General features: G+C 38.0%; 3 protein-coding genes across 3 annotated transcripts; all 3 read right to left on the minus strand.

The window, feature by feature from the left end:
* Window positions 1-10,845: 10,845 nt before the first annotated feature.
* Window positions 10,846-11,793, minus strand: LOC142440287 (olfactory receptor 2M5-like). The gene has a single exon (XM_075542766.1). The coding sequence runs from the start codon at window positions 11,791-11,793 to the stop codon at window positions 10,846-10,848; it is 948 nt and encodes a 315-aa protein (XP_075398881.1).
* A 17,321-nt stretch (window positions 11,794-29,114) lies between these two features.
* Window positions 29,115-30,062, minus strand: LOC142440288 (olfactory receptor 2M5-like). The gene has a single exon (XM_075542767.1). It carries the CDS (start codon window positions 30,060-30,062, stop codon window positions 29,115-29,117), a length of 948 nt encoding a protein of 315 aa, XP_075398882.1.
* A 17,290-nt stretch (window positions 30,063-47,352) lies between these two features.
* Window positions 47,353-48,300, minus strand: LOC142440290 (olfactory receptor 2M5-like). The gene has a single exon (XM_075542768.1). The coding sequence runs from the start codon at window positions 48,298-48,300 to the stop codon at window positions 47,353-47,355; it is 948 nt and encodes a 315-aa protein (XP_075398883.1).
* Between the last annotated feature and the right edge of the window lie 23,789 nt (window positions 48,301-72,089).

The raw sequence follows: 72,089 nt of genomic DNA on the forward strand, positions 1-72,089 counted from the left end.
ACTTTGAATGAGAAAATAATAAACATATTCAAGAGGAATGGCATCACATTCATAGTAAAAATAAAGACATTTCAAGATCTACCTGAAGTGCAGTGCTTTCTGTGATAGCTGCCTATCTGCATATAAGGAAATCCAATCAATACAACTATTTTTAAAATTTATGAAGCACTAAAACTAGTAATGCAGAAATTTGGGGATTTGTAGAGGCTGAGTGGGGGTTCCAAAGCTCAGTGAACTAAGAGCTGAATCTTACCCCACCATCTGCACCCGAAGTGAATCCCTGAGGACCTGGGATTGCCACAGGAATTAGGCAGACCCCAGCTGCCCACACTGCTGTGAATTGCCATGCCCTGGCTGGCTGCAACATCCTAAAACTCAGCCACCCAGCAGAGGCTCATTTAGCAGCCATTTAATACCCCAAACGGCATGGAGGAACCCTCCTCCCATTGGTGCCAATTGGTGGAGCCCTCCTCCAATACCAGCACTTTCCTTTCTACCCTTTCCCTGCCTGGCATCCCTCTGCTTTCTAACTGATGTGACTAGGCCCTGTTTCTCACCTAACTGCATGTCCACACTGTGTTTAGCTGGGAGAATAGGACCCCAGTCCCCGGAACTCTGTATTCCCATGCCTGCTCTAGCACATCCCTTCAAACCAGGACTTGCACAGCTGGAAACAGCTGCTATGGAGGCCTTAGGGTTGCTGGAGTGCAACAGAGCCTGACCTCAGTCTGACGACAGAGGGGGGCCATCCAATTCCAACTCTCCAAACAACAGATTCCCGACAGGCATGGGTGAAAGTGAACCCCAAAGGGACAAGGGTGAAACACAAACCTTCAAGGTAGTTAGCTACAAGCAGCCTGCAAAAACATTAATATGAACCCCACAAAGAGAGAGTCTAGGGCTCCCTGACTCGCAGGAAAATGGCACTGGGTTCCTCCAAAATGACATGTAAACAAGCTGGCTGAAAAGCCTCAACAAGAAAACAGGAGAAATAAAATGCAATGTCAGAGGATGACCTGAACCTAACCACTGTCATAGAAGAGGAAGATGTTGATCTGCCACAGAAAGAAATCTTCAGAATGCTGCTTAGAGTCAGACAGGATATGAAGGAAGCAATCCAGAAAAAGGATGGAATGATAGGAGATAAAAGCTACTCACCAAAGGGAAATACAAGAGCTAAGGGACAAGATAACAAAAGCCAGGAGAAAATTCAAAGACTTCACCAAGAGACACGAGGAGGGAGAGAATCACAACAGTGACATGGAGGATAACTAGTTAGACTTCAACAAATTATTAGAATAATTGGACTACCAGAACAAGACATAACAAAGAAGTCAATGGCCAAAACAGTGAGGGAATTCTTAAAGGAAACCTTCCCCAGCTTAACGAATGAAAACCATGCAAACATTCAGGAAGCCAAAAGAAATCTAGCTATACTAAACCCCAAAAGAAGTCCCCAAAGCATGTAATAGTTAAAATCCACAACTTTGAGGAAAAGGAGATCATGAGGCTCTAGGGATAAAAAAGCAGTCACTTATAAAGGGACCCAAATAATATACTCAGACTTATCAATGAACACTGTGAAGAAGAGGAGTGAGTAGAGTAAAATATTCTGAAAATTGAAGGAAAATAACACAAACCCAAGAATACTCTATCGAGGCTAATTACCAATTAAGGTAAATGGAGAAGTCAGAGTCTTCCCAGACAGGTTACACTCAAAGAAGATGTTAAATGAAACCCAGCCCTACAAAAGATCCTTGTGGATCCAGTATGGGCAGAAAAACAACACTCACTGACCACAAACAAGAAAACACCACCACAAAAAACAAAAAAAAAACAAACTCCACCCAGAGGTCAACAAAGAGAAAACAGCACTCAAAATAGCATTGGCTGAATGGTGGAAATTAGGCAATAAAGTACCACACAGACACATGTGCACAATGCACTGACAAGAAATGGAAGTAAGAAAGCACCCCAAATACAAAAGGTACAAGAGGATATCACAGAGTCCACAGATGGATGTAATAAAATTTTTTATGTGTAATTATCTTTTTAATTTCGGTTGTCTCTATTATGATGTCACCAGTTTTTTTCTTATTTATAATATTTGCTTTTTCTCTTTATTTTCCTTTATTAGGTTTGCCTCTTGTATAACAATTTCTAAAAATAATTTTGAAGAACCAACTTCTTGTCCTATTTTTCTATATTAAAATTTTTTCAATTCACTGATTTCTATTATTTATTATTTTTTCAAGTATCTATTTTGTTCTTGTTCTAATAGTTATAGATGCTGTGTTAAAGTGTTTAATTCTTCCTTCCTTTCTGATGTGTGCACTTATTGTTATAAAAAACTTTTTCAGTACTGATTTTACTGTGTCCTACATATTTTATTGTCTGTAATTTAGTTCTCACATTTTAAAGGAATTTTTACATTGTACTCTTTTATATCTTTAATTACCCAGTGGTTTTTTACGTAAAATGTTGTCCTATGATATTGCTTTCTATTATTTATTTCTAATTTTATAACATTGTAATCTGAAAAGACAGTTTGCAGTATCTTTATTGATTTTATTGTACTGATACTTGCTTTGTGGCCTAACATGTGATCTATTCTGGAGTATGCCATATCTGCCCAGAAAAAAATGTATATTGTATTGTTGCTAGGTGAAATGTTCTGGACATGTCTAGGAGATCAAATTGATTCATTATACTATTTAATTATTTTATCTTTGTTGGTTTTATTTCTATTTAATCTATCTTGGCTCAAAAGTGATGTAGTAAAACTCCTAATATTATTGTATTACAGTCTATTTATCTCTACAATTCTATTAGTTTGATTCACATATTTTGAAGGTTTCTCACTAGGTGCATAGATGTTTGTTATGGATATATGTTCTTGTTTATTTGTGGTTTTCATCATTATATTATGGCTTTATACTTTGATTTCTATTTTGTCAGGAATAAATGTTGCTACACTAGCTCTATATGACCATCATTAGCTTGATATAGGTATATATAAATGTAGATGATATAGATATTCCATCCTTTGGTTTTAATTCTTATTTTAAATAGTTTATTGGTTCATAATCAATTCAATACACTAATTAACAATTCAGTCATATCTAGAAGAATTGTACAATCATTACCACAATCAATTTAGGACCCTTAATTCTTTATTGTCCTTCTTGTTATTAGCTCATTTCTCCCAAAACTCCCTTGCCAGACCCCAAAGAAACCATTAATCTAATAATTGTCTCTATAGATTTATTCATGCTAGAGTTCATGTCTTGAAAAAAAAACCCAAAGAAACAAAAAAGTTAACAGTAATAAAAAAATTAAAAATATAAAAACCCTAATTAAAAAGGAGGCACATGAGAAGAAAAGAATGATTCTGTACAAGTGAATAATTCAGGTACAGTGCAATGGAGGTAGCCTACATTGCACCGATATCCCTCTCCCAACACAGATTTTAAAAATTGTTACCACAGGCTAATAAAAGACATTATTATTGGAAGATTGTTATGCTCAGGGGGATGATTGATAAGACTCTATACCATAAATTAACAAGGAAGTTTTGAAAGGGAGCCAAGTCGGATTAAAAACAAAGAAACAAACATAGATCCAGGAACAGGTATTGGGCTTTCAATAAGTCCTAGCTCCAATTTAAAGAGCAATCAATCAATTCTTACATCATGGCCCTCCTTAATCCCCACCCTCCACCCCCCAGGAAGAGAACACAGAAGATATGGGTGCTATAGCAAAATGCGATGACAAAATGAGAAGGTGCTCTGCTATTAGATAAAATTGTGTCTGAGGTCCTAAAAACGTGTTTCCAAACAAGCAAGCATCTAAGTGAGTGTCAACTAAGTCCACATGAAAGAAGCACACCAAAATCCGTCACCAAAGGTTGTAAATCATGTACTCTGATTTCGAAGTAGAGAATAGAATATGAGGTTAAATTGTGAGAATCTGGTTTGCAGAAGTATGTAGATGACAGTGGGAGACCAAGATACATTTGTGGGACCTACATAGGAAATAGGCATCCAGTGAGTTCCCTCAATCCTTAATAGAGGGATCGGAGGAAGGTGGTTAGTTACCAAATTGAGTGCATTGGAGAGATGACTATATAACATCAAAATGATGACCCTCATTTGAATGGTTAAAACCTTGTCAGTTGATCCTACTTCTGATGCATGCTGGACCTGATCTGGTTTTCAACTTTTTCTGTATTTTTAGTTTGTGCACAATTGGGTTTATCTCAGATGTATGCTATCGGGGGTCACCGTCTTGAATTTTGTTTTTCAATTTATGAGATCCAGGACTGATGAACCTATGGGGAAAGAAAGTAGAATAAAGTTTTTTTTGGGGGGGGCAAGGTGGGTGCATATAGTGGATGGGGAGCTAATGTTAAGGATTTCAGAAAGGAAAAAGATATTTTGAAACTATGGCAGCAATTGTACACTACTGCCTAATTGAACCATAAAATGGTATGCTATTTTTATTAACTCCCAATAAAATAGTTTTGGTGAAAATAAATAAATAAATTATTAAAAAATAGAAAAACTTTAAAATGTGTCACATGATAAGATGTTAAATTTTAAGCTAGCTGAATCTGCCATACTCCACGATGCACTCTGCATCACAGCGATGGTGTTCACATCCCTGGTCTGTGTTCAAAGGAGATTCACTAGAGACTTAATCTACGTGTATAACACCTTCATTTATTTTATAAAACTGATACAACTTTTAAATGGTCAACAAAGGGATCAAATAAGATACCACTTTTTAACCTAATTGTACCTATTGTAATTTCCTCTCCAATATTCCTGTCTGGTTACAAGGACTATGAATATCAAATCCTTCTGGTATGGTCTCTAAAGCATGTTTTGTGGCTCAAAAAAATGAGGATCTAAAGTCCCAGTATTCTATAACCCATGGACGGTGTCATCAAGGCTGGATAGAAACTGGGTCAAACATGTAAAATTATGAACTTTATACCAGGCATTTTCTCCCCATGGGTTACTATAAGCACAGTTAAACATCAACATTGAGCAGTCATCCCGGTTCTAATGACACCAAATTTCACCTGCAGTTTCTCACCATCTCTGCTACACCCTGGCTTTTCAGCTTTCCTCACTTCTTTCTGATTTCTCACCTGAATTACCATTTATATCCATAGTTTCACCAGCAGTCTCTTCTCATCAATCTAACTGCTTCTACATTGCAGGTGTCTTTTGGAGCAGCAACCCCACTTCTAGTTCCAATTCTGTCTTATGTATCTTGTGCCGTTAGACCAGAAGAAACACAAGTATTTAGCAAAAAGCATTTACCAATGAGGTTTTAACAAACAAATTCATTTTCTCATTATTCAAGAAGCTAGAAGTAAAGTCATAGAGCCAGATGGAGGGGAAGATTCATAGTTTAGATTGAAGGTCCTTGTTTTCTTCCTGCATTGATAGGGCGTACATTTATTGGAGGCCTCTTTCTACCATACCATCGATTTCCTCTGGAAGATAGGAGGTCTTCAGCGCAGGTACCTGGGTACAAAACTACCCCTGCTCTGGGCTCTTTCTTCTTAGTAGCATGTCCCCCTCTCTCCGCTCCCTTCTGTCTCCTTTTACCTCTTGTAAGAAAAAGCTGTTGCAATCCACACTCATGGGAACTCCCTATAAACTTACTTCAGATCATAAGTGAGACAAGATTGGAACCCACCCTTCACCTTATTTTTAAAATATTGATTGGTTTATCACAATAGATGATATCTGTGCTAGTCCATATTTTTAGAGCTTCATTCAGAACTGCCAGCCACTGAGGATAGTCACTCAAATTGACTCAGAATTTGTGAGGGGCCACATTCAATCTATGACAAACATCTTTGATCAATGTTCAGTAATGCCAACCAGGCACCATCCAGTTCTTCTGATCTGATAGCAACATAGGTAGTTATTTCTGGAGGTAAGCAGACACACATTTCCTTTGCCCCGGTTGTTGGCATAGTGGGCTATGTGTTGGACTGCTGTAAGACTATGTAGAGACTGAGTCTTATAATACCAATTGAATTGGTTCATGATGCTATGAACTGCAGAAGACATCTTATATACAAAAGGGATAGTCCAAGTTAGGGCACCGGGGTCTCTGCAGGATAGACACTCCAGAGCGTTGTGCTTTATTCGAGGCAAGCTTTAATACCTGTTCGGCAGGTAGCCTGAAACTTGTGGCAGGATTACACAATGAGACATTTCAATATGCTTTGATGGCTTACAAAGAAACATTAACATATCAACCAGGTTATTCACAGACTGGAGGGACAATGATGTTGGGAACATAAGTTTCCAGACTGCCGTCTTCTGAAACCTTAATCAGTGAACAGGAGGCATGTCTGTTTATTTTACGCAGAGTGACAGGCCAGTCATTGCTTCATCCGCTCCCATAGCTGAGCTATAAACCTTCTCCCACAGGCCGTGAACCAAGGAAGGTGCTGGTCCTGTCCCCTTTTCCTGAGGAGCAAACAACTTTACACTTATAAAGCTGCTAACTGAAAGGTCAGCAATTCAAATCCACCAGCAGTTCTGTGGCCGGAAGATGAGGCTTTCTGTTCCTGTAAAGACTCACATGCTCAGAAATTCACAGGGTAGTCCTACTGTGTTCCATTGTCCTTTAGGGTCTCTATGAATCAATGGCAGGGAGTTTGATTCTGGGCTTTGATTTCATTTTAATTGATGCCTAGTGCTAAACCACGGATGGCCACTTGCTAGTTTTCCTGACTAGAAACTATTCTCTTCACTAGGAAGTAGTGCAGAAGCACTGACAAACAATCTTGGATTAATTGTTTGGGTGTCTGAGGATTTAATTAGTAAATATTTATTTTTAGCTTCTTTTCTCCTTCTGCTTCTGGTTTATTGCTTTTTATTGAGTATTTCTTCCTGTCTGGGTGAGTTTATTTCATACCAAATGTTTCTTAGGTGTTTATTGTTCTTGGGAAAATTGAAGGTGTCCCTGGAGCTCAATTCATATGGACTTGGACTAATATGATTGGCTCAGTCTTAAGGCAGAGCATCAGTATCAGATTGTGGGCATTTTTTTGCAGAATTTATCTTCTCAGAAAACCACAGGCACATTTCCACCTGGCCCTGTAGGGTTGCCATGAGGTAGAATTAACTCAATGGCTGTGATGTCTTTTTTTTTCTTCAAAAAATTTCTTTATGAATCTTCACAGAGAAGATAAAAAGATTAACTCCTATAGGTATTCTGTATTTGTGTTGAAGGATATTGTATGAGGGTATTATTAGCTCCTGGGTAGACCTGAAAATCTTAAAAAAAAAAATCTAGTGATGGAGTCGGGAACCAATGGAGATGTCTGAGGGGCCTGCCCCAATCCCAACTATATGGACAGCTTCCCCTCCCCCCATATGAATTTATTTCAGAGGACAGCACTGAAGCTGCAGCTCAGGGAGATGGATATGTCTGATCAGAGAACACAGGAGCAATTGAAAGGAGAGTAAGAGAGAGTGGAGCACATCTTGGCCCACCAAGACTTGATGATAATATTCCCGCTCAGAGCAGCCAATCCACAGAGAGGATCAGATGGCCGGCACCACTATGAGACACAACATCCCTCACTGACCCATAACCCTACAGGGGAAAACACTGGAGACACAGTGTGGGAATTGTGCCTGATCTGATCCGACCACACAGAGGCAAAACACTATGGGCGTGCAACTGTGCAGCAAGGGGGACAGAGCAACGGAGTCCCCATCAAATACCAAAAATTGACTTTGGGGTCAGGACTTGGCACCCCATCAGACGCAACCAGAAAACAGTCCTAAAGGCCAACAAACAGTCCTTGAACTAACTACAAACTTTTCTTTTGTTATTGTTGCTGTTGTGTTGTTTTCCTTTTGTCATTGGCTTTTTGTTGTTGTGTTCTTTTGTTGCTTGGTTTTGCTCTGTCTTGTTTTTGTGCATGTTATTATCTCTGCAGGTCTCTCTAAATAAGATAGTTTGGATGAACAATCAGGAGGAGAAAACAACAGGACCCGACAGTTCTGGCGGGACATGGGAGAGGGGGAGGTGGGGGGAAGGAAGTGGAGTTAACAAACCCAGGGACAAGGGAACAAGTGATCCAAATCGGTTGTGAGGAGGGTGTAGGAGGCCTGGTAGGGTTGGATTAAGGGTCATGGGATTGAAAGGAATTACTGAAACCCAAATGAAGGCTGCATATTATAGTGGGGCAAGAGGAAAGTAAAAGGAAATAGAGAAAAGAACTAGGAGGCAAAGGGCATTTATAGTGGTCCAAAGAAAGGCCTGTACATATGTGTTGTGTATATATATATATGCACATATTCATAGGTTTAGTATTAAGGTAGCAGATGGATTTTGGGCCTCCAATCAAGTACTCCCACAATGTAAGAATACTTTCTTCTATTAAACTGGCATTCCATGATGCTCACCTTCCTGACACAATGCTCAACTTCCTGATACAATCGCTGAAGACAAATGGGTGCATAATCAAATGTGATAAAGAAAGCTGATGGTCCCCGGCTATCAAAATATATTACATATGGGGTCTTAAAGGCTTGAAAATAAATAAGCGTCCATCTAGCTGTGAAGCAACAGAGTCCACATGGAAGAAGCACACCAGCCTGTGTGATTATGAGGTGCCAAAGGGATCAATTATGTGGTATCAAAGACCAAAAATCATATGAGGGGGAATGCAGAGTGGGGACCCAAGCCCATCTGTAGGCAAATGGACATCACCTTACTGAAGGGTCATGTGGAGGAGCTGAGCCAGTCAGGGTGCAGTGCAGTAATGATGAAACATAGAACTTTCCTCTAGTTCCTAAATACTTCCTACACCCCACCCCACTATCATGATCCCAATTCTACCTTAAAAATCTGGTTAGACCAGAGGATTTACATTGGTACAGATAGGAACTGGAAACACAGGGAATACAGGGAGATGATCCCTTAGGACCAGTGGTGAGAGGGGCGATACTGGGAGAGTGAAGGGAGGGTGCTGTCGAAAGGAGAAACTGTTTATAGGGATTTACATATAACCTCCTCCCAGGAGGATGGACAATAGAAGAGTTGGGGAAAGGGAGATGTCAGACAGTGTAAAATATCACAAAATAATTATTTATAAATTATCAAGGGTTTATGATGGAGGTGGGAGCTGGAAGGGAGGGGGAAATGAGCTCATGCCAGGGGCTTACATGGAGAGCAAATATTTTGAGAATGATGACGCTAATGAATGTCCAAATCTGCTTTATGCAACTGATGTATGCATGCATTGTGTTGAGTTGTATAAGCCCCCAATAAAATGCTGTAAAAAGTTCTACAGTTTTATTGCTATATCTTTCACATGTTATATAATTCAATAGTTCAGTAGTATTATGAGAGCTCTACAATCAACTTTAGGACACTTGCTTCTTTCTTGTTCTCATTAACATTAATAATCCTTACGTTGTTAGCCCCACAGTTCAGGCCTGCCTTCAAACAGAGCGGTAGATTTTGATTCCTAAAGTCCTCTGGAACTGTGTACGTAAACTGCCTCTTCCATTCGTGGTTAACTTATCAAACAAATGTCTAATTATGGGCTTACCAAGCATTCTTTGATTGGTAGTTTCTTTTCTAGCCAACATTTCTTGATATGATGAGTCATTCTATTATATTTTATCTTTCCATATCAGTTATGGGGTTTATGATGCTAGTCACTTAAAATAATTAATGAGTGAAAGATCTGAACATACTACTTTCTTAATCATTTTGCACTAATTATCAATTTAGAACATTTTTGGAGCAGTACTAATAATTTCTGAAGACTTTAGTGTAACCGATACCATTGTATCAAGAAATGATAAATTCATAGTGAGTTAAAAGATAAATACTTATATCAGTAAGTTAAAAAGTTTGTGAAATTATTATTCTATATATGGTTGTCACTATTTCATATCTATTGGCCAATATTACTCTCTCAACATATACTTAGCATACATAAACATAAACATTTCTATATTTACTTCAAGTTTATGCTTTTATACACAAACATAACATTGATCAGAAAGGATACATTCCAGAAATTAAGAGCTCTGAGGGTTATGGGTAAGGCTGTTAATTTCCAGGTTAGCCATTCAAACTTCCTAGTTGATCCACTGGAGAAAGATGAGTCAATCTTCTCCTTTAAAGACTTCCACTCTTGTGAACCTTACATAGCACTGTTTTGAGACAGAATTGATTTCATGGAAGTAGGTTTTTGGTTGTGTAATGGTTATTGCGCTTAACTGTTAACACAAAGTATGGGAGTAGTAATCCATTGTTCACTATGTTGGAAAAAATACCTGGCATTTGACATCTGTAGAGACTGGAGCCTAAGAAATCTTATGGGGCAATTATAGCCTGCCCTCTATGATTCCTGTGACTCATGATTGACTTGACAACAAACAACAACAACAACAACAAGTGCTGGAGTTTAGAAGTGATGAATCTGCCTGGGTCATTATATGTACATATTATCTTAATATGATATGTTATATATTATATTTATATAATATTCATCCCTACATGAATGTCTATTTGAGTAGTTTAGAAATTTGATAATGATAAAATGTTATATAATAACACATAGAGATGAAATTCTTGAGAATGACTTTTCTAGTTCTGACATTTGCTAGCAAAATCTCTACAGGATACCACATTTACATAATATAACCATACCCTGGGTATTTTATACTTTGTTTTCCAATTTGGGGGCTAATAATTTTCAGCATCTTAAAGAATTGTTGATCTAATTCAATTATTTTATCAACCCTGTTGTAAAAGATAAGGATACAATGCATTGTCAAAACTCTAATGTCTGTCCTTTATGTGGGAACCTATTCCCAGTACTTTCCTTACAGCTCTCACCACTTCCTTGTTCCTTAGACTGTAGATGATGGGGTTTAACATAGGGGTGAGAATGTTGTAGAACAAGGAGACAGCCTGGCTTTGCTCTGCTGAGTACATGGCTGGAGATACCATGAGAACAATAATGCCTGAACCGAAAAAGAAACTTTCCACTGTGAGGTGGGAGGACCAGGTAGCCAGGGCCTTTTTCTTGCCCTTCTTAGATTTCATATGGAAGACACTCAAGAATATGAGGCTGTAGGAGGCCAGAATGAGTCCAAAGGGAATGAGGAAGAACACTATTCCCATGATGAATAATATCATTTCATACACAGAAGTCTCCTCGCAGGAGAGCTGCAGGACAGCTAGGAGTTCACAGAAGAAGTGGTGAATCTCTCTGGAGTCACAGACTGGTAAATGCATAACATATGCTGTGTGGACTAACGCATTTAGAAATCCCGCTGTCCAGGCAGAAACAACCATGTGCAGGCAGACTCTGGGGGTCATAATGACTGAGTACCTCAGTGGTTTGCAGACAGCAATATAGCGATCATAAGACATCAGAGTCAAGAGGATACATTCAGAACCTATTATGTTTATGTACAACAGCATCTGCACCCCACAGGCTATCTGTGAGATAGTTTTCCTATCCACCCAGAAGTCATTGACCATCTTAGGAACAGTGGTGGTGATGAGAACTATATCCATGAGAGAAAGTTGGCTGAGAAGTAAGTACATGGGAGTGTGGAGTCGAGAATCCACCCAAATTAGTAAGAACAGGATGGTGTTTCCAAGGAGAGAAATAATGTAGCTAAGAAAAATGATGTACATAAGAAAGCTGGTATTTCCCATATCAGGAAATAATCCAAGGAAAATGAAGTCTATGGTTGATGTGTCATTTCCTTTTTTCATGTTGATTTTAGAGTTGTGTTTGTTTGGGAGAATCCAGTTAGAGTGTGAGGGATGTACATTTCTCATTGCATATTGTTCTTAGGTCAGTTGGCAAATACCCATTGTATTTCTATATCTGAAACCCAATAATGAAACATTAGTTTGTGTGTATTACTTTAAAATTTAAATAGGATAATGTATTAAAAGTATCAAAGATCAAATCAGTTCAAACTTTCAAGCTCATTGTGCTCAACAAACTCACTAATTTTGAAAGTTGAAAAAATGACTTAATCTATGAGTTTCAGTTCTGTCATCTTTAAAATTATAGTGATAATCATGCTCGCACCCATTGCTGTTAACACAGCACAGCATGTTGAATCATTTCTCCCTTTTCCTTCCCCCAAATTTATCATAATAATAAATGTACGATGATTTTACTTACATTCAATTTAGTTTCTATGCTGTTTTCCAGTCTCCAAAAGTCCATCTTGCATGTTTTTTTTTATATATTTGATGTGCAATCAATAGTTGCTAAACACGTCGCTGCCAAATCCCTGTCTTCATTTGGATATATTTAATTAATTATTATTTTGGAAAAATTTGAATTATGTCATTAATCCTGTAGAAATATAAAATTATCTGTTAACTAAATTACATTCAATGGATGTAGACTATAGGAAATTGTCACATTTGACCAATTTATGCCATAATAATTTTCACTGCTGACAGACAACTACAACTTTCAAAGTTCATTCTATACAGTTTTTATATTCTAGGATATACAGTATAATTTGATTACTTACTGCAATGCTATTTCAAAATGAAGTAAATTTTGAATCAATCAAATCTAGGTTCCCAAAGATAATGATTAAAATAGTCTGATTATTACAGAAACATATTACCAGGTAAAAGCATGTTTTTTATGGCCAGTTTCTTCCTGGCTTTATCTTCTGCCTTGTGCACAGGATGTGTACATGTGAAAGGTTAACTTGCTTGGGTAGAAGATAGGATATTTCAATCCTTATTCAGCTGAATAGTGAAGATTTAATATTAATTTATGTGAAGATCAGAAATGTGATAACCAACACACAGATTCCCAAGGTCCAAATGATTGGTGAGTCTGTCTTATGGGAATATGGTCTCTTGACTTTAATTAATTTGAATTTCAGAATAAATGGTTAAATTTTCCTTCTCCATAAAAGCTTTTAGATAATATTTTGTAGCTTCACTCGTGGGAGTCTATGAGAAACGGGTGTTTGTTTTGCTTTGGATTTATTAACTCTACTTTTACATTTTTCCCTCTCACTAGAAACCAAAATAAGCAGTACTTTAAAAATCACAAATCCCCTTATCTTCTTAAGTCATATTAGTACATTCATTTTAAATAATTATTTTAGGACATGAAGATTAATAATGTATAAGATTCAATATTTGACAGACTATGTAAATATGTGGAAGCAACTGAAATATATTTCGTTGAATGTACACTATACATATTTCATATACATTATAGATATATTTAAAATTAGGGATGTAAACAGAGATCTTGTTCTCATTTGGATATTTATTTTGGTATTTTTTTACATTAAATAATAAAATACGAGTCTTTATCAAAACAGCGTTGGTAGACATGTTATAGAATAAAAATTGGAAATTTAGTTGTTAAACCAGTTATTGTTTGAGTGCCTCCTCTATGTGGAAATATAAATGATTTCTCAGAATTGACTTAAACCTTTTTATAGTAAAAGAAACTAACAGGGTCTAACTAATTCCATATAGTGATACTTATAGAAAAAATTAAAAATAGTATGTACCATCAAAATAAAACAATATTTGTAAACAAAATTAAGGGGAAATGAAGTCTTTAAAAAATCAGGATAATTAATTTTATTTGGGATTTACTAATGAATCATCGAGAGGAATTTACTAATTTATTTCAAAATCATTTTATTTGGAGCTGATACAGCTATCATAGCATTCCATAGCTCAATCACCTCAAGCAGCTCCCGTTTACCCCCCTGCCCTCAGTGTCCCTCCCAAGAACTCTAATTCTACTTGTTGTCTCTATAGGTTAGTCAACCCCGCAATTCATATACAAAAGCCAGAGAAACTTATAACAAAAATGGAAGATAGGTAGCCCCAATGACAAAATACATCAGAGACAAACCCTAATATGGATGTGGTCAGGGGGAAATTACAGAAAATGTTGGAAAGCAGATCAGGCCCAATGTGTATCAGAAGGGTTATCGACTGACAAGGTAACAAGTCTCTTCCCATCGCTCTAGTACAGATAGAGGGAAATGATCAGAGGCTTCTGTCCGGTGTAAATCTCACAAAAATAGCTTTGGCCTTCACTGTCATCTCTAGCCTTTTACAAACCAGAATCTCACAAATTAGGATCTGATACTATTTCCTCCTTCATCTTTGGATTATATGATGCACATACAATATATGTACATATATACTATATATATGTACATATATTATACACATGTGTGTATAATACACACATATTGTACATACATGTGTACATATATTATACACATATATGGTGTGCACATAGGGTATATATAGGATATGTGTATATACAGATATGTGATGTACATATATGCTAAATATGTACATCATATATATGATGTATAAATATGCTTCTTCCATGTGAACTTAGTTGACGTTTCAGTTAGATGGCTGCTTGTTTGGAAACAAGCCTTCAAGGCCCCATTGCTGTTTTATCTCTTATCTGGGCACTGTCTGATTTGTCCACCACACTTTTTAATAGAACCCATATCATCTATGTTCCCTTCTTGAGGGCGAGTATCAAGCATGGCCTTGATATAAGAACTAATTGAGCTTTTGTTATTTATTTATTAAGAAACCATTTTATTGGGGGCTCTTAAAACTCTTGCAAAAATCCATACACCAATTATATCAAACTCATTTGTACATATATTGCCATCATAATTTTCAAAACAAGCTCTTCCTACTTGAGTCCTGTATTAGCTCCTCTTTGTTCCCGTGCTCCCTGAGATAGTTAAGGTATAATGTGCCAACCTGGCCAATACACATATGTGGGATTAATCGAAGGACAGAGAGATAAATGGCCAGTCAGTGAACCTCGCCTTCCTGGTTTTCGAGTCTCTTGCTCTCTGGTGGTCGGACCAAGGTGCAGTTGCCTTCACCAGTTCCATGCTTTAGTTGGCAAGGCTCACTTCCCGCTAGACATCCCTGAGAAGAAACCACATGGACTTACCCTGATGCAGTCTTGGATGCTGGAGAAACCACGTGGGGACCCCTGCCAGCACTGGGATGCTTATACCACCACTGGATTAAAAGATTGTCTGCCCACTGCCCTGTGATCCTCCTGCATTTGGTGCCATTGTGTGTGTTTTGTGACTGTGAGGATGACTTTGCAGATCAGTGTTGAACATATGGGCTCAGTTGGATTTATGGGCTTGGACTAGACTGGGTGGGAATGCTTTCTGAATGTACTTTATATAAAATTTACCCTATATATAAAACTCTCTCTTATACATATATGAGCTTCTGTGGATTTTTTTGACCTCTCCCTCATGGTAGTTTTTCTTCTTTGACTCTCCAGAGGTCTGTTAAAGTCACACTGTTTTCTAGGAAGAATATGGGAAGTTAAAGTTTTGACTATTTTGTTTGGTTCTAGTCTTTGGTTATTCCTGTTTAAAATGTCAAAAATGAATGTGATTAATGTATATTTTGAGCTCAGGGGTAGAAATTACCATTGGAATTTCTCAGAAACCATGCTGCTATGGAAAATGGTTGACAGAAGGCAGAATGCCAGACAGAAAGCCTGGACCTTGTTTACTGCTCTCAGAGACCTAATCCCATATTTGTGTATAAATATAATAGTTTAGATAAGGATTTAGACAAGCTAGATAAGGATTGCAGAAGACTGTTTTAAGAATTTAATTTGGTATCTGATTCTACTTTTGTTTATACTAATTTCTTCTCCTTATTAGAGATAAAATGATTTAAAGAAATGTTTACTGGGAAGTATGAAAATAGAGAGCTTGTAAGCCCACTTGCCTCAAGCCATTATTTTGATTTTATTTTGGGTTTAGGATATACCTGAAAGGAAGACTTCAAAAAGATTAGCCCCACCCAGTGCTTTGGAGTAGTCAGAATATTAGAAGGCGAAGAGACATGCCAAGTGGCTGCTGACAGATCAATGAAAAAAAGGAACTCTTTGGATTTGAAGTTTGAACTCCAGTGTTCTTTGTCAGAAGCTGTAAAATTGTGGAAGCATGAAGAAAACGCCTCTCACCCCTGATAAACAATAAATTATTATTATTTTCATATCTTACACCATCAATTGTCTTTCTTTACCAATGTTTTGTTGTTCATCCCATTGGGGGTGGGGTTATACATTGATCATTGTAGAGGGTTCCCCATTACTCCGCCTCATCCTCCCCAGCTTGCCCTCATCCTCATAGTATTGCTACTCCAATTACTGTTCCTGAGGGATTATTCTGTCCTGTATTATGTGTGCCAAGAGCTCTTATTTGTCCCATTTTAAGGTACAATTTGTAAGGTAAAACTATGGTCATGAAAGCGAGGGTGGGAGGAAGCATTAAATAACTAGAGGAATGTTGTGTGCTTTGTTAGTGCTATACTATACCCTGGCTGACTCGTCCCTTCCTTGTGACCCTTCTGTGATGGGAATGACCCATTGTCTAGAGATGGGCTTTGGGTCTCCCCTCTGACTCCCATCATTTGCATCAATATATTTGTTTGTTTTGGGTCCTCTGATGCCTGTTACCTGATCATGTTGACACTTCATGATTACACAGGCTGGTGTGCTTTTTCTATGTGGGCTTTTTGCTTCTTTGTTAGATAGTCACTTGTTCATCTTTACACCTTTAAGACCCCAGACCCTATATTGTTTAATAGTTGAGCACCATCAGCTTTCTTCACCACATTTGCCTATGCATTAATTTTTATTTCAGCTATTGCTTTGGGAAGGTGAGCATCACAGAATGCCAGGTTATTAGAACAAAATGTTCTTGTGATGAGGGAGTTCTTGGTAGAGACCCAATGCCCAACAGCTACCTTAATACTTAATATTTATCTAGAGAGACATTATAGTGCATGACTCACACCAGGGAAATGAATTTTTAAGTTTATTAATGTTATGCTGTAAGAATCACTAATTGTATGTCAAAATTCATGTAAATTTAATATTATAGATGGTTTTACAATATTTACTGCATAGTGAAACTCATGGACTTTTGAGTAAACATGAGAAATTATGTCTCTCCCTCATATAATAATCTCTGATGTAATATATAACTATCTATGACCCCTACCTGATAATGTAAGTGTAAATGGCCATGGTGAAATATTTAGTGCTCATATTATTTCTTACATTGTGTCAATGTGGGCTCACTTGGATCTCTAACAGTTTAGCTTCAAAAAATATGATATATGTATATATATACATATATATATATATACATATATATATATATACATACATACATATATATATATATATATATATATATATATATATATATATATATAGCAGGTTTAACCTACGTCCAACATACTTCCTTGACTGAGTTTTGGTACAAGCAAGAAAGCCTCCTTTGACTTTCAGGGATTTTTGGTATCTGCCTCTGGACTCTGCATTTGAATGGATACTTACTGACTTCTGGTTCTTGGGGTTTAAGTTGCTGTCTATCACCTGAAATGATGTCACCAGATTCTGCAGCCTGTGGATTAGCCGAATCCTCAAGACAGACACCTAAATTTTGTATTTAGGACCTAGGAGCACCCATAATCATGTAAATCATTTATTTAAAATTTTGTGAGTTTTATGAGATGTTGTTGCAAATTTCAGGACCCAGAAATGTGAGGAAATATACTAAGGTATACACTCCCAAACTTACTTGACATTCTGTCCCCTTTCATTATTCCAATTATGAGGAATTTGCCAATGCAGAGTCAGGCAGCAGTTGAAAACAAGCTGCCATTTTGAGTGAGAAAGATGGAACTTTCTGCTTTCATAATGTGTTACACTTCCAGACACCCACAAGGGAATTTCAACACTGTCCTACAGGGTCACTATGGATCGAAAGTGACTTGATGGCACTGAAAGAAAAGAGAGACCTGTGAATAGAAGGGGAACGTTGTCACATACTCAAAACCCAATAAATAGCTGCAGGGCATTGTCATATACAGTGGCGAAACTTAAGTCTCTCATGTCAACAGGAACTTAAATACTGATTGAGGAAGAGCTGCCTTCTCAAATTCCAGTTGACCATAATGACATGGATGGGGAGTAAAGCCTTCAGGACATTTATTGCTGGTCGGACATAATTCAAAATAAGAAGGAATGGAACCAACCATCTATTAATATTTGGAACTTGGAATGTATTAGGCGTGAATTGAGCAAAATTATAAGTCATAAAAAGTGCAACAAAGCACATAAACTTTGATATTCTAGACATTAGTGAACTAAAATAGGTTGGTATTAGCAACTTTGAATGAGAAAATAATAAACATATTCAAGAGGAATGGCATCACATTCATAGTAAAAATAAAGACATTTCAAGATCTACCTGAAGTGCAGTGCTTTCTGTGATAGCTGCCTATCTGCATATAAGGAAATCCAATCAATACAACTATTTTTAAAATTTATGAACCACTAAAACTAGTAATGCAGAAATTTGGGGATTTGTAGAGGCTGAGTGGGGGTTCCAAAGCTCAGTGAACTAAGATCTGAATCTTACCCCACCATTTGCACCCGAAGTGAATCCCTGAGGACCTGGGATTGCCACAGGAATTAGGCAGACCCCAGCTGCCCACACTGCTGTGAATTGCCATGCCCTGGCTGGCTGCAACATCCTAAAACTCAGCCACCCAGCAGAGGCTCATTTAGCAGCCATTTAATACCCCAAACGGCCTGGAGGAACCCTCCTCCCATTGGTGCCAATTGGTGGAGCCCTCCTCCAATACCAGCACTTTCCTTTCTACCTTTTCCCTGCCTGGCATCCCTCTGCTTTCTAACTGATGTGACTAGGCCCTGTTTCTCACCTAACTGCCTGTCCACACTGTGTTTAGCTGGGAGAATAGGACCCCAGCCCCCGGAAATCTGTATTCCCATGCCTGCTCTAGCACATCCCTTCAAACCAGGACTTGCACAGCTGGAAACAGCTGCTATGGAGGCCTTAGGGTTGCTGGCGTGCAACAGAGGCTGACCTCAGTCTGACGACGGAGGGGGGCCATCCAATTCCAACTGTCCTCCAAACAACAGATTCCTGACAGGCGTGGGTGAAAGTGAACCCCAAAGGGACAAGGGTGAAACACAAACCTTCAAGGTAGTTAGCTACAAGCAGCCTGCAAAAACATTAATATGAACCCCACAAAGAGAGAGTATAGGGCTCCCTGACTCGCAGGAAAATGGCACTGGGTTCCTCCAAAATGACATGTAAACAAGCTGACTGAAAAGCCTCAACAAGAAAACAGGAGAAATAAAATGCAATGTCAGAGGATGACCTGAACCTAACCACTGTCATAGAAGAGGAAGATGTTGATCTGCCACAGAAAGAAATCTTCAGAATGCTGCTTAGAGTCAGACAGGATATGAAGGAAACAATCCAGAAAAAGGATGGAATGATAGGAGATAAAGGCTACTCACCAAAGGGAAATACAAGAGCTAAGGGACAAGATAACAAAAGCCAGGAGAAAATTCAAAGACTTCACCAAGAGACATGAGGAGGGAGAGAATCACAACAGTGACATGGAGGATAACTAGTTAGACTTCAACAAATTATTAGAATAATTGGACTACCAGAACAAGACATAACAAAGAAGTCAATGGCCAAAACAGTGAGGGAATTCTTAAAGGAAACCTTCCCCAGCTTAACGAATGAAAACCATGCAAACATTCAGGAAGCCAAAAGAAATCTAGCTAGACTAAACCCCAAAAGAAGTCCCCAAAGCATGTAATAGTTAAAATCCACAACTTTGAGGAAAAGGAGAAGATCATGAGGCTCTAGGGATAAAAAGCAGTCACTTATAAAGGGACCCAAATAATATACTCAGACTTATCAGTGAACACTGTGAAGAAGAGGAGTGAGTAGAGTAAAATATTCTGAAAATTGAAGGAAAATAACACAAACCCAAGAATACTCTATCGAGGCTAATTACCAATTAAGGTAAATGGAGAAGTCAGAATCTTCCCAGACAGGTTACACTCAAAGAAGATGTTAAATGAAACCCAGCCCTACAAAAGATCCTTGTGGATCCAGTATGGGCAGAAAAACAACACTCACTGACCACAAACAAGAAAACACCACCACAAAAAAAAAACAAAACTCCACCCAGAGGTCAACAAAGAGAAAACAGCACTCAAAATAGCATTGGCTCAATGGTGGAAATTAGGCAATAAAGTACCACACAGACACAGGTGCACAATGCACTGACAAGAAATGGAAGTAAGAAAGCACCCCAAATACAAAAGGTACAAGAGGACTTCACCGAGTCCACAGATGGATGTAATAAAATTTTTTGTGTAATCATCTTTTTAATTTATGATGTCACCAGTTTTTTTCTTATTTATAATATTTGCTTTTCCTCTTTATTTTCCTTTATTAGGTTTGCCTCTTGTATAACAATTTCTAAAAATAATTTTGAAGAACCAACTTCTTGTCATATTTTTCTATATTAAAATTTTTTCAATTCACTGATTTCTATTATTTATTATTTTTTCAAGTATCTATTTTGTTCTTGTTCTAATAGTTATAGATGCTGTGTTAAAGTGTTTAATTCTTCCTTCCTTTCTGATGTGTGCACTTATTGTTATAAAAAACTTTTCAGTACTGATTTTACTGTGTCCTACATATTTTATTGTCTGTAATTTAGTTCTCACATTTTAAAGGAATTTTTACATTGTACTCTTTTATATCTTTAATTACCCAGTGGTTTTTTACGTAAAATGTTGTCCTATGATATTGCTTTCTATTATTTATTTCTAATTTTATAACATTGTAATCTGAAAAGACGGTTTGCAGTATCTTTATTGATTTTATTGTACTGATACTTGCTTTGTGGCCTAACATGTGATCTATTCTGGAGTATGCCATATGTGCCCAGAAAAAAATGTATATTGTATTGTTGCTAGGTGAAATGTTCTGGACATGTCTAGGAGAGCAAATTGATTCATTATACTATTTAATTATTTTATCTTTGTTGGTTTTATTTCTATTTAATCTATCTTGGCTCAAAAGTGATGTAGTAAAACTCCTAATATTATTGTATTACAGTCTATTTATCTCTACAATTCTATTACTTTGATTCACATATTTTGAAGGACTCTCACTAGGTGCATAGATGTTTGTTATGGATATATGTTCTTGTTTATTTGTGGTTTTCATCATTATATTATGGCTTTATACTTTGATTTCTATTTTGTCAGGAATAAATGTTGCTACACTAGCTCTATATGACCATCATTAGCTTGATATAGGTATATATAAATGTAGATGATATAGATATTCCATCCTTTGGTTTTTATTCTTATTTTAAATAGTTTATTGGTTCATAATCAATTCAATACACTAATTTACAATTCAGTCATATCTAGAAGAATTGTACAATCATTACCACAATCAATTTAGGACCCTTAATTCTTTATTGTCCTTCTTGTTATTAGCTCATTTCTCCCAAAACTCCCTTGCCAGACCCCAAAGAAACCATTAATCTAATAATTGTCTCTATAGATTTATTCATGCTAGAGTTCATGTCTTGAAAAAAAACCCCAAAGAAACAAAAAAGTTAACAGTAATAAAAAAATTAAAAATATAAAAACCCTAATTAAAAAGGAGGCACATGAGAAGAAAGGAATGATTCTGTACAAGTGAATAATTCAGGTACAGTGCAATGGAGGTAGCCTACATTGCACCGATATCGCTCTCCCAACACAGATTTTAAAAATTGTTACCACAGGCTAATAAAAGACATTATTATTGGAAGATTGTTATGCTCAGGGGGATGATTGATAAGACTCTATACCATAAATTAACAAGGAAGTTTTGAAAGGGAGCCAAGGCGGATTAAAAACAAAGAAGCACACATAGATCCAGGAACAGGTATTGGGCTTTCAATAAATCCTAGCTCCAATTTAAAGAGCAATCAATCAATTCTTACATCATGGCCCTCCTTAATCCCCACCCTCCACCCCCCAGGAAGAGAACACAGAAAATATGGGTGCTATAGCAAAATGCGATGACAAAATGAGAAGGTGCTCTGCTATTAGATAAAATTGTGTCTGAGGTCTTAAAAACTTGTTTCCAAACAAGCAGCCATCTAAGTGAGATGTCAACTAAGTCCACATGAAAGAAGCACACCAATATCAGTCACCAAAGGTTGTAAATCATGTACTCTGATTTCGAAGTAGAGAATAGAATATGAGGTTAAATTGTGAGAATCTAGTTTGCAGAAGTATGTAGATGACAGTGGGAGACCAAGATACATTTGTGGGACCTACATAGGAAATAGGCATCCAGTGAGTTCCCTCAATCCTTAATAGAGGGATCGGAGGAAGGTGGTTAGTTACCAAATTGAGTGCATTGGAGAGATGACTATATAACATCAAAATGATGACCCTCATTTGAATGGTTAAAACCTTGTCAGTTGATCCTACTTCTGATGCATGCTGGACCTGATCTGGTTTTCAACTTTTTCTGTATTTTTAGTTTGTGCACAATTGGGTTTATCTCAGATGTATGCTATCGGGGGTCACCGTCTTGAATTTTGTTTTCTGTTTTTCAATTTATGAGACCCAGGACTGATGAACCTATAGGGAAAGAAAGTAGAATAAAGTTTTTTTTTGGTGGGGGCAAGGTGGGTGCATATAGTGGATGGGGAGCTAATGTTAAGGATTTCAGAAAGGAAAAAGATATTTTGAAACTATGGCAGCAATTGTACACTACTGCCTAATTGAACCATAAAATGGTATGCTATTTTTATTAACTCCCAATAAAATAGTTTTGGTGAAAATAAATAAATAAATTATTAAAAAATAGAAAAACTTTAAAATGTGTCATATGATAAGATGTTAAATTTTAAGCTAGCTGAATCTGCCATACTCCACGATGCACTCTGCATCACAGCGATGGTGTTCACATCCCTGGTCTGTGTTCAAAGGAGATTCACTAGAGACTTAATCTATGTGTATTTCACCTTCATTTATTTTATAAAACTGATACAACTTTTAAATGGTCAACAAAGGGATCAAATAAGATACCACTTTTTAACCTAATTGTACCTATTGTAATTTCCTCTCTAATATTCCTTCTGGTTACAAGGACTATGAATATCAAATCCTTCTGGTATGGTCTCTAAAGCATGTTTTGTGGCTCAAAAAATGAGGATCTAAAGTCCCAGTATTCTATAACCCATGGACGGTGTCACCAAGGCTGGATAGAAACTGGGTCAAATATGTAAAATTAGGAACTTTATACCAGGCATTTTCTCCCCATGGGTTACTATAAGCACAGTTAAACATCAACATTGAGCAGTCATCCCGGTTCTAATGACACCAAATTTCACCTGCAGTTTCTCACCATCTCTGCTACACCCTGGCTTTTCAGCTTTCCTCACTTCTTTCTGATTTCTCACCTGAATTACCATTTATATCCATAGTTTCACCAGCAGTCTCTTCTCATCAATCTAACTGCTTCTACATTGCAGGTGTCTTTTGGAGCAGCAACCCCACTTCTAGTTCCAATTCTGTCTTATGTATCTTGTGCCGTTAGACCAGAAGAAACACAAGTATTTAGCAAAAAGCATTTACCAATGAGGTTTTAACAAACAAATTTATTTTCTCATTATTCAAGAAGCTAGAAGTAAAGTCATAGAGCCAGATGGAGGGGAAGATTCATAGTTTAGATTGAAGGTCCTTGTTTTCTTCCTGCATTGATAGGGCGTACATTTATTGGAGGCCTCTTTCTACCTTACCATTGATTTCCTCTGGAAGATAGGAGGTCTTCAGCGCAGGTACCTGGGTACAAAACTACCCCTGCTCTGGGCTCTTTCTTCTTAGTAGCATGTCCCCCTCTCTCCGCTCCCTTCTGTCTCCTTTTACCTCTTGTAAGAAAAAGCTGTTGCAATCCACACTCATGGGAACTCCCTATAAACTTACTTCAGATCATAAGTGAGACAAGATTGGAACCCACCCTTCACCTTATTTTTAAAATATTGATTGGTTTATCACAATAGATGATATCTGTGCTAGTCCATATTTTTAGAGCTTCATTCAGAACTGCCAGCCACTGAGGATAGTCACTCAAATTGACTCAGAATTTGTGAGGGGCCACATTCAATCTATGACAAACATCTTTGATCAATGTTCAGTAATGCCAACCAGGCACCATCCAGTTCTTCTGATCTGATAGCAACATAGGTAGTTATTTCTGGAGGTAAGCAGACACACATTTCCTTTGCCCCGGTTGTTGGCATAGTGGGCTATGTGTTGGACTGCTGTAAGACTATGTAGAGACTGAGTCTTATAATACCAATTGAATTGGTTCATGATGCTATGAACTGCAGAAGACATCTTATATACAAAAGGGATAGTCCAAGTTAGGGCACCGGGGTCTCTGCAGGATAGACACTCCAGAGCGTTGTGCTTTATTCGAGGCAAGCTTTAATACCTGTTCGGCAGGTAGCCTGAAACTTGTGGCAGGATTACACAATGAGACATTTCAATATGCTTTGATGGCTTACAAAGAAACATTAACATATCAACCAGGTTATTCACAGACTGGAGGGACAATGATGTTGGGAACATAAGTTTCCAGACTGCCGTCTTCTGAAACCTTAATCAGTGAACAGGAGGCATGTCTGTTTATTTTAAGCAGAGTGACAGGCCAGTCATTGCTTCATCCGCTCCCATAGCTGAGCCATAAACCTTCTCCCACAGGCCGTGAACCAAGGAAGGTGCTGGTCTTGTCCCCTTTTCCTGAGGAGCAAACAACTTTACACTTATAAAGCTGCTAACTGAAAGGTCAGCAATTCAAATCCACCAGCAGTTCTGTGGCCGGAAGATGAGGCTTTCTGTTCCTGTAAAGACTCACATGCTCAGAAATTCACAGGGTAGTCCTACTGTGTTCCTTTGTCCTTTAGGGTCTCTATGAATCAATGGCAGGGAGTTTGATTCTGGGCTTTGATTTCATTTTAATTGATGCCTAGTGCTAAACCACGGATGGCCACTTGCTAGTTTTCCTGACTAGAAACTATTCTCTTCACTAGGAAGTAGTGCAGAAGCACTGACAAACAATCTTGGATTAATTGTTTGGGTGTCTGAGGATTTAATTAGTAAATATTTATTTTTCGCTTCTTTTCTCCTTCTGCTTCTGGTTTATTGCTTTTTATTGAGTATTTCTTCCTGTCTGGGTGAGTTTATTTCATACTAAATGTTTCTTAGGTGTTTATTGTTCTTGGGAAAATTGAAGGTGTCCCTGGAGCTCAATTCATATGGACTTGAACTAAGATGATTGGCTCAGTCTTAAGGCAGAGCATCAGTATCAGATTGTGGGCATTTTTTTGCAGAATTTATCTTCTCAGAAAACCACAGGCACATTTCCACCTGGCCCTGTAGGGTTGCCATGAGGTAGAATTAACTCAATGGCTGTGATGTCTTTTTTTTTCTTCAAAAAATTTCTTTATGAATCTTCACAGAGAAGATAAAAAGATTAACTCCTAGGTATTCTGTATTTGTGTTGAAGGATATTGTATGAGGGTATTATTAGCTCCTGGGTAGACCTGAAAATCTTAAAAAAAAAAATCTAGTGATGGAGTTGGGACCCAATGGAGATGTCTGAGGGGCCTGCCCCAATCCCAATTATATGGACAGCTTCCCCTCCCCCCATATGAATTTATTTCAGAGGACAGCACTGAAGCTGCAGCTCAGGGAGATGGATATGTCTGATCAGAGAACACAGGAGCAATTGAAAGGAGAGTAAGAGAGAGTGGAGCACATCTTGGCCCACCAAGACTTGATGATAATATTCCCGCTCAGAGCAGCCAATCCACAGAGAGGATCAGATGGCCGGCACCACTATGAGACACAACATCCCTCACTGACCCATAACCCTACAGGGGAAAACACTGGAGACACAGTGTGGGAATTGTGCCTGATCTGATCCGACCACACAGAGGCAAAACACTATGGGCGTGCAACTGTGCAGCAAGGGGGACAGAGCAACGGAGTCCCCATCAAATTCCAAAAATTGACTTTGGGGTCAGGACTTGGCACCCCATCAGACGCAACCAGAAAACAGTCCTAAAGGCCAACAAACAGTCCTTGAACTAACTACAAACTTTTCTTTTGTTATTGTTGCTGTTGTGTTGTTTTCCTTTTGTCATTGGCTTTTTGTTGTTGTGTTCTTTTGTTGCTTGGTTTTGCTCTGTCTTGTTTTTGTGCATGTTATTATCTCTGCAGGTCTCTCTAAATAAGATAGTTTGGATGAACAATCAGGAGGAGAAAACAACAGGACCCGACAGTTCTGGCGGGACATGGGAGAGGGGGAGGTGGGGGGAAGGAAGTGGAGTTAACAAACCCAGGGACAAGGGAACAAGTGATCCAAATCGGTTGTGAGGAGGGTGTAGGAGGCCTGGTAGGGTTGGATTAAGGGTCATGGGATTGAAAGGAATTACTGAAACCCAAATGAAGGCTGCATATTATAGTGGGGCAAGAGGAAAGTAAAAGGAAATAGAGAAAAGAACTAGGAGGCAAAGGGCATTTATAGTGGTCCAAAGAAAGGCCTGTACATATGTGTTGTGTATATATATATATGCACATATTCATAGGTTTAGTATTAAGGTAGCAGATGGATTTTGGGCCTCCAATCAAGTACTCCCACAATGTAAGAATACTTTCTTCTATTAAACTGGCATTCCATGATGCTCACCTTCCTGACACAATGCTCAACTTCCTGATACAATCGCTGAAGACAAATGGGTGCATAATCAAATGTGATAAAGAAAGCTGATGGTCCCCAGCTATCAAATATATTACATATGGGGTCTTAAAGGCTTGAAAATAAATAAGCGTCCATCTAGCTGTGAAGCAACAGAGTCCACATGGAAGAAGCACACCAGCCTGTGTGATTATGAGGTGCCAAAGGGATCAATTATGTGGTATCAAAGACCAAAAATCATATGAGGGGGAATGCAGAGTGGGGACCCAAGCCCATCTGTAGGCAAATGGACATCACCTTACTGAAGGGTCATGTGGAGGAGCTGAGCCAGTCAGGGTGCAGTGCAGTAATGATGAAACATAGAACTTTCCTCTAGTTCCTAAATACTTCCTACACCCCACCCCACTATCATGATCCCAATTCTACCTTAAAAATCTGGTTAGACCAGAGGATTTACATTGGTACAGATAGGAACTGGAAACACAGGGAATACAGGGAGATGATCCCTTAGGACCAGTGGTGAGAGGGGCGATACTGGGAGAGTGAAGGGAGGGTGCTGTCGAAAGGAGAAACTGTTTATAGGGATTTACATATAACCTCCTCCCAGGAGGATGGACAATAGAAGAGTTGGGGAAAGGGAGATGTCAGACAGTGTAAAATATCACAAAATAATTATTTATAAATTATCAAGGGTTTATGATGGAGGTGGGAGCTGGAAGGGAGGGGGAAATGAGCTCATGCCAGGGGCTTACATGGAGAGCAAATATTTTGAGAATGATGACGCTAATGAATGTCCAAATCTGCTTTATGCAACTGATGTATGCATGCATTGTGTTGAGTTGTATAAGCCCCCAATAAAATGCTGTAAAAAGTTCTACAGTTTTATTGCTATATCTTTCACATGTTATATAATTCAATAGTTCAGTAGTATTATGAGAGCTCTACAATCAACTTTAGGACACTTGCTTCTTTCTTGTTCTCATTAACATTAATAATCCTTACGTTGTTAGCCCCACAGTTCAGGCCTGCCTTCAAACAGAGCGGTAGATTTTGATTCCTAAAGTCCTCTGGAACTGTGTACGTAAACTGCCTCTTCCATTCGTGGTTAACTTATCAAACAAATGTCTAATTATGGGCTTACCAAGCATTCTTTGATTGGTAGTTTCTTTTCTAGCCAACATTTCTTGATATGATGAGTCATTCTATTATATTTTATCTTTCCATATCAGTTATGGGGTTTATGATGCTAGTCACTTAAAATAATTAATGAGTGAAAGATCTGAACATACTACTTTCTTAATCATTTTGCACTAATTATCAATTTAGAACATTTTTGGAGCAGTACTAATAATTTCTGAAGACTTTAGTGTAACCGATACCATTGTATCAAGAAATGATAAATTCATAGTGAGTTAAAAGATAAATACTTATATCAGTAAGTTAAAAAGTTTGTGAAATTATTATTCTATATATGGTTGTCACTATTTCATATCTATTGGCCAATATTACTCTCTCAACATATACTTAGCATACATAAACATAAACATTTCTATATTTACTTCAAGTTTATGCTTTTATACACAAACATAACATTGATCAGAAAGGATACATTCCAGAAATTAAGAGCTCTGAGGGTTATGGGTAAGGCTGTTAATTTCCAGGTTAGCCATTCAAACTTCCTAGTTGATCCACTGGAGAAAGATGAGTCAATCTTCTCCTTTAAAGACTTCCACTCTTGTGAACCTTACATAGCACTGTTTTGAGACAGAATTGATTTCATGGAAGTAGGTTTTTGGTTGTGTAATGGTTATTGCGCTTAACTGTTAACACAAAGTATGGGAGTAGTAATCCATTGTTCACTATGTTGGAAAAAATACCTGGCATTTGACATCTGTAGAGACTGGAGCCTAAGAAATCTTATGGGGCAATTATAGCCTGCCCTCTATGATTCCTGTGACTCATGATTGACTTGACAACAAACAACAACAACAACAACAAGTGCTGGAGTTTAGAAGTGATGAATCTGCCTGGGTCATTATATGTACATATTATCTTAATATGATATGTTATATATTATATTTATATAATATTCATCCCTACATGAATGTCTATTTGAGTAGTTTAGAAATTTGATAATGATAAAATGTTATATAATAACACATAGAGATGAAATTCTTGAGAATGACTTTTCTAGTTCTGACATTTGCTAGCAAAATCTCTACAGGATACCACATTTACATAATATAACCATACCCTGGGTATTTTATACTTTGTTTTCCAATTTGGGGGCTAATAATTTTCAGCATCTTAAAGAATTGTTGATCTAATTCAATTATTTTATCAACCCTGTTGTAAAAGATAAGGATACAATGCATTGTCAAAACTCTAATGTCTGTCCTTTATGTGGGAACCTATTCCCAGTACTTTCCTTACAGCTCTCACCACTTCCTTGTTCCTTAGACTGTAGATGATGGGGTTTAACATAGGGGTGAGAATGTTGTAGAACAAGGAGACAGCCTGGCTTTGCTCTGCTGAGTACATGGCTGGAGATACCATGAGAACAATAATGCCTGAACCGAAAAAGAAACTTACCACTGTGAGGTGGGAGGACCAGGTAGCCAGGGCCTTTTTCTTGCCCTTCTTAGATTTCATATGGAAGACACTCAAGAATATGAGGCTGTAGGAGGCCAGAATGAGTCCAAAGGGAATGAGGAAGAACACTATTCCCATGATGAATAATATCATTTCATACACAGAAGTCTCCTCGCAGGAGAGCTGCAGGACAGCTAGGAGTTCACAGAAGAAGTGGTGAATCTCTCTGGAGTCACAGACTGGTAAATGCATAACATATGCTGTGTGGACTAACGCATTTAGAAATCCCGCTGTCCAGGCAGAAACAACCATGTGCAGGCAGACTCTGGGGGTCATAATGACTGAGTACCTCAGTGGTTTGCAGACAGCAATATAGCGATCATAAGACATCAGAGTCAAGAGGATACATTCAGAACCTATTATGTTTATGTACAACAGCATCTGCACCCCACAGGCTATCTGTGAGATAGTTTTCCTATCCACCCAGAAGTCATTGACCATCTTAGGAACAGTGGTGGTGATGAGAACTATATCCATGAGAGAAAGTTGGCTGAGAAGTAAGTACATGGGAGTGTGGAGTCGAGAATCCACCCAAATTAGTAAGAACAGGATGGTGTTTCCAAGGAGAGAAATAATGTAGCTAAGAAAAATGATGTACATAAGAAAGCTGGTATTTCCCATATCAGGAAATAATCCAAGGAAAATGAAGTCTATGGTTGATGTGTCATTTCCTTTTTTCATGTTGATTTTAGAGTTGTGTTTGTTTGGGAGAATCCAGTTAGAGTGTGAGGGATGTACATTTCTCATTGCATATTGTTCTTAGGTCAGTTGGCAAATACCCATTGTATTTCTATATCTGAAACCCAATAATGAAACATTAGTTTGTGTGTATTACTTTAAAATTTAAATAGGATAATGTATTAAAAGTATCAAAGATCAAATCAGTTCAAACTTTCAAGCTCATTGTGCTCAACAAACTCACTAATTTTGAAAGTTGAAAAAATGACTTAATCTATGAGTTTCAGTTCTGTCATCTTTAAAATTATAGTGATAATCATGCTCGCACCCATTGCTGTTAACACAGCACAGCATGTTGAATCATTTCTCCCTTTTCCTTCCCCCAAATTTATCATAATAATAAATGTACGATGATTTTACTTACATTCAATTTAGTTTCTATGCTGTTTTCCAGTCTCCAAAAGTCCATCTTGCATGTTTTTTTTTATATATTTGATGTGCAATCAATAGTTGCTAAACACGTCGCTGCCAAATCCCTGTCTTCATTTGGATATATTTAATTAATTATTATTTTGGAAAAATTTGAATTATGTCATTAATCCTGTAGAAATATAAAATTATCTGTTAACTAAATTACATTCAATGGATGTAGACTATAGGAAATTGTCACATTTGACCAATTTATGCCATAATAATTTTCACTGCTGACAGACAACTACAACTTTCAAAGTTCATTCTATACAGTTTTTATATTCTAGGATATACAGTATAATTTGATTACTTACTGCAATGCTATTTCAAAATGAAGTAAATTTTGAATCAATCAAATCTAGGTTCCCAAAGATAATGATTAAAATAGTCTGATTATTACAGAAACATATTACCAGGTAAAAGCATGTTTTTTATGGCCAGTTTCTTCCTGGCTTTATCTTCTGCCTTGTGCACAGGATGTGTACATGTGAAAGGTTAACTTGCTTGGGTAGAAGATAGGATATTTCAATCCTTATTCAGCTGAATAGTGAAGATTTAATATTAATTTATGTGAAGATCAGAAATGTGATAACCAACACACAGATTCCCAAGGTCCAAATGATTGGTGAGTCTGTCTTATGGGAATATGGTCTCTTGACTTTAATTAATTTGAATTTCAGAATAAATGGTTAAATTTTCCTTCTCCATAAAAGCTTTTAGATAATATTTTGTAGCTTCACTCGTGGGAGTCTATGAGAAACGGGTGTTTGTTTTGCTTTGGATTTATTAACTCTACTTTTACATTTTTCCCTCTCACTAGAAACCAAAATAAGCAGTACTTTAAAAATCACAAATCCCCTTATCTTCTTAAGTCATATTAGTACATTCATTTTAAATAATTATTTTAGGACATGAAGATTAATAATGTATAAGATTCAATATTTGACAGACTATGTAAATATGTGGAAGCAACTGAAATATATTTCGTTGAATGTACACTATACATATTTCATATACATTATAGATATATTTAAAATTAGGGATGTAAACAGAGAACTTGTTCTCATTTGGATATTTATTTTGGTATTTTTTTACATTAAATAATAAAATACGAGTCTTTATCAAAACAGCGTTGGTAGACATGTTATAGAATAAAAATTGGAAATTTAGTTGTTAAACCAGTTATTGTTTGAGTGCCTCCTCTATGTGGAAATATAAATGATTTCTCAGAATTGACTTAAACCTTTTTATAGTAAAAGAAACTAACAGGGTCTAACTAATTCCATATAGTGATACTTATAGAAAAAATTAAAAATAGTATGTACCATCAAAATAAAACAATATTTGTAAACAAAATTAAGGGGAAATGAAGTCTTTAAAAAATCAGGATAATTAATTTTATTTGGGATTTACTAATGAATCATCGAGAGGAATTTACTAATTTATTTCAAAATCATTTTATTTGGAGCTGATACAGCTATCATAGCATTCCATAGCTCAATCACCTCAAGCAGCTCCCGTTTACCCCCCTGCCCTCAGTGTCCCTCCCAAGAACTCTAATTCTACTTGTTGTCTCTATAGGTTAGTCAACCCCGCAATTCATATACAAAAGCCAGAGAAACTTATAACAAAAATGGAAGATAGGTAGCCCCAATGACAAAATACATCAGAGACAAACCCTAATATGGATGTGGTCAGGGGGAAATTACAGAAAATGTTGGAAAGCAGATCAGGCCCAATGTGTATCAGAAGGGTTATCGACTGACAAGGTAACAAGTCTCTTCCCATCGCTCTAGTACAGATAGAGGGAAATGATCAGAGGCTTCTGTCCGGTGTAAATCTCACAAAAATAGCTTTGGCCTTCACTGTCATCTCTAGCCTTTTACAAACCAGAATCTCACAAATTAGGATCTGATACTATTTCCTCCTTCATCTTTGGATTATATGATGCACATACAATATATGTACATATATGCTATATATATGTACATATATTATACACATGTGTGTATAATACACACATATTGTACATACATGTGTACATATATTATACACATATATGGTGTGCACATAGGGTATATATAGGATATGTGTATATACAGATATGTGATGTACATATATGCTAAATATGTACATCATATATATGATGTATAAATATGCTTCTTCCATGTGAACTTAGTTGACGTTTCAGTTAGATGGCTGCTTGTTTGGAAACAAGCCTTCAAGGCCCCATTGCTGTTTTATCTCTTATCTGGGCACTGTCTGATTTCTCCACCACACTTTTTAATAGAACCCATATCATCTATGTTCCCTTCTTGAGGGCGAGTATCAAGCATGGCCTTGATATAAGAACTAATTGAGCTTTTGTTATTTATTTATTAAGAAACCATTTTATTGGGGGCTCTTAAAACTCTTGCAAAAATCCATACACCAATTATATCAAACTCATTTGTACATATATTGCCATCATAATTTTCAAAACAAGCTCTTCCTACTTGAGTCCTGTATTAGCTCCTCTTTGTTCCCGTGCTCCCTGAGATAGTTAAGGTATAATGTGCCAACCTGGCCAATACACATATGTGGGATTAATCGAAGGACAGAGAGATAAATGGCCAGTCAGTGAACCTCGCCTTCCTGGTTTTCGAGTCTCTTGCTCTCTGGTGGTCGGACCAAGGTGCAGTTGCCTTCACCAGTTCCATGCTTTAGTTGGCAAGGCTCACTTCCCGCTAGACATCCCTGAGAAGAAACCACATGGACTTACCCTGATGCAGTCTTGGATGCTGGAGAAACCACGTGGGGACCCCTGCCAGCACTGGGATGCTTATACCACCACTGGATTAAAAGATTGTCTGCCCACTGCCCTGTGATCCACCTGCATTTGGTGCCATTGTGTGTGTTTTGTGACTGTGAGGATGACTTTGCAGATCAGTGTTGAACATATGGGCTCAGTTGGATTTATGGGCTTGGACTAGACTGGGTGGGAATGCTTTCTGAATGTACTTTATATAAAATTTACCCTATATATAAAACTCTCTCTTATACATATATGAGTTTCTGTGGATTTTTTTGACCTCTCCCTCATGGTAGTTTTTCTTCTTTGACTCTCCAGAGGTCTGTTAAAGTCACACTGTTTTCTAGGAAGAATATGGGAAGTTAAAGTTTTGACTATTTTGTTTGGTTCTAGTCTTTGGTTATTCCTGTTTAAAATGTCAAAAATGAATGTGATTAATGTATATTTTGAGCTCAGGGGTAGAAATTACCATTGGAATTTCTCAGAAACCATGCTGCTATGGAAAATGGTTGACAGAAGGCAGAATGCCAGACAGAAAGCCTGGACCTTGTTTACTGCTCTCAGAGACCTAATCCCATATTTGTGTATAAATATAATAGTTTAGATAAGGATTTAGACAAGCTAGATAAGGATTGCAGAAGACTGTTTTAAGAATTTAATTTGGTATCTGATTCTACTTTTGTTTATACTAATTTCTTCTCCTTATTAGAGATAAAATGATTTAAAGAAATGTTTACTGGGAAGTATGAAAATAGAGAGCTTGTAAGCCCACTTGCCTCAAGCCATTATTTTGATTTTATTTTGGGTTTAGGATATACCTGAAAGGAAGACTTCAAAAAGATTAGCCCCACCCAGTGCTTTGGAGTAGTCAGAATATTAGAAGGCGAAGAGACATGCCAAGTGGCTGCTGACAGATCAATGAAAAAAAGGAACTCTTTGGATTTGAAGTTTGAACTCCAGTGTTCTTTGTCAGAAGCTGTAAAATTGTGGAAGCATGAAGAAAACGCCTCTCACCCCTGATAAACAATAAATTATTATTATTTTCATATCTTACACCATCAATTGTCTTTCTTTACCAATGTTTTGTTGTTCATCCCATTGGGGGTGGGGTTATACATTGATCATTGTAGAGGGTTCCCCATTACTCCGCCTCATCCTCCCCAGCTTGCCCTCATCCTCATAGTATTGCTACTCCAATTACTGTTCCTGAGGGATTATTCTGTCCTGTATTATGTGTGCCAAGAGCTCTTATTTGTCCCATTTTAAGGTACAATTTGTAAGGTAAAACTATGGTCATGAAAGCGAGGGTGGGAGGAAGCATTAAATAACTAGAGGAATGTTGTGTGCTTTGTTAGTGCTATACTATACCCTGGCTGACTCGTCCCTTCCTTGTGACCCTTCTGTGATGGGAATGACCCATTGTCTAGAGATGGGCTTTGGGTCTCCCCTCTGACTCCCATCATTTGCATCAATATATTTGTTTGTTTTGGGTCCTCTGATGCCTGTTACCTGATCATGTTGACACTTCATGATTACACAGGCTGGTGTGCTTTTTCTATGTGGGCTTTTTGCTTCTTTGTTAGATAGTCACTTGTTCATCTTTACACCTTTAAGACCCCAGACCCTATATTGTTTAATAGTTGAGCACCATCAGCTTTCTTCACCACATTTGCCTATGCATTAATTTTTATTTCAGCTATTGCTTTGGGAAGGTGAGCATCACAGAATGCCAGGTTATTAGAACAAAATGTTCTTGTGATGAGGGAGTTCTTGGTAGAGACCCAATGCCCAACAGCTACCTTAATACTTAATATTTATCTAGAGAGACATTATAGTGCATGACTCACACCAGGGAAATGAATTTTTAAGTTTATTAATGTTATGCTGTAAGAATCACTAATTGTATGTCAAAATTCATGTAAATTTAATATTATAGATGGTTTTACAATATTTACTGCATAGTGAAACTCATGGACTTTTGAGTAAACATGAGAAATTATGTCTCTCCCTCATATAATAATCTCTGATGTAATATATAACTATCTATGACCCCTACCTGATAATGTAAGTGTAAATGGCCATGGTGAAATATTTAGTGCTCATATTATTTCTTACATTGTGTCAATGTGGGCTCACTTGGATCTCTAACAGTTTAGCTTCAAAAAATATGATATATGTATATATATACATATATATATATATATATATATATAGCAGGTTTAACCTACGTCCAACATACTTCCTTGACTGAGTTTTGGTACAAGCAAGAAAGCCTCCTTTGACTTTCAGGGATTTTTGGTATCTGCCTCTGGACTCTGCATTTGAATGGATACTTACTGACTTCTGGTTCTTGGGGTTTAAGTTGCTGTCTATCACCTGAGATGATGTCACCAGATTCTGCAGCCTGTGGATTAGCCGAATCCTCAAGACAGACACCTAAATTTTGTATTTAGGACCTAGGAGCACCCATAATCATGTAAATCATTTATTTAAAATTTTGTGAGTTTTATGAGATGTTGTTGCAAATTTCAGGACCCAGAAATGTGAGGAAATATACTAAGGTATACACTCCCAAACTTACTTGACATTCTGTCCCCTTTCATTATTCCAATTATGAGGAATTTGCCAATGCAGAGTCAGGCAGCAGTTGAAAACAAGCTGCCATTTTGAGTGAGAAAGATGGAACTTTCTGCTTTCATAATGTGTTACACTTCCAGACACCCACAAGGGAATTTCAACACTGTCCTACAGGGTCACTATGGATCGAAAGTGACTTGATGGCACTGAAAGAAAAGAGAGACCTGTGAATAGAAGGGGAACGTTGTCACATACTCAAAACCCAATAAATAGCTGCAGGGCATTGTCATATACAGTGGCGAAACTTAAGTCTCTCATGTCAACAGGAACTTAAATACTGATTGAGGAAGAGCTGCCTTCTCAAATTCCAGTTGACCATAATGACATGGATGGGGAGTAAAGCCTTCAGGACATTTATTGCTGGTCGGACATAATTCAAAATAAGAAGGAATGGAACCAACCATCTATTAATATTTGGAACTTGGAATGTATTAGGCGTGAATTGAGCAAAATTATAAGTCATAAAAAGTGCAACAAAGCACATAAACTTTGATATTCTAGACATTAGTGAACTAAAATAGGTTGGTATTAGCAACTTTGAATGAGAAAATAATAAACATATTCAAGAGGAATGGCATCACATTCATAGTAAAAATAAAGACATTTCAAGATCTACCTGAAGTGCAGTGCTTTCTGTGATAGCTGCCTATCTGCATATAAGGAAATCCAATCAATACAACTATTTTTAAAATTTATGAACCACTAAAACTAGTAATGCAGAAATTTGGGGATTTGTAGAGGCTGAGTGGGGGTTCCAAAGCTCAGTGAACTAAGATCTGAATCTTACCCCACCATTTGCACCCGAAGTGAATCCCTGAGGACCTGGGATTGCCACAGGAATTAGGCAGACCCCAGCTGCCCACACTGCTGTGAATTGCCATGCCCTGGCTGGCTGCAACATCCTAAAACTCAGCCACCCAGCAGAGGCTCATTTAGCAGCCATTTAATACCCCAAACGGCCTGGAGGAACCCTCCTCCCATTGGTGCCAATTGGTGGAGCCCTCCTCCAATACCAGCACTTTCCTTTCTACCTTTTCCCTGCCTGGCATCCCTCTGCTTTCTAACTGATGTGACTAGGCCCTGTTTCTCACCTAACTGCCTGTCCACACTGTGTTTAGCTGGGAGAATAGGACCCCAGCCCCCGGAAATCTGTATTCCCATGCCTGCTCTAGCACATCCCTTCAAACCAGGACTTGCACAGCTGGAAACAGCTGCTATGGAGGCCTTAGGGTTGCTGGCGTGCAACAGAGGCTGACCTCAGTCTGACGACGGAGGGGGGCCATCCAATTCCAACTGTCCTCCAAACAACAGATTCCTGACAGGCGTGGGTGAAAGTGAACCCCAAAGGGACAAGGGTGAAACACAAACCTTCAAGGTAGTTAGCTACAAGCAGCCTGCAAAAACATTAATATGAACCCCACAAAGAGAGAGTATAGGGCTCCCTGACTCGCAGGAAAATGGCACTGGGTTCCTCCAAAATGACATGTAAACAAGCTGACTGAAAAGCCTCAACAAGAAAACAGGAGAAATAAAATGCAATGTCAGAGGATGACCTGAACCTAACCACTGTCATAGAAGAGGAAGATGTTGATCTGCCACAGAAAGAAATCTTCAGAATGCTGCTTAGAGTCAGACAGGATATGAAGGAAACAATCCAGAAAAAGGATGGAATGATAGGAGATAAAGGCTACTCACCAAAGGGAAATACAAGAGCTAAGGGACAAGATAACAAAAGCCAGGAGAAAATTCAAAGACTTCACCAAGAGACATGAGGAGGGAGAGAATCACAACAGTGACATGGAGGATAACTAGTTAGACTTCAACAAATTATTAGAATAATTGGACTACCAGAACAAGACATAACAAAGAAGTCAATGGCCAAAACAGTGAGGGAATTCTTAAAGGAAACCTTCCCCAGCTTAACGAATGAAAACCATGCAAACATTCAGGAAGCCAAAAGAAATCTAGCTAGACTAAACCCCAAAAGAAGTCCCCAAAGCATGTAATAGTTAAAATCCACAACTTTGAGGAAAAGGAGAAGATCATGAGGCTCTAGGGATAAAAAGCAGTCACTTATAAAGGGACCCAAATAATATACTCAGACTTATCAGTGAACACTGTGAAGAAGAGGAGTGAGTAGAGTAAAATATTCTGAAAATTGAAGGAAAATAACACAAACCCAAGAATACTCTATCGAGGCTAATTACCAATTAAGGTAAATGGAGAAGTCAGAATCTTCCCAGACAGGTTACACTCAAAGAAGATGTTAAATGAAACCCAGCCCTACAAAAGATCCTTGTGGATCCAGTATGGGCAGAAAAACAACACTCACTGACCACAAACAAGAAAACACCACCACAAAAAAAAAACAAAACTCCACCCAGAGGTCAACAAAGAGAAAACAGCACTCAAAATAGCATTGGCTCAATGGTGGAAATTAGGCAATAAAGTACCACACAGACACAGGTGCACAATGCACTGACAAGAAATGGAAGTAAGAAAGCACCCCAAATACAAAAGGTACAAGAGGACTTCACCGAGTCCACAGATGGATGTAATAAAATTTTTTGTGTAATCATCTTTTTAATTTATGATGTCACCAGTTTTTTTCTTATTTATAATATTTGCTTTTCCTCTTTATTTTCCTTTATTAGGTTTGCCTCTTGTATAACAATTTCTAAAAATAATTTTGAAGAACCAACTTCTTGTCCTATTTTTCTATATTAAAATTTTTTCAATTCACTGATTTCTATTATTTATTATTTTTTCAAGTATCTATTTTGTTCTTGTTCTAATAGTTATAGATGCTGTGTTAAAGTGTTTAATTCTTCCTTCCTTTCTGATGTGTGCACTTATTGTTATAAAAAACTTTTTCAGTACTGATTTTACTGTGTCCTACATATTTTATTGTCTGTAATTTAGTTCTCACATTTTAAAGGAATTTTTACATTGTACTCTTTTATATCTTTAATTACCCAGTGGTTTTTTACGTAAAATGTTGTCCTATGATATTGCTTTCTATTATTTATTTCTAATTTTATAACATTGTAATCTGAAAAGACGGTTTGCAGTATCTTTATTGATTTTATTGTACTGATACTTGCTTTGTGGCCTAACATGTGATCTATTCTGGAGTATGCCATATGTGCCCAGAAAAAAATGTATATTGTATTGTTGCTAGGTGAAATGTTCTGGACATGTCTAGGAGAGCAAATTGATTCATTATACTATTTAATTATTTTATCTTTGTTGGTTTTATTTCTATTTAATCTATCTTGGCTCAAAAGTGATGTAGTAAAACTCCTAATATTATTGTATTACAGTCTATTTATCTCTACAATTCTATTACTTTGATTCACATATTTTGAAGGACTCTCACTAGGTGCATAGATGTTTGTTATGGATATATGTTCTTGTTTATTTGTGGTTTTCATCATTATATTATGGCTTTATACTTTGATTTCTATTTTGTCAGGAATAAATGTTGCTACACTAGCTCTATATGACCATCATTAGCTTGATATAGGTATATATAAATGTAGATGATATAGATATTCCATCCTTTGGTTTTTATTCTTATTTTAAATAGTTTATTGGTTCATAATCAATTCAATACACTAATTTACAATTCAGTCATATCTAGAAGAATTGTACAATCATTACCACAATCAATTTAGGACCCTTAATTCTTTATTGTCCTTCTTGTTATTAGCTCATTTCTCCCAAAACTCCCTTGCCAGACCCCAAAGAAACCATTAATCTAATAATTGTCTCTATAGATTTATTCATGCTAGAGTTCATGTCTTGAAAAAAAACCCCAAAGAAACAAAAAAGTTAACAGTAATAAAAAAATTAAAAATATAAAAACCCTAATTAAAAAGGAGGCACATGAGAAGAAAGGAATGATTCTGTACAAGTGAATAATTCAGGTACAGTGCAATGGAGGTAGCCTACATTGCACCGATATCGCTCTCCCAACACAGATTTTAAAAATTGTTACCACAGGCTAATAAAAGACATTATTATTGGAAGATTGTTATGCTCAGGGGGATGATTGATAAGACTCTATACCATAAATTAACAAGGAAGTTTTGAAAGGGAGCCAAGGCGGATTAAAAACAAAGAAGCACACATAGATCCAGGAACAGGTATTGGGCTTTCAATAAATCCTAGCTCCAATTTAAAGAGCAATCAATCAATTCTTACATCATGGCCCTCCTTAATCCCCACCCTCCACCCCCCAGGAAGAGAACACAGAAAATATGGGTGCTATAGCAAAATGCGATGACAAAATGAGAAGGTGCTCTGCTATTAGATAAAATTGTGTCTGAGGTCTTAAAAACTTGTTTCCAAACAAGCAGCCATCTAAGTGAGATGTCAACTAAGTCCACATGAAAGAAGCACACCAATATCAGTCACCAAAGGTTGTAAATCATGTACTCTGATTTCGAAGTAGAGAATAGAATATGAGGTTAAATTGTGAGAATCTAGTTTGCAGAAGTATGTAGATGACAGTGGGAGACCAAGATACATTTGTGGGACCTACATAGGAAATAGGCATCCAGTGAGTTCCCTCAATCCTTAATAGAGGGATCGGAGGAAGGTGGTTAGTTACCAAATTGAGTGCATTGGAGAGATGACTATATAACATCAAAATGATGACCCTCATTTGAATGGTTAAAACCTTGTCAGTTGATCCTACTTCTGATGCATGCTGGACCTGATCTGGTTTTCAACTTTTTCTGTATTTTTAGTTTGTGCACAATTGGGTTTATCTCAGATGTATGCTATCGGGGGTCACCGTCTTGAATTTTGTTTTCTGTTTTTCAATTTATGAGACCCAGGACTGATGAACCTATAGGGAAAGAAAGTAGAATAAAGTTTTTTTTTGGTGGGGGCAAGGTGGGTGCATATAGTGGATGGGGAGCTAATGTTAAGGATTTCAGAAAGGAAAAAGATATTTTGAAACTATGGCAGCAATTGTACACTACTGCCTAATTGAACCATAAAATGGTATGCTATTTTTATTAACTCCCAATAAAATAGTTTTGGTGAAAATAAATAAATAAATTATTAAAAAATAGAAAAACTTTAAAATGTGTCATATGATAAGATGTTAAATTTTAAGCTAGCTGAATCTGCCATACTCCACGATGCACTCTGCATCACAGCGATGGTGTTCACATCCCTGGTCTGTGTTCAAAGGAGATTCACTAGAGACTTAATCTATGTGTATTTCACCTTCATTTATTTTATAAAACTGATACAACTTTTAAATGGTCAACAAAGGGATCAAATAAGATACCACTTTTTAACCTAATTGTACCTATTGTAATTTCCTCTCTAATATTCCTGTCTGGTTACAAGGACTATGAATATCAAATCCTTCTGGTATGGTCTCTAAAGCATGTTTTGTGGCTCAAAAAATGAGGATCTAAAGTCCCAGTATTCTATAACCCATGGACGGTGTCACCAAGGCTGGATAGAAACTGGGTCAAATATGTAAAATTAGGAACTTTATACCAGGCATTTTCTCCCCATGGGTTACTATAAGCACAGTTAAACATCAACATTGAGCAGTCATCCCGGTTCTAATGACACCAAATTTCACCTGCAGTTTCTCACCATCTCTGCTACACCCTGGCTTTTCAGCTTTCCTCACTTCTTTCTGATTTCTCACCTGAATTACCATTTATATCCATAGTTTCACCAGCAGTCTCTTCTCATCAATCTAACTGCTTCTACATTGCAGGTGTCTTTTGGAGCAGCAACCCCACTTCTAGTTCCAATTCTGTCTTATGTATCTTGTGCCGTTAGACCAGAAGAAACACAAGTATTTAGCAAAAAGCATTTACCAATGAGGTTTTAACAAACAAATTTATTTTCTCATTATTCAAGAAGCTAGAAGTAAAGTCATAGAGCCAGATGGAGGGGAAGATTCATAGTTTAGATTGAAGGTCCTTGTTTTCTTCCTGCATTGATAGGGCGTACATTTATTGGAGGCCTCTTTCTACCTTACCATTGATTTCCTCTGGAAGATAGGAGGTCTTCAGCGCAGGTACCTGGGTACAAAACTACCCCTGCTCTGGGCTCTTTCTTCTTAGTAGCATGTCCCCCTCTCTCCGCTCCCTTCTGTCTCCTTTTACCTCTTGTAAGAAAAAGCTGTTGCAATCCACACTCATGGGAACTCCCTATAAACTTACTTCAGATCATAAGTGAGACAAGATTGGAACCCACCCTTCACCTTATTTTTAAAATATTGATTGGTTTATCACAATAGATGATATCTGTGCTAGTCCATATTTTTAGAGCTTCATTCAGAACTGCCAGCCACTGAGGATAGTCACTCAAATTGACTCAGAATTTGTGAGGGGCCACATTCAATCTATGACAAACATCTTTGATCAATGTTCAGTAATGCCAACCAGGCACCATCCAGTTCTTCTGATCTGATAGCAACATAGGTAGTTATTTCTGGAGGTAAGCAGACACACATTTCCTTTGCCCCGGTTGTTGGCATAGTGGGCTATGTGTTGGACTGCTGTAAGACTATGTAGAGACTGAGTCTTATAATACCAATTGAATTGGTTCATGATGCTATGAACTGCAGAAGACATCTTATATACAAAAGGGATAGTCCAAGTTAGGGCACCGGGGTCTCTGCAGGATAGACACTCCAGAGCGTTGTGCTTTATTCGAGGCAAGCTTTAATACCTGTTCGGCAGGTAGCCTGAAACTTGTGGCAGGATTACACAATGAGACATTTCAATATGCTTTGATGGCTTACAAAGAAACATTAACATATCAACCAGGTTATTCACAGACTGGAGGGACAATGATGTTGGGAACATAAGTTTCCAGACTGCCGTCTTCTGAAACCTTAATCAGTGAACAGGAGGCATGTCTGTTTATTTTACGCAGAGTGACAGGCCAGTCATTGCTTCATCCGCTCCCATAGCTGAGCCATAAACCTTCTCCCACAGGCCGTGAACCAAGGAAGGTGCTGGTCTTGTCCCCTTTTCCTGAGGAGCAAACAACTTTACACTTATAAAGCTGCTAACTGAAAGGTCAGCAATTCAAATCCACCAGCAGTTCTGTGGCCGGAAGATGAGGCTTTCTGTTCCTGTAAAGACTCACATGCTCAGAAATTCACAGGGTAGTCCTACTGTGTTCCTTTGTCCTTTAGGGTCTCTATGAATCAATGGCAGGGAGTTTGATTCTGGGCTTTGATTTCATTTTAATTGATGCCTAGTGCTAAACCACGGATGGCCACTTGCTAGTTTTCCTGACTAGAAACTATTCTCTTCACTAGGAAGTAGTGCAGAAGCACTGACAAACAATCTTGGATTAATTGTTTGGGTGTCTGTCTGAGGATTTAATTAGTAAATATTTATTTTTCGCTTCTTTTCTCCTTCTGCTTCTGGTTTATTGCTTTTTATTGAGTATTTCTTCCTGTCTGGGTGAGTTTATTTCATACCAAATGTTTCTTAGGTGTTTATTGTTCTTGGGAAAATTGAAGGTGTCCCTGGAGCTCAATTCATATGGACTTGAACTAAGATGATTGGCTCAGTCTTAAGGCAGAGCATCAGTATCAGATTGTGGGCATTTTTTTTGCAGGGTTTATCTTCTCAGAAAACCACAGGCACATTTCCACCTGGCCCTGTAGGGTTGCCATGAGGTAGAATTAACTCAATGGCTGTGATGTCTTTTTTTTTCTTCAAAAAATTTCTTTATGAATCTTCACAGAGAAGATAAAAAGATTAACTCCTAGGTATTCTGTATTTGTGTTGAAGGATATTGTATGAGGGTATTATTAGCTCCTGGGTAGACCTGAAAATCTTAAAAAAAAAATCTAGTGATGGAGTTGGGACCCAATGGAGATGTCTGAGGGGCCTGCCCCAATCCCAATTATATGGACAGCTTCCCCTCCCCCCATATGAATTTATTTCAGAGGACAGCACTGAAGCTGCAGCTCAGGGAGATGGATATGTCTGATCAGAGAACACAGGAGCAATTGAAAGGAGAGTAAGAGAGAGTGGAGCACATCTTGGCCCACCAAGACTTGATGATAATATTCCCGCTCAGAGCAGCCAATCCACAGAGAGGATCAGATGGCCGGCCCCAGTATGAGACACAACATCCCTCACTGACCCATAGCCCTATAGGGGACAGCACTGGAGACACAGTGTGGGAATTGTGCCTGATCTGATCCGACCACACAGAGGCAAAACACTATGGGCGTGCAACTGTGCAGCAAGGGGGACAGAGCAACAGAGTCCCCATCAAATACCAAAAATTGACTTTGGGGTCAGGACTTGGCACCCCATCAGACACAACCAGAAAATAGTCCTAAAGGCCAACAAACAGTCCTTGAACTAACTACAAACTTTTCTTTTGTTATTGTTGCTGTTGTGTTGTTTTCCTTTTGTCATTGGCTTTTTGTCGTTGTATTCTTTTGTTGCTTGGTTTTGCTCTGTCTTGTTTTTGTGCATGTTATTATCTCTGCAGGTCTGTCTAAATAAGATAGGTTGGATGAACCATCTGGAGGAGAAAACAACGGGACCGACAGTTCTGGCGGGACATGGGAGAGGGGGAGGTGGGGGGAAAGGAAGTGGAGTTAACAAACCCAGGGACAAGGGAACAAGTGATCCAAATCGGTGGTGAGGAGGGTGTAGGAGGCCTGGTAGGGTTCGATCAAGGGTCATGGGACTGAAAGGAATTACTGAAACCCAAATGAAGGCTGAACATGATAGTGGGGCAAGAGGAAAGTAAAAGGAAATAGAGGAAAGAACTAGGAGGCAAAGGACATTTATAGTGGTCTAAATAAAGGCCTTGTACATATGTGTGTGTGTGTGTGTGTGTGTGTGTATAAATTGATTTAGGTGCACATATTCATAGGTTTAGTATTAAGGTAGCAGATGGACATTGGGCCTCCACTCAATTACTCCCTCAATGCAAGAATACTTTGTTCTATTAAACTGGCATTCCATGATGCTCACCTTCCTGACACAATGCTCACCTTCCTGATACAATCGCTGAAGACAAATGGGTGCATAATCAAATGTGATAAAGAAAGCTGATGGTCCCCGGCTATCAAAATATATTATATCCGGGGTCTTAAAGGCTTGAAAATAAACAAGCGTCCATCTATTTGTGAAGCAACAGAGCCCACATGGAAGAAGCACACCAGCCTGTGTGATTACGAGGTTCCAAAGGGATCAATTATGTGGTATCAAAGACCAAAAATCATATGAGGGGGAATGTAGAGTAGGGACCCAAAGCCCATCTGTAGGCAAATGACATCCTCTTCCTGAAGGGTCATGTGGAGGAGCTGAGCCAGTCAGGGTGCAGTGCAGTAATGATGAAACATAGAACTTTCCTCTAGTTCCTAAATACTCCCTACAACCCCACCCCACCCCACGATCATGGTCCCCATTGTACCTTAAAATTTTGGTTAGACCAGAGGATTTACATTGGTACAGATAGGAACTGGAAACACAGGGAATACAAGGCAGATGATCCCTTCAGGACCAGTTATGAGAGGGGCGATACTGGGAGAGTGAAGGGAGGGTGGTGTCAAAAGGAGAAACTGTTTATAGGGATCTACATATAACCTCCCCCCTGGAGGATGGACAATAGAAGAGTGGGGGAAAGGGAGATGTCGGACAGTGTAAAATATCACAAAATAATAATTTATAAATTATCAAAGGTTCATGAGCGAGGTGGGAGCAGAAAGGGAGGGGGAAATGAGCTGATGCCAGGGGCTTATATGGAGAGAAAATATTTTGAGAATGATGATGGTAATGAATGTCCAAATCTGCTTTATGCAACTGATGTATGCATGTATTGTGTTGAGTTGTATAAGCCCCCAATAAAATGCTGTAAAAGTTCTACAGTTTTGTCACCATATCTTTCACATGTTATATAATTCAATAGTTCAGTAGTATTATGAGAGCTCTACAAAGATCTCTACAGTCAACTTTAGGACACTTGCTTCTTTCTTGTTCTCATTAACATTAATAATCCTTACATTGTTAGCCCCACATTTCAGGCCTGCCTTCAAACAGAGCGGTAGATTTTGATTCTTAAAGTCCTCTGGAAATGTGTACGTAAACTGCCTCTTCCATTCGTGGTTAACTTATCAAACAAATGCCTAATTATTGGCTTACCAAGCATTCTTTGATCAGTAGTTTCTTTTCTAGCCAACATTTCTTGATATGATGAGTCATTCTATTATATTTTTGTCTTTTCATATCAGTTATGGGGTTTATGATGCTAGTCACTTAAAATAATTAATGAGTGAAAGATATGAACATACCTCTTTCTTAATTATTTTGCACTAATTATCAATTAAGAACATTTTTGGAGCGGTACTAATAAATTCTGAAAACTTTAGTGTAACCGATACAATTGTATTAAGAAATGATAAATTCATAGTGAGTAAAAAGGTAAATACTTAGATCAGTAAGTTAAAAGTTTATGAAATTTTTATTCTATATATGGTTGTGACTATTTCATTTCTCTTGCCCAATATTACTCTCTCAACATATACTTAGCATACACAAACACATACATTTCTATATTTACTTCAAGTTTATGCTTTTATACACAAATATAACATTGATCAGAAGGATACATTCCAGAAATTAAGAGCCCTGTGGGTTATGGGTAAGGCTGTTAATTTCCAGGTTAGCCATTCAAACTTCCTAGTTGATCCACTGGAGAAAGATGAGCAATCTTCTCCTTTAAAGACTTCCACTCTTGTGAACCACACATAGCACTGTTTTGAGACAGAATTGACTTGATGGAAGTAGGTTTTTGGTTGTGTAATGGTTATTCCTCTTAGCTGTTAACACAAAGTATGGGAGTAGTAACCCATTGTTCACTATGTTGGAAAAGATACCTGGCATTTGGCTTCTGTAGAGACTGGAGCCTAAGAAATCTTATGGGGCAATTATGCTCTGTCCTCTATGATTCCTGTGACTCATTATTGACTTGACAGCAACAACAACAACAAGTGCTGGAGTTTAGAAGTGATGAATCTGCATGGGTCATAGTAGGTTATATTTCGTGTTACATATTATCTTAATATGATATGTTATATATTATAGTTATATAATATTCATCCCTAAATGAATGCCTATTTGAGTAGTTTAGAAATTTGATAATGATAAAATGTTACACAATAATACATAGAGATGGAATTCTTGAGGATGAGTTTTCTAGTTCTGACATTTGCTAGCAAAATCTCTGTATGATACCACATTCACATAATATAAATTGTTTTCCAATTTGGGGGCTAATAATTTTCAGCATCTTAAAGAATTGTTGATCTAATTCAATTATTTTATCAACCCTGTTGTAAAAATAAGGATAAAATGCATTGTCAAAACTCTAATGTCTGTCCTTTATGTGGGAACCTATTCCCAGTACTTTCCTTACAGCTCTCACCACTTCCTTGTTCCTTAGACTGTAGATGATGGGGTTTAACATAGGCGTGAGAATGTTGTAGAACAAGGACACAGCCTGGCTTTGCTTTTCTGAGTACATGGCTGGAGATACCATGAGAACAATAATGCCTGAACCGAAAAAGAAACTTACCACTGTGAGGTGGGAGGAGCAGGTAGTCAGGGCTTTTTTCTTCCCCTTCTGAGATTTCATACGAAAGACACTCAAGAATATGAGGCTGTAGGAGGCCAGAATGAGACCAAAGGGAATGAGGAAGAACACTATTCCCATGATGAATAATATCATTTCATACACAGCAGTGTCCTCACAGGAGAGCTTCAGGATAGCTAGGAGTTCACAGAAGAAGTGGTGAATCTCTCTGGAGTCACAGACTGGTAAATGCATAATATATGCTGTGTGGACTAACGCATTTAGAAATCCCACTGTCCAGGCAGAAATAGCCATGTGCAGGCAGACTCGGGGGGTCATAATGACTGAGTACCTCAGTGGTTTGCAGACAGCAACATAGCGATCATAGGACATCAGAGTCAAGAGGATACATTCAGAACCTGTTATGTTTATGTACAACAGCATCTGCACCCCACAGGCTATCTGTGAGATAGTTTTCCTGTCCACCCAGTAGTCAGTGACCATCCTAGGAACAGTGGTGGAGATGAGAACTAAATCCATGGCAGAAAGCTGGCTGAGAAGTAAGTACATGGGAGTGTGGAGTCGAGAATCCACCCAAATTAGTAAGAACAGGATGGTGTTTCCAAGGAGGGAAATAACGTAGCTAAAGAAAATGATGTAGATTAAAAAGCTGGTATTTCCCATATCAGGAAATAATCCAAGGAAAATGAAGTCTATGGTTGATGTGTCATTTCCTTTTATCATGCTGATGTTAGAGTTGCAGTAGTTAGGGAGAATCCAGTTAGTGTGTGAGGGATGTACATTTCTCATTGCATATTGTTCTTAGGCCAGTTGGCAAATACCCATTGTATTTCTATATCTGAAACCCAATTATAATACATTAATTTATGTGTACTACTTTAAGATTTAAATAGGATAATATATTAAAAGTATCAAAGATCAAATCAGTTCAAACTTTCAAGCTCATTGTGCTCAACAAACTCACTAATTTTGAAAGTTGAAAAAACTACTTAATCTATATGAGTCTCAGTTCTGTCATCTTTAAAATTATAGTGATAATAATGTTCACCCCCATTGCTGTTAACACAACACAGTATGTTGAATCATCTCCCCCTTTTCTTCCCCCAAATTTCTTTATCATAATAATAAATGTACGATGATTTTACTTACGTTCAATTTAGTTTCTATGCTGTTTTTCAGTCTCCTAAAGTCCATCTTGCATGCTTTCTTTTATATATTAGATGCTCAATCAATAGTTGCTAAACATGTCGCTGCCAAATCCCTGTCTTCATTTGGATACATTTAATTAATAATTATTTTAGACAAATTTAACTTATGTCATTAATCCAGTAGCAAGATAAAATTATCTATTAACTAAATTGCATTCAATGGACATAGTCCATAGGAAATTGTCACATTTGACCTATTTGTGCCATAATAATTTTCACTGCTGACAGACAACTACACCTTTCAAAGTTCATTCTACACAGTATTTATATTCTAGAATATACAAAATAATTTGATTACTTACTGCAATGCTATTTCAAAATGAAGTAAATTTTGAATCAATGAAATCTAGGTTTCCAAAGATAATGATTTAAATAGTCTGATAATTACAGAAACACATTACCAGGTAAAAGCATGTTTTTCATGGCCAGTTTCTTTCTGGCTTTATCTTCTCACTTGTGCACAGGATAACATATGAAAGGTTAACTTGCTTGGGTAGAAGATAGGATATTTTAATCCTTATTCAGCTGAATAGTGAAGATTAAATATTAATTTATGAGAAGGTCAGTAATGTGATAACCAACACACAGATTCCCAAGGTCCAAGTGATTGGTGGTCTGTCTTATGGGAATATGGTCCCTTGACTTTAATTAATTTGAATTTCAGAATAAATAGTTAAAATTTCCTTCTCCACAAAAACTTTTAGATAATATTTTGTAGCTTCACTCAAGGGAGTCTATGATAAACATATATATGTTTCCCTTTGGATTTATGAACTCTACCTTTACATTTTTTTTCTCTTTCACTAGAAACCAAAATATGTAGTATTTTAAAAATCACAAATCCCCTTATATTCTTAAGCCATATTAGTACATGCATTTTAAATAATTATTTTAGGACATGAAGATTAATAATGTATAAGATTCAATATTTGAGGCTATGTATATATGTGGAAGCAACTGAAATATATTTAGTTGAATGTACACTATATATATTTAAAATTAGAGATGGAAATAGAGAACTTGTTTTCATTTGGAAATTTATTTTGGTATTTTTTTACATTAAATAATAAAATTTGAGTCTTTATCAAAATAGGTTTGGTAGACATGTTATGGAATAAAAATTGGAAATTTAGTTGCTAAACCAGTTATTGTTTGAGTGCCCCTTATATGTGGAAATGTTAATGATTTCTCAGAACTTCACTTAAACCTTTTTATAGTAAAAGAAACTAACAGGGTCTAACTAATTCCATATAGTGATACTTATAGAAAAAATTAAAAATAGTATGTACCATCAAAATAAAACAATATTTGTAAACAATAAAATTAAGGGAAATGAAGTTTTTAAAAAATCAGGATAATTAATTTATTTGTGATTCACTAATGAATCATCAAGAGGAATTTACTAATTTATTTCAAAAACATTTTATTTGGAGCTGATACAGCTATCATAGCGTTCCATAGCTCAATCACCCCAAGCAGCTCCCGTTTACCCCCCTGCCCTCAGTATCCCTCCCAAGAACTCTTATTCTACTTGCTGTCTCTATATGCTAATCAACCCCGCAATTCATATACAAAAGCCAGAAAAACATATAACAAAAATGGAAGATAGGTAGCCCCAATGACAAAATACATCAGAGACAAACCCTAATATGGGATGTGGTGAGGGGCAAATTACAGAAAATGTTGGAAACTAGATCAGGCCCAATGTGCATCAGAAGGGTTATCGACTGACAAGGTAACCAGTTTCTTCCCATCCCTCTAATACAGAAAGAGGGAAATGATCAGAGGCTTCTGTCCGGTGTAAATCTCACAAAAATAGCTTGGGCCTTCACTGTCATCTCTAACCTTTTGCAAACCAGAATCACAATTTAGCATCTGATACTATTTCCTCCTTCAGCTTTGGATCATATGCTTTACAATCTCAGCGTGCTTCTTCCATGTGGACTTAGATGACTTTTCAGTTAGATGGCTGCTTGTTTGGAAACAATCCTTCAAGGCCCCACTGCTATTTTCTGTTATCTGGGCACTATCTGATTTCTTCACCACACTTTGTAATAGAACCCCTATCATCTAATTGAGCTTTTGTTATTTATTTATTAATACATCATTTTATTTGGAGCTCTTACAACTCTTACAAAAATCCACACACCAATTGTATCAAACTCATTTGTACATATATTGCCATCATAATTTTGAAAACAAATTCTTCCTACTTGAGCCCTGTAATGCTCCTCTTTGTTCCCTTGCTCCTTGAGATAGTTAAGATTTAATGTGCCAACCTCGCCAATACACATATGTGGGATTAATCGAACGGCAGAGAGATAAATGGCCCAGTCAGTGAATCTCGCCTTCCTGGTTCTCAAGTCTCTTGCTCTCTGATGGTCAGACCAGGGTGCAGTTGTCTTCTCCAGTTCCATGCTTTAGTTAGCAAGGCTCACTTCCTGCTAGACATCCCTGAGAAGAAACCACATGGACTTACCCTGATGCAGTCTTGGATGCTGGAGAAACCACATGGGGACCCCTGCCAGCACTCAGATGCTTATACCACCACTGGATTAAAAGAATGTCTGCCCACTTCCCTGTGATCCTCCTGCATTTGGTGCCATTGTGTGTGTTTTGTGACTGTGAGGATGACTTTGTAGATCAGTGTTGAACATATGGGCTAAGTTTGATTTATGGGCTTGGACTGGACTGGGTGGGAATGCTTTCTGAATGTACTCATATAAAATTTACCCTATATATAAAACTTTCTCTTATACATATATGAGTTTCTGTGGATTTGTTTGACCTCATGCTCATGGTAGTTTTTCTTTTTTGACTCTCCAGAGGTCTGTTAATGTTACACTGTTTTCTTGGTGTTTTCTGCGAAGAATATGGGAAGTTAAAGTTTTGACTATTTTGTTTGGTTCTGTTAGGTAGCTTATCCTAGGGAATTGGGAAGTCCATTTACGCATGCCCAGGCGAGCCAGCAAAGGACAAAAGCTGGATTTTTCCTCCGGTGGGCCCAGATGGGCGTTACACCTGGAGCAGCCCACCTGGGCCAGGTAATTGCAGTTTAGCCAATGGGATCAACCTGGGGTCGTTCACCACGCCTCCCCCTGGAACCCTTGAAAAGGCAGGGATGGAAAGGAGAGGGTCTTGGCTTGCTTGTGCGTTCTGGTCGTCTTCGTGGGAGGGGAGAGATCCTTGCGTGTCCCGGAGCAGTCTCTGCCAGGCCTCATGATCAAAGGAATTCTATGGGTGTCACGTAAAACCTGAAGCTTCTTTTAACTCTCATTAAATTCACTTGGATCATGAGCCCGGCTTCTGCGTGAAATCTTTCTTGCGTGGAGCTAAGAACTGAGGTTGGAATCTAGCCGGAGAGAGAGAGACCTAACAGCTCTAGTCTTTGGTTATTCCTATTTAAAATGGCAAAAATGAATGTGATTAATGTATATTTTGAGCTCAGGGGTAGAAATTGCCATTGGAATTTCTCAGAAACCATGCTGCTTATGGAAAATGGCTGACAGAAGGCAAAATGCCCAACAGAAAGCCTGGAACTTGTTTAGCCCTTTCAGAGACCTAATCCATATTTGTGTATAAATAGAAGAGTTTAGATAAGGATTTAGACAAGCTAGATAAGGATTGAAGAAGACTTAAGAATTTAATTTAGTATCTGATTCTATTTTTGTTTATACTAATTTCTTCTGCTTATTAGAGATATAATGAATTATAGAAATGTTTACTGGGAAGTATGAAAATAGAGAGCTTGTAAGCCCACTTGCCTCAAGCCATTATTTTGATCTTTAGATGGGTTTAGCCCCACCCGGTGCTTTGGAGTAGTCAGGATGTTAGAAGGTGAAGAGACATGCCAAGGGGCTGTGGACAGATCAATGCAAAAAAGGAATTCTTTGGATTTGAAGTTTGAACTCCAGTGTTCATTGTCAGAAGCTGTAAAAATCTGGAAGCAAGAAGAAACGCCTCTCACCCCTGAAAAACCATAAATTATTATTATTTTCATATCTTACACCATCAACAGTCTTCCTTTGCCAATGTTTTTGTTGTTCATCCCATTGGGGTGGGGTTATACATTGATCATTGTAGATGGTTCCCCATTACTCCGCCTCATCCTCCCCAGCTTACCCCTATCTTCACAGTATCGCTACTCCAATTACTGTTCCTGAGGGATTATTCTGTCCTGTATTATGTGTGCCAAGAGCTCTTATTTGTCCCATGTTAAGGTACAATTTGTAAGGTAAAACTATGGTCATGAAAGCGAGGGTGGGAGGAAGCATTAAATAACTAGAGGAATGTTGTGTGCTTAGTTAGTGCTATACTATACCCTGACTGACTCGTCCCTTCCTTGTGACCCTTCTGTGAGGGAATGTCTACAGATGGGCTTTGGGTCTCCTCTCTGACTCCCATCATTTGTTTCAATATATTGTTTGTTTTGGGTCCTCCGATGCCAGTTACCTGATCGTGTTGACACTTCATGATCACACAGGCTGCTGTGCTTTTTCTATGTGGGCCTGTTGCTTCTTTGCTAGATGGTCACTTGTGTAACTTCAAGCCTTTAAGACCCCAGACCCTATAATGTTTAATAGTTGGGCACCATCAGCTTTCTTCACCATATTTGCCTATGCATTAATTTTTATTTCAGCTATTGCATTGGGAAGGCAAGCATCACAGAATGCCAGGTTATTAGAACAAAATGTTCGTATGATGAGGGTGTTCTTGGTAGAGACCCAATGCCAATCTGCTACCTTAATACTTAATATTTAACTAGAGAGACAATATCGTGCATGTCCCAAAACCAGAGAAATGAATTTTTAAGTTTATTAATGTTATGCTGTATGAATCACTAATTGTATGTCAAAAATCTATGCAAATTTAATATTGTAGACAGTTTTAAAATATTTACTGCATAGTGATCCTCATGGACTTTTGAGTAAACATGAGAAATTATTTTTCTCCCCTCATGTAATAATCTCTGAGGTAATATATCACTATCTATGACCCCTACCTGATAATATAAATGTAAATGGCCATGGTGAAATATTTAGTGCTCATATTATTTCTTACATTGTGTCAATGTGGGCTCACTTGGATCTCTAACAGTGTAGCTTCCAAAAAAATATGTTATATATAGAAGGCAGGTTTCATCTACGTCCAACATACTTCCTTGACTGAGTTTTGGTACAAGCAAGAAAGCCTCCTTTGACTTTCAGGGATTTTTGGTATCTGCCTCTGGACTCTGCATTTGAATGGACACTTCCTGACCTCTGGTTCTTGGGGTTTAAGTTGCTGTCTATCACCTGAGATGATGTCACCAGATTCTGCAGCCTGTGGATTAGCCGAATCCTCAAGACAGACACCTAAATTTTGTATTTAGGACCTAAGAGCACCCATAATCATGTAAATAATTTCTTTAAAGTTTTGTGAGTTTTATAAGATGTTGTTGCAAATTTCAGGACCCAGAAATGTGAGGAAACATACTAAGGTATACACTCCCAAACTTACTTGACATTCTGCCCCCCTTTCATTATTCCAATTATGAGAAATTTGCCACTGCAGAGTCAGGCAGCAGTTGAAAACAAGCTGCCATTTTGAGGGAGAAAGATGGAGCTTCCTACTTTCATAATGTGTTACATTTCCAGACACCCACAAGGGAATCTCAACACTGTTCTACAGGGTCACTATGGATCAGAAGTGACTTGATGGCACTGAAAGAAAAGAGAGACCTGTAAATAGAAGGGGAACGTTGTCACATACCCAAAACCCAATAAATAGCTGCAGGGCATTGTCATATACAGTGCCAAACCTTAAGTCTCTCATGTCAACAGGCACTCAAATACTGACTGAGGAAGAGCTGTCTTCTCAAATTCCAGTTGACCATAATGACATGGATGGGGAGTAAAGCCTTCAGGACATTTATTGCTGGTCGGACATAATTCAAAATAAGAAGGAATGGACCCAACCATCTATTAATATTTGGAACTTGGAATGTATTAGGCATGAATTGAGCAAAATTAGAAGTCATAAAAAGTGAAACACAACACATAAACTTTGACAATCTAGACATTATTGAACTAAAATAGGTTGGCATTAGCAATTCTGAATGAGAAAATAATTAACAAATTCAAGAGAAATGGCATCACATTCATACTAAAACTAAAGACATTTCAAGATCTACCTTGAAGTACAGTGCTTTATGTGATAGCTGTCTATCTGCATACAAGAAAATCCAATCAATACAACTATTTTTAAAATTTATGCATGAACCAATAAAACTAGTGATGCAGAAATTTGGCTTCATCTGAGATAGATCAAACATACAATCAAAATACATTGATAAATATTGGCAGTTGGAGTGAAAAGTTGGAAAAAAAGGGGAAGGAATAATTGTTGGGAAAATAACCTTAGTGATAGAAATGAAGATGCAGATTCGATGAAAGAATTTTACAAGACCAACATCTTCTTTATCAAAGACATCATTTTTCAACACCATAGACAGTGACTATGCACATGACATCTTAAGATGGAGTAGACAGAAGTCTAATTGATTTCTCTCTGGGCTTTCTCTATCAGAAAACGTGACAAAACTCAATATCAGCAGCTAAGATCAGACCAGGGGCTGAATGCGGAACAGACCATAAATTGTTCGTATTTAAGCTCAGGCTGAAGCTTAAGAAAATACAATCAAATTTGTAAGAGCCAAATTACATCCATGAATACATCCCACCTGAATGTTGAGAACAACTGAAGAGCAGACTTGATGCATTGAAAATTAATCACAGAATATCTAATGAGCTATGGAATGAAATCAAGAATATCACACAAAAAGAAAGCAAAAATTCCATAAAAAATAAGACACGAACGAAAAGATCAAAGTGGATGTCAATAAAGAGTCTGAAACTTGCTCTCAATCATAAAGTAGTTAATGCAAATGGAAGAAATAATGAAGTAACCTAACTCTACAGAAAATGTCAGAAGGCAGTTCAAGAAAACAAAGTACTATAATGTAATGTACAAAACCCAGGAGTTAGAACACCAAAACAAGGAAGGACATGTTCGGTATATTTTAGAATAACCATCTCAAGAAGGAACTCAAGTCTTGAGCTGCAATCTAGAAAGATTCTAAGGATAAAATGTTGAATGAAAAGGAAGCATCAAAAGCAGATGAAATAATAGTTATTGTAATCAAAACATTAAGAACCAACGGTACTGAAGGAAGACGTCCAAACTGTCCTGAATGCCTTAGATAAAACCCAAACCCAAACCCAAACTCACTGCCAACGAGTGGATGCTGAGTCATAGTGACCAAATGGGACAGAATAGAAGTGTCACTATTAGTTCTCAAGACTGTAACTTTTTGCAGGAATAGAAAATTCACATTTTTCCATCGGAGTGGCTGGTGGTTTTGACCCTCCAAACTTGGGCACCCCAACTGAATGTGTAGACACTATACCACCAGGGTTCCTAGACCAAACGAAGCTCCGCGAACTGATGGAATTGAAATTCCTTCAATAAAATTGCTTCAGTGGAATTGTTTCATAAGTTTCACAAGCTGATGAAGAACTTACTTATGCCAGGAAATTTGGCATATAACTAACTTACCAATTGATGGGAAGAACTCCATATTTTTACCCATCCCAAAGAAAGATGACCCAACAGAATGCTCATATTATAGTACAATATCATTGATGTCATATTCAAGTAAACTTTTGCTGAAGATTCTCTAACAATGATTGTAGCAGTACATTGACAAGGAGCTGCCAGAGGTTCCAGCAAGATTCAGAAGAGGACACGGAACTAGAGAAGGTATATCATTGCTGGTGTCAGATAGATCTTGGATGAAACAAAAAAGATGTTTACTTGTGTTTTTATTGATAATACAAAAGCGCTAGAATGTGTTGGCAGGCATATTGGTGTAGTAGGTATGCATTGGGATATGATCTGCGTGGTCGGTCGTTCGAAACCATCAGCAGCTCTGCCAGAGAAAGAGAGGCTTTCTACTTCGGCAAACAGTTCCAGTCTCAGAAACCCACAGGGGTCTCCATGAATCAGCATTGACGTGATGGCAGTAAGTTAGACTGCATGGACCACAGATGGAGGAGAATGGGAATTCCAGAGCCCTTGCTGAATAGCAGATACACATTGGACTGTGAGATGCATGGTCTGGTGTTTGAAACCACTACTCGCTCCATGGGAAAAAGCTCCATGGGCTATCTACTCCCATAAAGACTTAGATTCTTGGAAACTCAAGGACAGGTTTACTCTGACCTATACGATCACTATGACTTGGCACTGACTCAATGGCAGTGATTTATTGTGCTTACATGGAACCTGAACCTGGATCAAGTGGCAGTTGGGTGAATTGGTTTAAAATCAAGGAGGTGTTTGCAAGGGTTGTTCCTATTATACTTTTTATAACTTTTTTTGGAGCTTATATAGCTCTTATCACAATCCACACATACATTAATTGTGTCAATTATGTTTGTACATTTTTTGCCATCATAATTTTCAAAACATTTTCTTTCTACTAGAGCCCTTGGTATTGACTCCTCATTTTTTCCTCTCTCCCACACCCTCCCTACCCGCTTCATCTACTTTTGTGTTGCCTGTCGCCCTGGGATGGTGATACATGTAGATCATTATGATTGGTTCCCACTTTCTCCCACATCCCCTTTACCCTCCTGGTATCTCTACTCTCATTATTGATCCTGACGGTTTATCTGTCCTGGATTCCCTGTTTCCAGCACTTATCTGTATGCGTGTACATGCTCTGATCTAACAGAATTTGTAAGGTAGATTTGGGGTCATGATAGTGGATGGGAGGAAGCATTAAAGAGGAAAGTTGTATGTTTGTCCATGCTATACTGTACCCTGACTAGGTTGTCTCTTCTTTGTGACCCTTCTGTAAGGGGATGTCTAATTGTCTACAGATGAGCCACTCCGCACTCCCCTCATTCACATTGATTATTTTGTTCTGTATCTTTGATGCCTGATACCTGATCCCATTGACACCTCATGATCACACAGACTGGTGTACTTCCTCCATGTGGGCTTTGTTGCTTCTCAGTTAGATTGCTGCTTGTTTATCTTCAAGCCTGTAACACCCCAGATCCTATGTCTTTTGATATGTGGGCACCATCAGATTCTTCACCACATTAGCTTATGCATCCATTTTGTTTTCAGCATTCGTATTGGGAAGCTAAGCACCACAGAATGCCAGGTTATTACAACAAAATGTTCTTGCATAGAGGGAGGACTTCGTAGAGGCCTAATACCTGTGTTCTCCCTTAATAATTAGCATATAAATATATGTATTTAGATCTATTACTCTATCCTTATGAAAATATATTTACTAATGTGCATGCCTATATTTAGAACTCTATAAGTGCTCATTTGCCTCTTAGTTCTTTCCTCGTTTTCTTTACTCTTGTCTCACTGTATGTTCAGCCTTCATTTGGGTTTCAGTAATTCCTCTCAGTTACATTGACCTTGATCAAGCCCTACCAGGCCTCCTAAACCCTCCTCACCACCAATTTGGATCACTTGTTGTTCCCTTATCCCTAGGTTTGTTAACACCTACTTCCTTTCCTCTGCCTCCCCTCTCCTGTGTGCCTCGCGAACCATTGGTCCCATTGTTTTCTCCTACGAATTGTTTATCACATCTGTCCTATCTAGATAGACATGCAGAGACAATAATAAGCACAAAAGCAAGACAGAGCAAAACAAAACAATAAAAAAACAAACAAACAAAACAACAACAACAAAATTGACAAAAGAAGAAAAGCTTATAAATTGTGTCAGATCTATTTGTTGACCTCTAGGAGTGGTTGCCGGTAGATTCTGATGGGGTGCCACGGTCTGGAACCAAAGTCAATTTCTGATATTCCCCAAGGACTTCATTTCTTTGCTCCTCTTTCTCCTCTGTTGTGTGCTCTTAGCATTTTGCACAAGTGTGGTGGGGTCAGATCAGGAACAATTTCTGCACTGTGCCTCCAGTTTTGTCCTTCTTGGCGCTATGGGTCAGTGAGGGACATAGTATCTCCTGGTGGAGCCAGCCCTATGGTCCTCTCTGTGCATTGGCTAATTCCACTGTTATGATGCAATCTATTGCCCAAAGTAAAAGCTATTGATGGGCTACAGAATTGATGAAGACAGATCTAACTATTGAGAACTTGCCTCAAGGGATAAAGAGACAAGTACAAAGTCAGAAGCAGAGTACAAGACATACGAATGAAATTGCTTGATTTCCGTTAACAAGACTATCTTCAATGGCAGAGAAAAAGAATGTAGGCATGAATTATAGCGCTGAATCAATCCCAGATCCCATTCTGTCAGTTTCAGTTTTGTAAGAACAATGATCTCAAATCTCAGTGCTGACTCAGAAAGAAAAATTGTGTTAGAGCAACAGGAAGCAACCCTACAACTATTGGTCACATTGTTGGCACAGGGAAAACAGAGAAACTATTGGAACCAGGGGCATATAATGTAATGGCATTGTTTCAGTTTGTAGAATAGTATTCTCAGCTTCCTCAAGAACAATTACCAATGTGGAATGTGAAAGTGCCCATTTAAAGGAACTGTTTTTAGTCATGGACGAGGAGTATGCTTGGGTTGATGCAAGACCTACTGATTACTGTGCCACAGTAATGAATAATAATTCTAGAATCCTTTATATGAAATGTTAACCCAGAGGGGAAGGCCAGCCTGGAGATATGACAAGGTAGGTGGCAGGGGTGGGGGTGGGGAATGGGGAGCTGACTACAAGAAAGAAGAAAATGCTCTAAACTTGATAGTGCTGATGGTTGTCCAATTCTTTCTAATATGATTGAATGATTGAATTGTATGATATGTGATTTGTATGTCAATAAAACTGTGAAAAACTTTGGAGTGAGACTTGTTTGCCCTGTGAATGGAATGTGCTCCCTTTTCCTGAGATGCTTAGTGGAAGACTCCAAAGGAAGCCATTAATGTACTGCGTATAGAAGCAGTGCTGAAATGGCTTTATGGTGACCAGGATATTTACCCAATGAGTATGCCTCTTAACAGGCCATCATACTATAGCAACCAAGGGAGCGCCTTCTACCTGTGCACTTATGTTACCTTGCTACTGTGAAACAATGCAACAATCCTGGACTCAGGGTCAGATTGGTTGGCACAGCTTCCCCACATGAGTTTTACTGATGCAAGAAACACACGGGTAATTCATAGGAGAATAGGAAGGGCAATTGGGAAATAACTTATCCCCGTAAGAAATCTATATTTTAGGTAGGTATTGAGAATCCCAGTTATTGTGTATCTATACATTAGCCATTAATCTGATATCCATTCCCCTTCCAGAACTGGTACTTTTTAGTATGAAAACCTTTTTTAAAATTTTTTTTACTGTTTTCAGCAGTAGTGTAATACACTAATTCATCCCTTTGTGATTGATTAGGAGCCCTAGTGGCATGGTGGGTTTCACAATGGGCTGCTAACCTCAAGTCATCACTTTGAAACTACTATTTGCTCTGCAGGAAAAAGAGGAGACTTTTTAAAAAATCTTTTTTTTTTGTGGGCTCATACAACTCTTATTATAATCCATACATCTATTCATTGTTTCAGGGACATTTGTATATTTGTTTACCATCCTTCTTCTGAAAACATTTGCTTTCTACTTGAGCCATTGGTATCAGCTCCTCACTTTTCCCCTTCCCTCCCCACTCCCCTCCCCAGGAACCCTTGGTAATTTAGAAATTATTATTATTTTTTCATGTCTTACACTGACTGATGTCTCCCTTTACCCACTTTTTTCTTGTCCTTCCCCCAGGGAGGAGGTTATAAGTAGATCCATTTTATCAGTTTCCTCTTTCTACCCCAATCTCCCTCCACCCTGCCAGTATCGCCACTCTCACCACTGGTCGTGAAGGTATCATCTGTCCTGGATTCCCTGTATTTCCAGTTCCTATCAGTACCAGTGTACATGCTCTGTTCCAGCCAGATTTGGAAGGTAGAATTGAGATCGTGATAGTGGGGGGGGGGGGGACATGAGGGAGTGGAGAGGGAGCATTAAAGAACTAGTGGAAAATTGTATGTTTCATCATTGCTACACTGCACCCTGACTGGCTCATCTCCTCCATGAAATTCTTCTGTAAGGGGATGTACAGTTGCCTACAGATGGGATATGATTTTTTCTTCCTTAATGCCTGATACCTGATCCCTTTGACAGCTCGTGGTCACACAGGCTGGTGTGCACTTCCATGTGGACGTTGTTGCTTCTGAGCTAGATGGCCACTTGTTGCCCTTCAAGACTTTAAGACCTCAGACGCTATATCTTTTGATAGCCGGGCATCATCAGCTTTTTTCACCACATTTGCTTGTACACACATTTGTCAGGAAGGTGTGCATCATGGAATGACAACTTAATAGAACAAAGTGGTCTTGCACTGAGGAAGCACTTGAGTGGAGGCCCAATGTCCATCTGCTGCCTTAATTCTGAACCTATAAATATATGCACGTAGATCTATTTCTATATATATATGTCTATATTTAGACCTCTATAAATGCCCTTTTCACAGGGAATCAAGGACTGATGATCACTGCAGGACCAGTGGTGAGAGTGGCAATACCGGAGGATGGAAGAAAGGTGAGGTAGAAGGGAGGAACACATTATGAGGATCTGCATATGGTCTCCTCCTTGGGAGCTGGACAATTGGAAAGTGGGTCAAGAAAGGGAGACGTCGGACAGTGTAAGACATGACAAACTAATAGTAATTTATAAATTATCAATGGTTCATGAAGGAGGGAGGAGCAGGGAAGGAGCGAGAAAAATGAGGAGCTGATACCAAGGGTTTAAGTGGAGAGCAAATGTTTTGAGAATGATGAGGGCATGAATATACAAATGTACTTGCTACAATGGATGTATGTATGGATTATGATAAGAGTTGCATGAGCCCCCAATAAAATGATTTTTAAAAACATTCATAGAATGAACAATAAAACACATACTATATGATTTCATAAGTACAAATTATTTAAAAAGGCAAAACTATGTGCAAATAAAATCAGATAGGTGGTTAATTTGAGTACTGATGAGGAAAGAACAAAGGGAAATTGTGGGGCAACAGAAATGCACTGCATTTGGATGGGTTGGTGAGTTTCATTGGCTACCGCATGACCTGAAACTCACTCGATTGGTATTTGTAAAGCTGTTGTATTTCACTTCCCAGATTCCAACAGGGTCCTTGCCTCCTGTTTTTAATATCTTTGTGTCGACTCCCATGATTGAATAAGGACTTAGCATGTTTCACATTGAGCTGCTAACCACAGGTTAAAAGTTCAGATTCACTAACCACTTCTTGGGAGATAGATGAGGCTTTTTACTCTGTAAAGAGTTAGGGTTTCAGAAAATCTACAGGGACAGTTCAATCTTGTCTTACAGGATTGCAATGAATCAATCCTCATGGGAGATACACACCTGCCTGTGTGGTCCAATGATTTAAATAAATCTAAATATCTAAAATCTAAAAGAGGACATGGTGTTAGAGTTTTAGTTGTGAATGCCTGGATTGTAGAAGGGTATGGATGGCAGTTGAAACACAAAACCCATTTGCAGGGTCCACAAACAGATGAAGCATCTAATGAAACCTCTCAGATCATAGTTGAGGGACATATATTGTCCTTTTATCAGAGAGAGGGAGCATTGTAAACTCAATTACGGTGGATGAAATTAGGTCAAACTGTACTATCTTATCATTTGATCTTCCTTTTACACAGTTTAAAGCTGTTTGGGTTTTAAGAAAAACAGTGAAAGGGAAACACAATGGATTTAGCCACTGGCAAATTCCCTCTGATTATGGAGCAGGAATGTGAATAACCTACCTAAGATGCAAAATGAATGGAAAGTGGATTTTTGCAGATGCAGTTAAGGTTAAAATTTAACACCCTATCACTTTCCCTCCCTTATTATTTATTTAAATTTTTCTAGTTTTTAATATTTCTGCTTTCTGTTCAATGGAGGTTTATGTTTGTTTTATTTTATTATGCTTGTTTGTTCTGTTTTTTAGTGTTTTTGCATATGAAATCCAGGATAAGTAAATCTACAGACACATTGCTGGATGAATAATCCTTGGGGTTACAGCAGCAGAGGTTGGGGGGAAATGGGGATCTAATAACGATGAGCACAAAAATGGTCTAAAACTGATTGCGGTGATCATTGTTCACCTCCACTTGATGTGACTGCACTATTGAATTGTATGATGTATGAATTTTATGCCGATAAAACGGTTGAAGAATACAATGAATTTGAACTCCTTTGGAGTTCTTTTTTTAATGAGTCTGTACATGTGAAATAATAAGTCATTTTAATTATGCTCACTCTTCTATAAGATGAAAGAATTCTAATAGATACTATGACTTAGAAACGACATATTGTCTACTTGTATTCCCAAATCAGATTATATCAAAAGTTGAAGCTATTAAAATATGAAATAGTCATAGTAAAATGTGTTAAATGAAAACATATTTAATTACAGTTGGCATAATAGACTGGGTTCAGTAGAGAAGCAAAAGCAGTGTAGACAGGGAGGAGGAGAAGGAGAGAGGAAGGGGCAAAAAGGCAAGGGGAGGAGAAAGAGGGCTTATATGGAGAAGGATGGATGGATGGAGTGAGGGAGGAAAGGAGGAAAAGAGGGAGAGAAGGAGCTTTTATCAAGGAAATTTGTTGCACTGTGGCGCAATTTGGAAAATTTCAAATCTGTGACTCAGACAGTAGACCAGAAGCATTTCTGGACTCACATTAAGGGTTGACAACCACATGATTATTCGGTCAGATAGCTGACTTCTGCGTTATGGGCTGGAGAGGCTGACAACCCAGGATTGGCAAGCAATATGGTAGGCCACTGCTCAAGTCCTAAGAATTAGAGGGATACCATTTGCAGGATCTAGAATAAGCCGAAACTAGTGAGTTTTGCCAGAAAGTCTAGGTATATTCAATGTGAGCCACAACCCTAATGAAAATCCCTTTCCACTTATTCACTGTCCATACCAGATATTATCATGCAAGTGATTGCAATGCATCAGATCTCATCGTGAACAATAATTGCATCAATTACACCAGAGAATTATGACTCAGTCAAGTTGATGAACATTCTCAATCCTCACAGTAGGGAATGTAATTTGTTTACAAATTAAGGACATAAATGATTCCACATATATAAAAACTTTGCTGTTATTGCACAAAGCAGAATTTAAAAAGGAATGGTTGAGAACAATTGCATATTTTTAGAAAAATATAAGAGTAACATAGTGGTGATTATTGGAAAACATGATGAATGTGGTTTCTGTAATGAAACTGTATATTTAAAAACGTTGAAAGAACATATGCTTTGTTACATGTATCAGTAATGCAGTTTAAACAAGACACAAAAAGAGGGGAAAAAAAGTATTGGCGAAAGAGTATGAAACTGAGACATTGGCCAAGTTGTATCCTTAGTGGAATTGGGATACATTCGTGTTGCTAGTGAAATGTAGATGGGCACAGGTACTGTAGGAAACAGTTTACAGGTTCCTTATCCTTCTCTTTTGTTCACATAATCATAAAACCCAAACTAATACTACTCTTTTTATATTTTATACATAAATATTACATGTTTATAATAATAAATTTTAATCTCAAATATTCTGTGCTATATCCTAATCATTGTGAAACAAAGCATTTTTTTTACATTTTATTAGGGGCTCATACAACTCTTATCACAATCCATACATATACATACATCAATTGTATAAAGCACATCCATACATTCCCTACCCCAATCATTCTCAAAGCATTTGCTCTCCACTTAAGCCCTTTGCATCAGGTCCTCTTTTTTCCCCTCCCCTCTCCTCTCTCATGAGCCCTTGATAATTTATAGACTGTTATTTTGTCATATCTTGCCCTATCCGGAGTCTCCCTTCCCCCCCTTCTCTGCCATCCATCTCCCAGGGAGGAGGCCACATGTGGATCCTTATAATCAGTTCCCCCTTTCAAACCAACTCACCCTCTACTCTCCCACTATCTCCCTTCACACCCCTGGTCCTGAAGGTATCATCCACCCTGGATTCCCTGTGCCTCCAGCTCCCATATGCACCAGTGTACAACCTCTGCCCTATCCAGTCCTGCAAGGTAGAATTCAGATCATGGTAGTTGGGGGGAGGAAGCATCCAGGATCTGGGGGAAAGCTGTGTTCTTCATCGGTAGGTACTACATCGCACCCTGACTGACCCATCTCCTCTCCTAAACCACTGATCTCCAGTGGCCGACAAATGGGCTTTGGATCTCCACTCTGAACTTCCCCCTTCATTCACTATGGTGGTATATATATTGCATGATGCCTTATACCTGGTCCCTTTGGCACCTTGTAATCGCACACGCTGGTGTGTTTCTTCCATGTGGGACAAAACAATTTTTTGTCTAATTTCTTTTAGCTCATAAAATCAGGATATTTAATTTAATTTTTTAAGTCTTTGTAACAGCATTAGTCAAAGTCTCTATTATAAATCTTTTCTTCCAAAACAACTCTATTGGGAGCTAATACAGATATCATATTGCTCCATAGATGAATCACATCAAGCAGTATCATACAGTTGCTACCACAATCGGTTTCAAAACATTCTCTTCCCCTTTGGTTTCAGCAATGAACACTAACTGATTGCTCCTTTTTCTGTTTCTCTTCTCTTCTTTCTCACTACTCTAACAGTGCCTCTTTCACTCTTCAAAGGCAAAACTGAACAAAGTGGGAGAAAAACAAAAGATGCAAATATTCAGAACAAGAGATAAAAAGTGTGTCATTACAACAAATGCAAATGAAATAAAAAGACTAATAACAAACTACTATTTAAAACCATATTCAAACAAATTTTGCAATCTAGAAACAATGGGAAGATATCTAGAAATACATGATGCATTCAAATTAATGCAGACAAATATTGAACAACTTAACAGACCAATAGGAAGAGAGGAAATAAGCCAAACGATTAAGAAATTTCAATCAATACAACCCAGGACTAGATGGTTTCACAGGGGAATTCTACCAAGTATCAAGAGATGATCTAGCACAATATCATACAATCTATTCCAGAAGATGGAAAAATACAAAACACAAATGCTCATGGATAGGTAGTCTTAATATTGCAAAAATATCTATACTATCTAAAATAATCTAAATACACAATGCAATCCCAGTCCAAAACACGAGCACATTCTTTAACAAATGGAAAAATATAACAACTACTTTCATATGGTAGGGAAAGAACCCAGAGAAGCAAAGAACTTCAAAAGAAGAACCAAGTAGGAGGCCTCAACTACCTAACCCAGTGGTTCTCCACCTGGGGGTTGTGACCCCTCTGGGGGTCGAATGACCCTTTCACAAGAGTCACCGAATGCATCCTGCATATCAGTTATTTACATTATGATTCATAACAGTATCAAAATTACAGTTATCAAGTAGCAACAAAAATAATTTTATGGTTGGGGGTCATCACAACATGCTGTATTAAAGGGTCACGATATTAGGAAGATTGAGAAACACTGACCTAGCACTTCACGAAAAGATCACCCAAAATCAGGGTGCTAAAGCAAAGTGTGATAGAGAAAGTAGATGGTGCCTGGCTATCAATTGGAATAGTGTCTGGGATATTAAGTCTTGTAGTCAATCTAGCAGCCATCTGAGTTAGGTGTCAACTAAGTCCACATGGAAGAAACCCACCAGCCTTTATGATGCAAGGATTAAAATAACAAAATCTAAATAATAAGAAGGGAAAATATCAGGGCTTAAATTGTGAACACTCAATTTGTAGAAGGCTAAGGACAATGGGAGCCCAAAATCCATCTGCAGATTAAGTCTCTGGTCACAGGTGAGGGACAGACATAGCTTTACTATCAGACACTGTATAATATGATCAGCTGATCTTCCTCTTGACACAACCTGAATTTGCTCTAAGCTTAAATGTTTCTTCCTTGTTCCATGACAGAAATTCCTTCTCTGGCATTTTTAATATTGCTGCTGGACTTCTTTATTTTTACAACTCTTTATTTTTAATTTTATATTATTATTTCCTTCTCTGTTTTGTTTACTTATTGTTTCTGTTACGGTTCCCAGTTTATGAATCTGAGAAGGTGTGGATGCATAGAGACAATAACTGAAACAATGATTAATTGGGGACAGGGGAGAAGTGGGAAAGGTGAGGGCAATTGGGGAGCATATAATGAATGACAGATGGGGGAGGGAGTACTAGAACTGATTGTGATGATGTATATAGGACTCTTAAAAAGTGACTTATCTCTGCAAGAATAGGATATGTGAATTTATAACAATAAAACTATTAAAAATTAAACTTATATAACTGAGCATTCCAATATATACATATAATCTAAATAATCGAAAGCACACCTGGACTCCAGTATATATTTTTTACATTGATGTTCATGGAAGTGATTCACAGAATAGCCTTTGGTAGAAAGTATTCAAGTGTATACCTGCAGGTAGATGTAGAAACAAAGCATGATCATAATACAATGAAATATAAGGCAACAAAGGGGATTAGTTTCTAAAACGTGCTACAACATAGATAGATCTTAAAAGCAATATGCTGAGTGGTATAATTCAGAAGCAATATTACAAATATTAATAAAAACAAATATGTGATTTTACCTATAGAAAATATTCAGAATGGGCAAATTCATAGAGGTTAACAAGGACCAAAGAAAGGAGTTTTGTCAGTTACTGTTGATTAGGTATACAGGTTGTGATTGGAGAGATGAAAACAATTTGAATAGCATCAGCTCCTCATTTTTTCAAGGTTAATTTTGTAATGTCATTTTTGACAATGACTACGTCACCATTCCTCTTGATTATGTCTTTTCTAGCAAGTATAGTATCTGGTTTTCTGATTCAAAATGGCCAATAGCACTCCTTTTCAGCTCACTAATGCCTAAAATATTGGTTGCTAGGTGTTACATTTCATTTTGACCACTTCCAATTTTCTGAGATGCGTGCTGTTTACATTCCAAGTTCCTATTAGTAGATTGTTACAGCTGTCTCTTCTCACCTTGAGTTGAATCCCCTCAGCAAATAAAGATCCAGAAGGCTCCACTCCCGCAGGCTTACTGCACTCACATCACCCTGACCATTTCCACTTTGAGAAGGCAGCTCCTCTGTAGGCACATTTTTTAATGCCTTCAAACTTGAGTGGTCCATCCTCAGGCACTGACTTCAACAGTGTTCTCTTCGGATCATTTGACCTTCAGTATCTGACAATGTTCCCAAGCTATGCATAGAGCTTTCATCAGCTACTTCCTAATTTATCAGCTGCTTCCTCTGAATTGGCTGGATGATAGCGTCTTCATTGACTCTCAGTCTGAGAACTCCACTAAAACATATTTATTCAAAGTGGCTCCGCTGACATTGGAAATACCAGTGACAGACTTTCCCAAATCACAGCAACTCACAAGGCACCACAGTATGAAAACTGACAGAAATGTCATGCCTGCCATGCCTCCCACTAGATCATCATGTATTATTTTGTAATATTTGTTGAATACTGTTTGATATAATTTTTAAAATTTGGTGTCTGTATGTATATGTGATATTTGTGTATTATTTTCAATTCTGGTGATGTCTTCACTGGACTTAAGTATCAGGTTTATATTTGTCTCAAAAAATGAGTTTGACTGCATATTATCTTTCTCTATATGCTGAAGTATTTTGTTTTGGTTTGGTGTTAATTCTTCTCTTAGTGATTGATAAAATTCCCTAGTAAAACTATCTGTTCCTACCATTTCTGATGTTCGTGTTTTAAAAATAATCAGATCTATTTTGTTCTTATACATCTCTTAATGCTTTTTTAACGTCAGACTGTGTTAATTAAAGTAGGTCAAGTGTTTCTAGTATTTTATCTATTTATTTTATGTTTCAGATTTATTAGAATAGAAGTTTTCATTATATATAATTATCTTTTTTATTTCGGTTGTCTCTGTTGTTATTTCACCAGTTTCTCTTCTTATTTATAATATTTGCTTTTCCTCTTTATTTCCCTTTATTCGGTTTGTGAGTGGTTTATCAATTTTTAAAATCATTTTATTGGGGTCTCATAAAATTCTTATCACAATCCATACATACATCCATTGTGTCAAGCACATATGTACATTTGTTGCCATCATCATTCTCTAAACGTTTGCCTTCTTTTTGAGGCCTTAATATTGGCTCCTTATTTTCCCCCTCCTTCCTCACTCCCCCCTCACTCATGAACCCTTCATAATTAATAAATTATTATTTTGTTATACTCTACAATGTCTCCCTCTGCCCTCTTCTCTCTTTCTACCCCCCACGGAGGAGGCTATATGTAGATTCTTGTAATTGGTTCCCTCTTTCCACCCACATTCTGTCCAACATCCAGGCATTGTAACTCTCACCACTGGTCCTGAAGGGGTCATCTGTCCTGGATTCCCTGTGTTTCCAGTTGCTATCTGTACCAATATACATCCTCTGGTCTAGCCATATTTGTAAGGTAGAATTGGGATCATCATAGTGTGGGGGAAGAAGCATTTAAGAACTGGAGGAAAGTTTTATGTTTCATCGTTGCTACCCTGCACCCTGACTGGCTCATCTCCTCCCCACACCCCTTCAGTAAGGGGGTGTCCAATTGCCTGCTGATAGGCTTTGGGTCTCCACTCTATACTCACCCTCATTTACAATGATATTTTTTTTTGTTCTTTGATGTTTGATACCCGATCCCTTTGACAGCTCGTGGTCACACAGACTGGTATGCTTCTTCAAAGTGGCCTTTGTTGCCTCTGAGGTAAATGGCCTCTTGGTTATCTTCAAGTCTTTAAGACCCTATATGCTATATCTTTTAATACCTGGGCACCATCAGCTTTCTTCACCACATTTGCTTATGCATACATTTTTCGTCAGCAATTGTGTCAGCAAAGTGTGCATCATGGAATATCAACTTAATAGAACAACGTATTCTTCCATTGAGTAAGTACTTGATTGGAGGCCCAAGATCCATCTGCTGTCTTAATACTATACCTATAAATATATATACGTAGATCTATTTCCCCACTATCCTATATAAATATATTTGCATATGGACATGCCAGTATTTAGACCTCTACAAATGCCCCCTTTCACCTAGTTCTTTCCTCTATTTCTTTTTACTATCCTCTTGTCCCACTATCATGCTCAGACTTCTTTTAGGTTTCAGTAATTTCTCTTGGTTACATTGCCCTTGCTGAATCACTACCAGGCCTCTCATACCCTCCTTGCTACTGATTTTGGATCACTTTTTCCTCCCCTGTCCCTGGGTTGGTCAGCACCACCTCCTTACCCCCGCCTTTCCCTCTTCCATGGCCCACCTGAACCATTGGACCCGTCGTTTTCTCCTCCAGATTATTCTTCCAGCCTATCTTATCTAGAAATTTCTGTAGAGATAATACTATGCACCAAAAATCAAGCCATAGCAAGATAGGTGACAAATGAGAACACAGCAATAACTACAAAAAGGAAAACCAATGACTCAAAGGAATGAATTAATTAAAATAAAAATTTTTTAAAAAGAAAAAAATATACCTGTAAATTGATCAAGGTCTGATTTTTGATCTCTAGACGTGTCCTTCAGCCAGGTTCAATGGGGTGCCACACTCTGGCCCCAGAGTCTGTCCTTTGTACTCCCTCTGAGGTTCCCTGCTCTGCTCCCAGGGTTGCTCTGCTGCATGCATTCAGTGGTTTGCCTTGGTGTCACATTTCAGTCCAGGCCAGTCTGGACACTGAGTTTCCAGTGTTGTCCCTCTTAGGGCACTGGGCCAGCAAGGGACCAGTGTGTCTCATAGTGGGATCAGCCATATGGTCCACTCTGTTCATTCGCTGTTCAGAGTGGGGATATCGTCCTCCAGGCCTAGTGGCCCAGGATGTTCTCCACTCTCTCTTCCTCCCCCTTCATTTGCTCCAATGTGCTCTGATCAGACATGCCCCTCTCCCATAGCTGCAGCTTCAGTGCTGTCCTGTAAAGTAAATTCTTCTGTGGGGAGGGACAGTTGCCCAGGTAACTCATATAGGGGCCGAGCCTTCAGGCCCCTCCACAGACTCCCCACTCCTTGCCAGTACGCTGCATATATCTGGCACTGGCTTTACGTCTGGTCCCTCTTTTCCTGTGAAGACACAAACAATACCTTCCCCTTGGGTGGGTCAGTGCCCTATTCCTCCGCCACGCATCTTTTTTTCCCCTACCTCCCCACCCCCTTTTTAGTTGGCTACCCTATATACCCCTGGATTTGGTGTGGCCCCTGCCATACTACCTGGACCTCACCCCAAGAGTGTTTGTATACTGCAGCTTTTTCCCTGTGCCCCTTTTGCATTTACTTTCCTGTTCTTTCATTTTACACACACACACACACACACACATACACACACATACACACACACACACACCACACTTGTTATACTTGTCCTTTTGTGCTTGGCTCACTTTACTTAACATAATTTCCTCCAGTCCTTCCCATGCGGTGATATGCTTCATACATTTATCACTGTTTTCTAATGATGCATAGTACTCCTTTGTGTGTATATATCACAGCTTTTTAAGCCACTCATCTGTTGATGGAAATTTGGGTTGTTTCCAACTCCTTGCAATTGTGAACTGTGCCGCAATGAACATTGGAGCACAGATGTTTGGCCATGGTTTGTTTCTTGCCTTTTTTGGATATATGCCCAGTAGGGGAATTGCTAGGTGGTATGGTCACTCAATTTCTATCTGTTTTAGACATCGCTAGATAGATTTTCATAGTTGCTGTACATACAGACAGGTCCACCAGCAGTGGAAGAGAATTCCTGTCTCCCCACAGTCCCTCCAGCACTTGTTGATTTCTGATTTTTTGAATTGGGCTATGTTTGAAGGTGTTAGGTGGTACCTCATTGTTATTTTAATTTGTATTTCTCTTATGGCTAAAGATCTGGAACATTTTCTCATATGTTTGTTGGCCATTTGGGTTTATGCCTCTGTGAAACTTCTGTTCAGGTCCTTTGTCCACCTCCTCAGTGGGCAATTAGTTTTTTTTTTTTTTTTTGGAAGCTAGCAGAGTATTGTTGATTTTAGTAGTAAGATCTTTGTCTGATGTGTAATTTCTAAGGATGTTTTCCCAGTCTGTGGACTCTCTTATTACTCTCTTTGTGAATCCTTTCGATGTACACAGGTGTTTTATCTTCAGTATAACCCATTTGTCAATTTTTACCTCCTCTGTGTGTGTGTCCTTCCCTATTTCTGATAGCCTATGTATTCACTGTGTCGAAATTATCA

Source organism: Tenrec ecaudatus, chromosome 2 (genome assembly GCF_050624435.1).
Source record: "Tenrec ecaudatus isolate mTenEca1 chromosome 2, mTenEca1.hap1, whole genome shotgun sequence".
NCBI classification, from domain to species: Eukaryota; Metazoa; Chordata; class Mammalia; order Afrosoricida; family Tenrecidae; genus Tenrec; species Tenrec ecaudatus.

Excerpts from the sequence above, each read along its gene's own strand:
- LOC142440288 (XM_075542767.1), bottom strand. The coding sequence starts at position 30,062 with ATGAAAAAAGGAAATGACACATCAACCATAGACTTCATTTTCCTTGGA.
- LOC142440287 (XM_075542766.1), bottom strand. The coding sequence starts at position 11,793 with ATGAAAAAAGGAAATGACACATCAACCATAGACTTCATTTTCCTTGGA.
- LOC142440290 (XM_075542768.1), bottom strand. The coding sequence starts at position 48,300 with ATGATAAAAGGAAATGACACATCAACCATAGACTTCATTTTCCTTGGA.